The sequence below is a fragment of the Podarcis tiliguerta genome (assembly GCF_965153285.1).
Source record: "Podarcis tiliguerta genome assembly, chromosome: 13".
NCBI classification, from domain to species: domain Eukaryota; kingdom Metazoa; phylum Chordata; class Lepidosauria; order Squamata; family Lacertidae; genus Podarcis; species Podarcis tiliguerta.
Genome location: NC_139546.1, coordinates 21,520,993 through 21,591,764, shown reverse-complemented (window position 1 = coordinate 21,591,764; position 70,772 = coordinate 21,520,993). Strand labels below are relative to the sequence as shown.

At 45.6% G+C, this 70,772-nt stretch overlaps 3 protein-coding genes and 2 long non-coding RNA genes across 12 annotated transcripts in view; 2 read left to right on the top strand and 3 right to left on the bottom strand.

Annotated features, from left to right (window-relative positions):
* Positions 1–1,535, top strand: part of PNPO (pyridoxamine 5'-phosphate oxidase) — an 8,876-nt gene extending 7,341 nt beyond the window's left edge. The window contains exon 7 of the mRNA XM_083408789.1: positions 1–1,535. This exon is cut by the window's left edge and continues 1,163 nt beyond it. The gene's annotated coding sequence lies outside the window, so the exon portion shown is untranslated.
* Positions 1,536–10,528: 8,993 nt separating this feature from the next.
* PRR15L (proline rich 15 like) lies at positions 10,529–20,417 on the bottom strand. Its single transcript, XM_083408822.1, has 2 exons — positions 19,467–20,417; positions 10,529–11,123 (listed from the first exon to the last, which is right to left on the bottom strand). The coding sequence occupies exon 2, from the start codon at positions 11,101–11,103 to the stop codon at positions 10,780–10,782; it is 324 nt and encodes a 107-aa protein (XP_083264948.1). The 5' UTR covers positions 11,104–11,123; positions 19,467–20,417; the 3' UTR covers positions 10,529–10,779.
* A 3,843-nt stretch (positions 20,418–24,260) lies between these two features.
* LOC310662040 lies at positions 24,261–27,032 on the bottom strand. Its single transcript, XR_014504218.1, has 2 exons — positions 26,908–27,032; positions 24,261–24,585 (listed from the first exon to the last, which is right to left on the bottom strand). It is a non-coding gene; the product is annotated as an uncharacterized lncRNA (long non-coding RNA).
* A 108-nt stretch (positions 27,033–27,140) lies between these two features.
* Positions 27,141–44,615, top strand: CDK5RAP3 (CDK5 regulatory subunit associated protein 3). 8 transcript variants are annotated; one of them, XM_083408677.1, is made up of 15 exons: positions 27,922–27,962; positions 28,387–28,417; positions 28,633–28,678; positions 28,875–29,006; positions 29,263–29,363; positions 30,057–30,105; positions 31,415–31,593; positions 33,380–33,516; positions 34,551–34,695; positions 35,346–35,474; positions 36,893–36,974; positions 39,144–39,232; positions 40,661–40,866; positions 42,323–42,494; positions 44,322–44,615. In XM_083408677.1, the coding sequence occupies exons 1-15, from the start codon at positions 27,937–27,939 to the stop codon at positions 44,385–44,387; spliced, it is 1,590 nt and encodes a 529-aa protein (XP_083264803.1). In that variant the 5' UTR covers positions 27,922–27,936; the 3' UTR covers positions 44,388–44,615. The 8 variants fall into 8 exon arrangements, with proteins under 8 accessions (XP_083264806.1, XP_083264807.1, XP_083264809.1 ...); XM_083408676.1 differs by having other exon boundaries at positions 35,343–35,474; XM_083408680.1 differs by lacking the exons at positions 27,922–27,962; positions 28,387–28,417 and adding an exon at positions 27,141–27,275 and having other exon boundaries at positions 35,343–35,474.
* Positions 44,616–47,720: 3,105 nt separating this feature from the next.
* Positions 47,721–50,470, bottom strand: LOC310662048. The gene is made up of 3 exons (XR_014504226.1): positions 50,235–50,470; positions 48,424–49,862; positions 47,721–48,055 (listed from the first exon to the last, which is right to left on the bottom strand). It is a non-coding gene; the product is annotated as an uncharacterized lncRNA (long non-coding RNA).
* Between the last annotated feature and the right edge of the window lie 20,302 nt (positions 50,471–70,772).

The window sequence follows — 70,772 nt, the reverse complement described above, 5'->3', positions numbered from 1 at the left end:
TTATCTCATATATTTGGGCCCTGGAGGTAACAATATTTATGTTCAGGGTATGACTGCGCTACATATTTTTAAACTAGTCACACATTTAGCTAACATTTCTCCCAAAGCATAAAACCTTGGGGATTTTCAATCCCCTAATGCTATACTTTCCAGAGTTTTGAGGTGCTGGTGGGAGATTATTAATTACCTGCCCTTCAGCCTAAGGTCACAGGGCAAGTTACAGCATTAGAACACAATATTAAAAGCAGTTTAAAACAACTTTTTGACTTTTTCAGACTGGTTTAATGCTGTGGCTAGCAGATATATCTGTGTGGTTCTGCATTAGAATGGAGCAGATAGGCTTAGTTCAGTTTCTATAAATTCACTATCAGGCATCATTATAAGAGGCTTGTGCTCTGTGTTGAAGAGGACCCGGATCCTGAAACCAACAAAAATGAAAATTGGGAGATCTGTGAAACGGGCAACCAAGATGGAAGAGAGCTCCCAGGTCATCCAGTCCAGTGTGCCCAGTGCAGAAAATGCAGTAAAACAACATTGGCACACATATGTGGATTCTGGTGCAAGGGCTGGAAGTGGTGGAAGGGGGATAGACCAGCACTTATTACAACCAAGGGTGTGCAAGGACTATAAGTTCAGGATCTTAAAGGGGTGGGGCTGTGGTAACACATATACTTTGCATGCAGATTCTAGATTCAGTCCGGCTGAAATTGCAGAGAGCTGCTGTCAGCCAGCGGGGACAGTACTGAGCAAGATGGGCTAATGATCTGAATTTGTATAAGGCAGTTTCCTATGTCCCCATGAACTAGAAAGGCTTAATGGGGGGGGGGGAGACAAGTGGATGTTCTGTTCTGTCTTCCCTTCCTTTTTGCTTTTGATTTCACTGCCCCCACATATTTTCTGACCTTCAATCTATAAAAGCTAGGAACTCTTTAAAACAAAAAAGGCCTGAGATACTTGGGATGTGGAAATCTGACCTGGATATCAGATTCCATGCTTACCTGACAGTCCCTGGGACAATCAAAGAGTTTGGGTCCAAAGTTGATCTTCCATTTATTTAAAGAGGGAGGTGATTTCCACCAAGCTTTTGCAACTGCAGTCCTTCCACATCACTTGCCAGTCCTCCCTAATCCATAGCAGATGGGTGTACGGTAGGAAAGAGGCAGGAAATCCCCATTTCAGTAACATTCATTTTAAGGAACTCCTGTTCCTGCCTTGAGGTGTTATCTCCCAGTGTGACAACTTACGTGCGCTTTGTGGTCCTTCCGTAGACAAAACTGGAAGTGCAATAGTAAATACATTAGTCACTGATCCTAATGGGTCAGAGATGTGCTTTGTTGTGTGTGTGTGTGTGTGTGTGTGTGTGGTGCTCTGTTAATGTTCTTTGTGAAAGTCTTAAAAGTACTGGATATTGTCCTGATAATTCCTGTTGTTGCTCTGTCTGGGCAGTCCGGCGTCTATAAGTGCTGCTGTGTACCAACTTTTGAGTCTGTGCCTATGTACATTTGGACAGTAAAAGTTCAGCCTAGTGAATGATAGTTGAAGGTGAATGTGGATTAATATTAACTTCTGTCCTGTTCCCTCCCACAAAAAATGTATGTGTCTTCTTTCCTGCCTCCAGAAGTGCTCTGGTGGGGGACATGTCATGCTCCTTCTGGGGTAGCTTCCCCAATTTTGGTCCCCATCCTGCCCTCATCTCTCACCTGTGGCTCCTAGAACTGTCAACGTGCGGCAGTGGCCACACCCTGGGAAACTGTGTTGACTAGCTGGCTGGCTGCCTAAACCAGGTGAGGGTAGCCATTGGGTCTCAAGCCCTTGCTGAGTTAGTGAGCGGCAGAAGTGGCTCATCAGCCTGGAAAGTTAGCCCATCTACTGTAGGAGAAGGAAAACTGATCCTAAACCGATACTCATTCATGAGAAAGACTTCAGGTGTAAACACAGAGGGAAAATCTGTACCCGTTGCCTTGCAGTACATCTTTAGGAGAAGAAAAAGTGCTAAAGAGTAAATGCTTCACAACTCTGAAGTGATGACTGCCTACGGTTGGTGAAAATCATATGCTGAAACTAACCCCAGGCTAAAAGCAAGCAATTTAATCTTGGCAACTTTAAAAACTTCTCCAAAGAAACTCTTAAGAGAACTGGTAAAAGAGGTTTGGATTCAGCTGACGAATGCCTGAAAGGAGGGAATTCCAAAGGGAAACCCCTGCGAGTGTTTGTGGCCTTATTACATAAGGCACAACCGGTGAAAAGTGGAAATACTGGATTTCTCTTCTGGTTTTACCTTGTCATCTACCCCCCTCCCCAAGCATGCTGTTCTTCTACATTCCACCAGGGGGAGTTAGCGTGGGCTTTTCTCTGGTGTGCAGCCCAAGTCAAGTATCGGTTTGCTCTCTGTTCATTCTTGGGTTGCCTCCCAGTGAAACTGCATCCCTGATAACCTTTTGCCCTCTCTCAGCTCCCGGCACATATTTGCCTTTTCAGTCATTGCTCCTTCGCTTGCTAATCGAGGGCTAAGATCTGCCAGAGCAGTTCACGTTTGATGATGGGATTCCCTAAAGCCTGGGAGAGCCCCCTTCTGCCTTGCCTCTGGAAACACCCGTTTCTGGAATCCTCCTGAACTTTCGCTTTCCTTGTCTTAGCCTGAGGCTTCACGTTGTCACTGCGGTGCCTGGAGAACAGAAGCATATCCTGAACCATGCAAAGCAATAAACGAGAGAACAGCGTCCCTGATCATGTGTGAAACCATGCACACAGACACACACAGATCGCTTGCGCATTTGTGAATGAGGGAAGAGGTCCCAAGTTGGAAGGTGTGGGTTCCAGTAAATCTGAGCCTTAGTGCATCAAGTTTTAGAAACGTAGGATGTTTTATTACTAAAAAGTGATGTGACATCTTAAAAAGAATTGATGTACAGTGGTACCTCAGGTTACATATGCTTCAGGTTACATACGCGTCAGGTTACAGACTCCGCTAACCCAGAAATAGTGCTTCAGGTTAAGAACTTTGCTTCAGGATGAGAACAGAAATTGTGCTCCGGCGGTAGCAGGAGGCCCCATTAGCCAAAGTGGTTAAGAACAGTTTCAGGTTAAGAACGGACCTCTTTAACGAATTAAGTACTTAACCTGAGGTACCACTGTACTGTTGTGCTTAACATTGTTAACTATGGCCTAGAGAACTAGGCTTCAAATCCCCACCCAGCCTTGAAGCTCACTGGATGGCCTTCAGCCAGTCACCATTTCTCGGGCTAACCTACCTCACCAGGTTGTTATAAAGATAAAATTGGGAGAGAAGAGAACCATTGAGATCTTTGCAGTAAAGGTGGGATATAAATGTAATAACTGGTCTCTTAAGAGACCAATCAGGCCATTCTGCATATTTCTGACAGAGGGTTGTGTTGCATCTATTGGCACATTTATTTAGGTGTAAATCCCATTGTACTACATGAAGTTTGCTCTTGAGTAAACCTACAAGGGACACTGATATGTATGTCTTGCTTTCTCCTTCCTGAAAAAATGTGGTGCCTGGATTCCCCCCCCCCCCCAGTTAAATATATTATAAATATGTGCCCACTTTGTGAACAGAAGTGTAGCCAAAGTCAGTGGTCTCTGAAGTACATTGCTAATGAGATACTTGAGCTGTATAGAATCCAATTAAATCGCAAAGGGGTAGTGATGTGATGCTCAAATCTGTGCTGGGTTTGATTGTAGGAGACTCCACATCACATTACTGCTGAGCCAGACAACCTTGGGCCTAACCTCTACCTCCCAGGGTTGAGCTGAGGTCATAATGAGGCGAACACTGTAAAAGTTCCTGGTACACTGTAAAAATGTGCCGCAAAGATGATTATCGTTTGCCTGTGGGCCTTCGAGGAGGCCTCTTAATTTTGCTTCCTGCTTAGCTGGGACCCTGGAGCAGAACTGCAGGACTCTTGGCCTCTCCTTCAACCTACACAGCGAGATATTTGCAAAGAGGAAATGCTGGGCCTCTTAATATCAGAAGAGAGGATATTTTAATTCTCCACCAGGATTTGCACCTCATGCCTGCATTCAACAAGAGCTGTTAAGCTTTGTGACTATACCTTCGTTTTCGTCTGGGAATATCTGCTAGTGGTTCAGAGCCAAGAAGAAAGCTTTCTCTGCTGCTTCTGGAAGACAAGCAGTAGCAATGGGCCCTGTCTCTCCCCATACACTGAATACAAACTGCATAAGAAACAAATGGAGTAATAAACATATTGGTTCTGTACTGAGTAAGCACCCAAGTAGACCCATTTGCCAGGCAAGACAGTGTCATGCTGAGGGCACAGGGGAACACACTCATCTTCAATGTTTCCCTGATCCTCAGATTCTTGTGTACAAAAGCATGATGCATACCACAACACACACCAATGCCTGGTTATTAACCCCTAGTCTGTACATGCAAACAGTGGTGCAGAAGGGAGAGAATGGTCTGAAAACACTTTGGATTGCAGGTAGGTGATCGCCCCTCTGTTAAAACTTCCTTCAAATAGAAATCCACCACAGCAAGCAAGGGGGTGGATCTGTCTTCCTGCTCTGCTGACTTTCTGTTTGCAGGGTTGCATTTTTAATGTTTTTGAGGGCTTCAGGGTGCTTCTGAGGTCAAAAAAGTTTGAAGAAATCCTTCTGTAAAGAATTTTCAGTTTGCACCAATGTGTAGGTACAGTCCTCCCTTCCCCAAACTGGTAACCCCTAGATAGTTTGGCCTACAACTCCCATCAGGCCCAGCCAACACGGCCAATGTGAAGGGATGATGGGAGTTTCTAGCTGCATACATTCTTTTATAGCACATTCCCACCTCGAAAGAGTCCTGGGAAGTGGAGTTTGCATGGGAATGGGCTATGATCCCCAGCATCCTTAATTACAGTTCCCAGGATCCTTTGGGAGGAAAATGTATGGTGTATACACAGTTGCAGTCCTAAAGGTCCAGGCAGGAGGCCATGCCAGGTTGCGGAAGACTGGCCTAGGAGTTGTTTCTTATTTTGTAGTAGTTAGCAGGTGCTCAGCTATGAAGCATTATGTATGGTAACATCCAAGCTAAACTGACTGAAGTATTCATTTGAATCCAAGACCTTGTCCTGGTATTTATTTTCACTTGTTAGGATTTCTCCCTGAGATATGTACAGTTCTAAAAAGGATGGGTGTGTGTGTCTCAGCACAAGGTGAGTGCCTTTCACTTCCAGATGGCCACTTAAAGAGATATGGGGCTAGAAGAGTTTATCAGTCAGAGTTGTGCCTTGTATCCCTGATGCTGCCATTCCTGTTGTTGGGAGAGCAGTATCCATGCACACCTCTTGTTGGAAGTGCATCAGGGATCATTCATTTAGTAACCAAATGGTTAATTCTGTTTACAGTTAGCCAGCCAACCAAGAGGGTGCTAGTTGGGGTGGTGTTGCCTAGCAACCAGTCTGAATAGCATGATATTTGCTGAGGTAACTCCTACTCTGATTGGCTGTGGAGGTCTGAGGGAGTTTTCCTTATACCTTAGTTGAATATCCTTCTGCTATAAACAAAGGCTGTAAATAAAACAAAACCTCTCTGTTCATTTCTCCTCATATTTTTTGTGCCCCTAACACAAAGAGGAAATAAAGGTAAACGGAGGGGGTTGAAGATGCATCTGGACGCAACTGAATAGACCTTTTTGTAGCCTCTAAAGCAGAAATAGCTTCATAAAGAACCTGTTTGAAGCACACACACGCACAGCTGGGTGGGGTCATATTTGAAACTAAACAGAAATAAAACGGGGACATTTCAGTGTAAAGAAAGGCTATATTGTATGGACGTGCTCTGTATTGAATTCTTGGATGTACAACCCTGCCCCAATCTGCCCAAAGGGGATTGTATTTCCTGCAGCTGACACTGTCCTTAGAATCTATTATCAAAACAGAACACAGTAAGTTCTTTTGTCCCAGGATGAGCTGACCTACTACACTCTTTTGATAGCATTGGGAGATCAAGGTATAAGGATGGAAACAACTCATCTCTCACCCCTGCCATTGGGTGTGCTGCTGTGATGTCACAGAACAATCACAAATTAATTAAAGAGAAGGCTATATCAGAATGGTGTAAAACAGTCCGGCCACTTTAAATAATACGAAAGATCAGTGGGAGAAAGAAGACAAAGAGGAACTGGGGGGCAGCGGGGATTCCTAAGGATAGATAGGTCTGGGGGCTGATGATATGAAAGGTGATGGGGGAGAGAAGGCAGCTAACAAACTGGCTCAAAACAGGTAGTCAAAACCTAGCTGTAGGTCTTAATCATGTAAAATCAACCCTTCCCTTAAATCATATAACATTGTTTGTTTCTCATGTTATGATCATAACCCTGTCTGGACCCGTGTTTGCATGCAACTACTTACTAGGGAGACACTCTGTGTATGCTCAGAGATAATCTTATCACTATAATTAATTACAATTCCCAGTGTGGTTTAACAGCCAATCCCTCTTCACAGGGAACTCTGGGAATTGTAGATCTGGAAGGGGATTAATGGTTTCCTAACAACTCTCAAAACCTTTAACGAATTATAGCCCCCAGAATTCTTTGGGGGAAGCCATGACTATTTAAAGTGGTTTCAGAGTGCTTTAAATGTATGTTGCAAATGTGGCCTAATGCTTTCTCTTGAGATGGGTGAGGGTGGGGGAAGTTTGTCCTTTTGGATCCCAATATATATGGGGCAATGGTGGGGACAAGTTTTTTGCAGCAAGCAATTCTTGCCGGTTAGGAAGACAAACTGTGATGAAGTTCAATGAAACTGGTGTGCAAAGTTCAGCAGAACAGTAGGTTTTTATGAGTATCAACTGAGGTTGATAGGTGAGTTATTAATACAGTTCTTCACAGCAAGTGTTCACCTGACTTACCAGACAGCCTTGGCAGGGACTGACTGGAGGCAACTGAACTGAATGTGGGAAAAGGACAACCTTGAATTCAATGTGTGTTGACATCATTTTCAGAAGTCCTTTCCTCCACTGTAATGGACCTGAGTTAATATGGTTTGGATTGAATTGGATGTTTGCTGGTATTTAGGTGACACTTTGAGCAAGGACCCTTGAACTTGGATAGCAGGCTATGAAGTAAATATGAACCAAACAGTCTCTCCCTGTGTATCCCCCAAACAAGTCCTGCACATACATGCACAGAGAAGTGGCTGGTACCAGAGGCAGGATCTTTTTGTCATAGGCTTTGCTCTTCTAGAACTCTCTCCCTTAGGACCCCATCTTTGGAAACTTTTAAGAAACAAACCCATTTTTATTCCAATCTACTTTTTATTAATCACTTCATTTTTTTATTGATCGCCGTTGACGTTTTCACCTCCTATTCAATTTTAAGGAGTGTGTCATTTTAATTGGACATTAAAAATTTTTTTTTATCATTAATGCACTTTTTGAAATTTTGTACCCTGCCTTGAAGAAGCAGTTGCGCCCCAAAATGTGGTATATAATGCAGGTGGACAAATAAGAAAATAAGAAAAACGGCTTCTGACGACTCAAGCTAGTGAGACGTTCCACACTGTTAGAAGGAAGGTCTCTAGGGCAGGGATAAGGAACTTACTTCGCCCTGAGGGACACATTCCCTCTTACAGCCTTTCTCAACCTGTGGGTCCCCAGATGTTGTTGAACTACAACTCCCATCACCCCTAGCTAGCAAGGCCAGAGCTCAGGGATGAGGGGAGTTGTAGTCCAACAACATCTGGGGACCCACAGGTTGAGAACCGCTGCTAGGAGAACCTTGTGGGTGGCCACACATCAGTGATGGGTGGGGCCATAGGCAAAAGTGGGTGGGCCACTTTGTACGCTAGGTTACATTCCAGCAACACAAAGATCAGAGGTTTCCACTCACATATACACAAACATTTCCTCTTCCTTCATCAAGACAAGCAAGAGGTGTTATTACAGTTCGGAGATACGTTCCAGTCAGGCAAAGGCACTCAGAGAGGGTGTGGAGCAGGGCTGGTGTGCTGGGTGTCACCAGGGCAGAGAGGGGTGTGACTTGGGGAGAGTTCAAAATGTGAGATAAAGAGGCCCGGAGGGCGACATTTTGCACCCAAGCCTGAGGGATCCCCACCCCTGCCATGAGGTTTACTGTTCAGTTTGAGCTGGAGAGAAATGACATTTTGATCCCCGCATAGATCAGTTATAAAACAAAATGCATGTTACTAGGGTTGCGACTCCATGCTAAAGCACACTTTTCTTTATAAACATCCCTAATGCTGCACAGTGGAGGGAGGAAAAACATAAAGTCACAGATGATGGTGAGAGAAATGCCCATTTTGCAGTCCGAGGAGATGGAAAAGGGAAAGGTTTCATGTAGGGTTTATGTGACGCATTGTAGCTGGATATTTCATCCCTTGGAGGAATGTTAAGGCTTCTGAGCAAGGGCATGTCCACAGTTTCTATTATTATTATTATTATTATTATTATTATTATTATTATTATTATCATCATCATCATCATTGATTGCTGACTCCAGAATATCCATTGGATCAAACCTGCACAAATTGTGGCCCATCACTGAATACACAGCCCTCCAGCCTTATCTGGTGGTCCTCGATAAACCTGTTTTTGCAGCATTCCCCTGGCTGCAAAATAGGCGTAGTGGGATGTTAATCACATGCCCGACACGCCAGAATGCATGCCTGTGGGTCTGTTGAGCTTGGTGGGTCACAATTGTGGAGGCTGGCACCATACAAGGACAGATTAGAATCTCCAGCTTTAGCAGGCACACCGCACTCAAGAGATGACAACAAGGCTGGTTTCATTGCTGAGCAGCCCCTGAGCAAGGTACCTCCCCACCCCTCAGCAACCCACCTACCGTTTAAATTTCCCACAATGCTTGGAGGTTCTAGTGTGGCCACCAGTACCTTCCATGGTGCCGGTGAAAGGTCTTAGTAATTTTTGATCCCACCCCCCATATCCACAATGCAAAAAAGACTGCCCTTGCAACTCAGTTCCTGTTTGCACTTGCTTGTTCTCTCCTGCATTAATTGCACATTCCCTTTCCCTCTTTGATTTGGGAGGGGGAGTTGATGTGGTGACACACCGACACTATTTTGTGTTCCTATCTCTTTCGTTTAGATGTGGTAGCCATTTTGTTATGCCATGCCCCCACAGCAGCCATTTTGTGTTATGCCATGCCAGGCCCTCCAAGTGTCCCTAGTTTCCAGGGATGTCCCTGATTTCGAGAAGCCGCCCTGCTTTCTGATTTGATTCTGGAATGTCCCACTTTTCCTTAGAATGTCCCTATTTTCATTGGAGAAATGCTGGAGGGTATGGAGTTATCTAGTGCTTTTTTTCTAAAAAAATTAAAATGTTTAGGGGTACTCTCATTTTCCTACTCATATTGAAATACTGCCCCTAAATGAGGCAAAACTTAGATTTACAAAATGTTTAGGGGTATGCGTACCCCTGCATACCCCCAGAAAAAAAGCAGTGGAGTTATCTGACCCCTGAGCCGTTCAAAGGCAATCCTGTAAAGGGAAGTTTATTTAATGTTTTATTATGTTTCTTATATACAGTGGTACCTCAGTTTAAGAACAGTCCTGTTTACAAACTATTTGGTTTACGAACTCCGCAAAACCGGAAGTAGCATTCCGGTTTGCGAACTTTATCTAGGTCTACGAACAGAAGCCAAACAGTGGAAGGGCACCAGCTGCAAGAGGCATCATTAAGGAAAGCAGTTTAAGAACAGATTTGGTTTAAGAACAGACTTCAGGAACGGATTAAGTTCGTAAACCGAGGTACCACTGTATGTTGGAAGCTGCCCATAGTGGCTAGGTCAACCCATTAAGATGTATGGGGTATAAATAGCAAAATTATCATTATGGAATGGGACGTCCGTATTTTCATTGGAGAAATGTTGGAGGGCATGCCATGCTCTCATAGCACCAGTTTTGTGACTTGTGTCCATGACACTTCCTCAAAATTCCAAATGTGTCTACTGGCCAAGAAAATTGGTGACCCCCCCCCCAAGTTCTGCTACACTGAGTGTTCTGGGGCATTGTGGGAAATTTTCAGTGGTGGGCAGCTTCTCAGACAGAGCCACTGCAACCGGATAAACCTACCTCCAGGGAAACAGTGGCTGAGGTGGCCATCAGCGCTGATTGGCACAGCTGAAGTGCTGAAGTCCCAGCTGTTGCCTGAGGATGCCATGTGCTGATGCTAATCTTGGGTGGCAAACATGTTGGCTTGACTTGCACCCCAATTATGAGGGTCACATGGTGGTACACTATGGTAATTTTTGAAACTAGACTCTATGGTTTAATGGTACTTCTCCTCCATAGGTAGCAAATATGTATTCTCTTAACTTCAAAATATGGTAAGCTAGCCCTACTGAATGTGTGTGTGTGTGTGTGTGTGTAATTTTGCTGACTGGAGCCCTGAACCTTAGCCCTAGTCCTGCCCTGATAGCACCACTGGGATGATAGAGTTCCTAATGGTACCCAGGGGTAACTGGTTAAGTAATTCTGAATATGATTCTTGCACCACACATTCTCTGCTGTGCCTCTGGCTTCTCCTGTCATGCATTTTAAATACTATTAGCTTTATTCCTTAAATTAAAAAAAAGACTAGTAACATTAATAAAGTTCATCTTCTTCTGAAACTTTTCTTTTCAAGTGAAAATCAGGACCCAATCTCGAAAGCCCAGCTGGTCCCTCGTTAAACTTCATTTGCAAATGGGTTGAAATGCATGTGTCGTACGCTTCTCTCAGACCAGAGAAACACCCTCAATTGAGGGCATGTGAAGAGAATATCTCTCTTTCATCCGCCTCCTTATTTCTCGTCCCGTTCGCTGTCAGCAAAAAAATTGGGGTTTTCTGACAACGTGGCCCTTACTTTCTTCTTTTCCTTGAAGCGCCCTGAATGAGAGACTTTGACGTGTTTCCCTTTGGTGCTCTTGTCCACAATCTTCTCTAGCCGGGCGTTGAACTCGCGCTCGCTGCTCCCGCTGTTTCCCCCGTCGGCAAGCATACCCTCCTGTTGGTTCTCATTGTTGGTGACATCGTAGATATCTGGGCTTTCATACAATACTTTGGGGGTGGATTTTTTTTTCCGGAGAAAAGTCAGCTTCCACCAGCTATAATTGTTTTCCGCCATGGTGGCCAGGAATCGACACCCTTGAATGTGGGGGGAAAGCAGATCTGTTATTACGAGGAGGTGCCTCCAGACTGCCAGCCATTTTGCCTGCAAGATTCAAGCGTGTGCTGAAAAAAATGTAGGTTTGCACAACTGAAGTGGATTAAAGTACTCTGTTGCACTAGTGCAACAAACCCGCATAAAAAAAAAAAGAAACACACTTCTAGGAAAGTGACAGAGAAATGCAAGGAAAAGCTTGAAATGAATGAGCAATTGACAGGAATATGTATAAACACCCCGCAGGCAAATAGGATGAATGTGAATTGTTCTTTGTTTTATAACCACCCCATAAACAAATCAGAACAAATGCTCAGTAAAGGCTGGATGTAGCCTAACCTCCAGGCAAGCTTTATGCAGAGAAATCAGGATGAATGTTCAAAAAACAGGTAATCTGCAGGAGCCTCAGGTTTTTGTGGCTTGGGCTGGTTCTTTCCCCTGAGGCTGGCCAGGGATTAATTCCTTAGAATTCCAAATCTTGTTTTTTTTTCCCCACCCCAGAAAAAAATCCCAATTTCTAGTAACAGATTACACAAGGCAAATAGTTATCCTGAAGCCTCGAGGCCTTAGGCACTAACAGCAAGAGCCGTGGCCTGTGAGCTCAGGAGAATGGGCACTTAAGGGTAAAGGTACCCCCTGACCGTTAGGTCCAGTCGCAGACGACTGGGGTTGCACGCTCATCTTGCTCTATAGGCCGAGGGAGCAGGCGTTTGTCCGCAGACAGCTTCCAGGTCATGTGGCCAGCATGACTAAGCTGCTTCTGGCGAAACCAGAGCAGTGCACAGAAACGCCGTTTACCTTCCTGCCGGAGCAGTACCTATTTATCTATTTGCACTTTGACGTGCTTTTGAACTGCTAGGTGGGCAGGAGCAGGGACCGAACAACGGGAGCTCACCCCGTCGTGGAGATTCGAACCGCCAACCTTCTGATCTGCAAGCCCTAGGCTCAGTGGTTTAGACCACAGCGCCACCTGCATCTCAGCAGAATGGGCACTTACACATTGCTAAAAAGGAGGAAACCCATTACTTAAATAAAAAAAAGCACACAGCTGCATGCAATTTACATTGTGCTAATTTATATCCATTAGGTGCAAATTTAGAAAGAATAACTGTAGTTTGACTGGAAATACAGTACATCTTGCCATGGTGAAGACTAAGGGACACCTGTGTGCCTGCTCAGTCTCATACCCTCCAAGTGTCCCAATTTTCCAGGGACAGTCCCAGAATAATGAAAGCCATCCTGGCTTCTGAGTTGATCCCAGAATGTCCTTATTTCCTCCGCCAGTTCTGCCGTTGCCGAACTAGGGGAGGGGGATGAACTGGCGCTTATCCCGAGCAATGGTAGGTGTGGCTTCAGCAGCTGCGAAGGGAGTTGCCTATCCATGGCTGCCACAGCCAGCCTCCTCCATTGGGTAGCTCATAGCGGCTGCTGGAGAGCAGGCAAAGAGGAGAATGGGCTGCAGCTGCTGAGGCCCAGCCCCATGTGACACACTGGCTCTGAGGGGCAGGGCCTCCCTGGGCAGGAACAAAGGATGAGCAGTGCCAGGGGTGGGGAACATGTAGCTCTCCAGATGCTGTTGGCTGGGTCTGATGAGTTGAGGTTCAACAATATCTGGAAGACTGCAGGTCCCACACTCTTGTGCTAGGACTGCAACTACTATGTGACTTAAGCTGCACAACCACACAAAGCTTCATTGCCATAGGTAGATAGGAAGCTACCTTTTACCAGGTTTGTCCATCTATCCCAATATTAGCTACAGTCACAAGCTTTCCTAGGCCTCTGGTAGAGGTCTTCCTCATCACCTGTTAACCTGTTCCTTTAAAAAAAAGAGAGAGAGATGTTGTGCATTGGACCTAGGACACAAGACATGTTCTCTAACTTGTCTTTTGCCTGTCCAAATCAAGGTTTGACCTTTACTGTAATATCTTAATCCTTGTGACCCACTTCCCCATCTTCTCTCACTCTGTTTTTCTCTTGCCATTTATTTCCTTATAAAGAAAGAAAAAAAGAATGAAAGAAAGAAAGAGAAAATGGTTTAACACAGTGGTAACCCACTCTAGAAGGGACGTGGGTGGCGCTGTGGTCTAAACCACAGAGCCTAGGGCTTGCCGATCAGAAGGTCGGCGGTTCGAATCCCCGCGACGGGGTGAGCTCCCATTGCTCGGTCCCTGCTCCTGCCAACCTAGCAGTTCAAAAGCACGTCAAAGTGCAAGTAGATAAATAGGTACCACTCCGGCAGGAAGGTAAACGGCATTTCCGTGTGCTGCTCTGGTTCGCCAGAAGCAGCTTAGTCATGCTGGTCACATGACCCGGAAGCTGTACGCCGGCTCCCTCGGCCAATAAAGTGAGATCAGCGCCGCAACCCCAGAGTCAGTCATGACTGGACCTAATGGTCAGGGGTCCCTTTACCTTTACCTTAACCCACTCTAGATTCTGTTATGGTCTAGTTGTGAGTTATGAACTACAAACATTATGCTACACAGCTGCCTGGGTTGTCCTAAGAAGACACAGTACATGGTCATATCCACACAATATATAAAACGTTTAAAGTATATGGCTTCCCACAAAGTATCCTGGAAACTGTTGTTTACCCCTCACAAAGTTGCAGTTCCTAGCACACTTAACAAATTACAGCTCCCAGGAGCCTTTCAGGGAAGCCATGTGCTTTAAATATATGGTGTGGATGTGACCTCTGTTGTCTGGCACAGAGTTACAAAAGGTGCCTCTGCTTCTCTCCCCATCTACATAAACGTCTCGGTAAATAAATAAAAAGGAGGTGCTGCTTCTCATATGCTGATAAAAGTGCTGTGGGTGCCAGCACAAAATGGCTGCAAAAAAGGAGAGAGGTGATGGTACTCCAGGCAGAAAATTTCACAGGTGCCTCTCCCCCTTACTGGCAGTATAATAATAAATGAAATAGCTAACATTTTCCTGCCTTTTCAATACATCTAAAACCAGCTGCCTGAGGTAGCCACCTCACTTTGCCTAATAATAGGCCCAGCCTTGAGTCAGCCCCCAAACCTAACCTTGTTGCTATGAGAACAAAATGAGCTCAAGGGTAGAATGTAACCTGTTCTGAGCACTTCAGAGAGGGTTGGGTACTATATGAGGGCTTAGATACACTCACACACACATATATAATGTCTGTGTGTGTAGGCACAGGGGAGAAATTCTATTTGGCTCACATTTAAAGGCAATTTTACCTAATTTGCACCTTCCAAACCAATACATAAATCAAAACACAGCCATCTTTCAAAAATCGTACCTCTCAGAATTTTGCAGTGCAGTTCTCTAGACAAATTACATATGCAAAAATGTACACACTAGAGTAAATATATAAATGCACATATTCATGAAAATAATACATAAAATGCTTTTCACAAATGGGTATCCTGTAATAGACAAAAATGCAAATAAAAATGTGTGTACAGTGTATGAAGAGATATTTGCATTGAAGTACTGATGAATTAAGGGACTCGGGTGGCGCTGTGGGTTAAACCACATAGCCTAGGACTTGCCGATCACGCTGTGGGTTAAACCACATAGCCTAGGACTTGCCGATCAGAAGGTTGGCGGTTCGAATCCCCGTGACGGGGTGAGCTCCCATTGCTCGGTCCCTGCTCCTGCCAACCTAGCAGTTCAAAAGCACATTAAAGTGCAAGTAGATAAATAGGTACCGTTCCAGTGGGAAGGTAAACGGTGTTTCCGTGTGCTGCTCTGGTTCGCCAGAAGCAGCTTAGCCATGCTGGCCACATGACCCGGAAGCTGTACGCCGGCTCCCTCGGCCAATAAAGTGAGATGAGCACCGCAACCCCAGAGTCAGCCACGACTGGACCTAATGGTCAGGGGTCCCTTTACCTTTACTGATAATTATTATTATTAAGTTTGCAAACTGATGTAAAAATTGGAATACTGAACTGATCAGTACCTGAAATACAGCTTTCCCTCCATTGTTACATTTCCCCGGCAAAGCATAGATAACTGGGAGTATGGAGTTATTCTAACACAGTGGTTCACAAATCTCCCCAATGTCTGGGCCTTGAGAAAATGGTTGAGGGTGTTGGAGAACCATTTAATGATTTTTCTGTCTGTTGTTTAGTAATTATAAGGTGCTGTGCTAGATGCTGTAGAATTATGGTGGACTGTGAGCTACACTTTGGGAACCCCCTATTCTAGGGTGCAGTCTCAATTCGTGTGAAACCATGGTGGGACCCAGCAACCCTGACAAGCTTTCTGCATGAACTGAAGGCACTTCCAGATGATCTGTTTACTGAGCATTCATCTTGATTTGTTTGCAGAGAGATTCGACAGCAGTGGCTCCTTGATGAGCATTCATTCTGATTTGTTTGTGATGAGTTTAGATGGCATTGCACCAACGCAAGGAGGTTTCTTGCGCAAAACCTCCAAATCAACTATAACTGCACAACCTGAGTTTACCAGTACGTGATTGAATCCCATTCAAAAAACAGTGACAATCTGGAAACAGCCTTAGACATAGAACACCTCCCAGAATTCTCTGTGGCACATAATGTTTCCATGCAGCTCTTTCTCAGTAGACATATTCATACGGAAGTGGTTCCAGAACGTTACTGAATCTAGAAAGTTGAAAGACAGTGATGCACACTCCTCAAGTCTCCCGAGACATCTCGGAAATTACAGAAGCCATCCCAGCTTCTGATTGTCTCCTGATGGGCTCCTAGGATATCCCATTTCGGCTTGTGCAAGAACACAGCCCTGAAAGACATGTGCTTTTGGATGCCATGCTCTCATGCAAGTCATGGAACTCGCCCGGGAGCACAGCCCCTAAAGACTTGCATCCCGGTTTCCCCCCAGGCATGTCAGAGGGTGTGAGTCCAAACACCCAGTATTTAAAGTGGCTGCAGGAGTGACTGACTGACCATCGTTTGCTTGAAATCATTAATGTTATTATTTATTCGTTTGTTGGGCACTTGATCTTGCCCAAGGCAACCCAAGGAGGTACTTAAGTTTTCTTGAGGTTTTGAGATCAAGCACAGCCCTCCTGAACAGTATCGGAGCTTCATGCTCCAGCACCGGGGGGGGCAGAGAGCAGGTGGGGGCGGGGCTAATGAATGTCCCAGGGGCGTGACGAGCGTCTTGGGGCGTGGCATGCCACCTGCAAGGGCATGGCGCCCAGGGCGGGCCAGGGGGGCAGCCGCGATGGCACCCCACCGGAATTGCACTGCCAGGGGTGGTGCGCTCACCCCGCATTACTTTTCCTCCGCCAGTGCTCCTGAACAATCCCTCTAGGAGTACCCAATGCTTTCTAATATGGCTGCTACTACCTCGCTCTACTTTGAAAGCAGTCAGGGCTCTTGAAGGGAGACAGTTCTAATGGGTTTGCCATTTTTGTGGCATCTCTTACCTCTGTTACCACCACAGACACTCTAGTCAGCCCATGATGCTCTTCACACATGTAAACACACACTGATCCACCATCCTGAAAAAGTTATGCTCTTCCTACTTTCTCAAAGTAAGTCCCAACAATGTCCACATGTTCCACTAAGTCACGTTGGCATAAGGTCTTCTGCAGCTATATCTGAGGTAATCTGGGAAATGCTTCCCTGTTGAAACACCAACTATAGACTTTCCCATGCAGGTGTGCCTGAAGAGCTTATGGCTTGTCCACATTGGAAAATGGCTTCCTCCCCATCGAAGAGCTGTCCCTAACCCTTCCGCCTGTAAATGTGGGGTTTTTTGATCCTGGCCTTTTTGGACTTTCCAAGGATTGAAAAACCCCACATTTAAAGGGAGCGAGGTGCAGGGCAATGCAGGAATGGGGAGGACATAATGTGGATACCTCTAAATTAATGGGGTGCAAATCCACATTTTGCTCTGATGCGGGCAATCTCTGGTGAGCAACTCTGTTTACTGGCAGGTCCCTCTGAAGAGGAGAAAGGGGCTAGCACAGGTTTTTCAACCGGATACCCTCCAGAAGTTGCTGGACTAAAGCTCCCATCATCCTTGGCCATGCTGAATGGGGCTTCTGGGATTTGGAGTCAAACAACATCTAGAAGCCATCAGGCTGGAGAAGGCTGGGCTGGAGAATCAAGCACCCCCTCCACCACCCTCCCAGCTCTCCCAGAAATGGCTTGCTGAGTAGGAGTGGGTGGGAGGGGTCCTTCTTTTGCACACACCACCTGCCTTTGGGCAGATTTACATTACAAATTTCAAAGTGGCTCGAAACTTGTTTGAAATGGGTTTAGCGGCATAGCTGCCTTCGCTTTCCCTGTAGTATGCAAATTGTAGTTTTATGCATGCCATATGGCATGAATTTGCTGTTTATAAGCCCTAGTATTTCTTGCAAAAATACAGTTCCTACAATTCCTTGGTAAGGAGAGGTTTGACAGTTAGACAGCCTTGGAACTGCCCTTTGGGTATTTCCACGTGTTGGTTTATTGTGGGCTTGGTGCAGCACAGGCACCTACGTCTTTCACTGTGTCACCTGCATCAAAATGCCAACCTCATCAATGAGAGCCAACATGGTGCAGTGGTTAGAGGGCTTGGACTAGGGCCTAGAGAGACCAGGCTTCAAATTCTCATTCAGCCATGAAGCTCACTGGATGATCTTAGGCCTGTCACAATATCTCTGCCTAAGCTACTTTGCAGGGTTGTTGTGAAGATATAATGACAGGAGGGGAGAGAGAACCTTGTGATTTCTGTGGAAAACCCAGAAAAATCTCATTGAAACAGTAACTCTGGATTAAAACGAGGGAGGGGTGTTTTGATGTGGACAATATTGTTATAAAATAAAACAAAAACTTGCAGGCATAAGAAACGCCAGCTTTCCTTTTGCTTGTATACTACTGTGCCAAGGGCTTATAAGAGATGAGAGTATTCAACTTTAAAAGCATTGCATACATTAACACCCCCCACCCGAAACAGTAGACTTAGCTACATTGGCAAAGAAAAAGTGCTTTATACGTGTTGTTAGGCATTCTAACACTGTGACACCAGATTGCGCTGTGGAGTCCCGTTTTTGCTAACCCGATTTCTCATACAAAGTTTGCAACGCATTTAACTGCAATGCTTCTTTCATGTGTCTAGATCCAGCCAGTGTTTTTCTAAAAACATTCACAAATTAGTACAGGTATTTGGGACAGGGGAGAAGCAGCTGAAGTGCTCATTGCCATTCGTGTCACAGGTAACAACGTCCTATTGGACCCTGCAGGACTCGCACAATTGTTGTAGAACCAAGGGATGCATGAGCTGTAGGGGAAATTGCGTTTTCCCCAGTAAGGAGTGCACTTTGAATGGTGAATAAATGTGCTATTTCTGTCACAAAAGCACTACCATGAGGGAGGACATCTGGATCCTGTGCAACAAATCATATGGGCAGAAACTGTGCTTTTAATGTGCAACCCCCCCCCCCCAAATCTCATGGGAAGGATCTTAGGGCCATTTACCAGCTCACATTTTATGATAAATATACTGCAAAGCATAGATTGAGTACAAGTGGAGAGGGGAATTGTGTATGCCAGCACATCTGATATACATATTAAGGAGTCGGGATTGGCCGTACAGTACCTTCCTATCAAGTGTACCTTCAGGGGTTAATCCAGGTTTGCTGAAGTGGAATATATTCAAAAGGCCATTACGTAGTTGATTTTTGTTTTCCCATTTTATCTCAAACGCACCTTAAAGGTCCCACCCTCACAACAACCTTGCATGGTAGATTATTAAATTGTCAGTTCCTCTTCTGAAAGCTATTTTGAGTGATTTTTTATTTCATTTTTCAAGAGTTTAAAGGAACAGGGATAAACACCATGTTATTGTGAAATTAGTATATAAAAGCAGCATGGGGAAAGGAGTCAATGGCCAGTGTGCAGATGAACTTTTAGAAAGATGGAAATGCTAAGAGGTGTTTCTAGATGTGAAATTAATTAAATCATAGGCGATTCGCTTTTATGTTTAAATTATGTACACGGTGATGAGTGGTGTTTAATGTTGCATGTTTGTGTGTGTACATTTTTGTCATATATTTTGTTTCCTCATCTTATCTCAAAGGCAAGATACAGGTGTTATGTTGTCCTTATCTCAGGTTTTCTTTACAACAACCCTGCATAGTAGATTAGGCTGGAAAAAACTGTATCGTCCAATACCACCCAGTGAAGTTGAGGAACTAGCAATGATGAGAAACCTGTGCCTCCCAGATCAAGACTCGGCACCCCGTCCACTGCAATACACTGGTTTTCCATCTGTTGCGGCAATCAATTAAACATTTGTGGAGGCGCAACGTCCCAGCGAGCCGTTCAAGTTTCCCTCTGCCTTCACCCCCCCACCCCCACCCAGTGCCATTACAAACATACCTGCTCTCTTGGACTCCTGAACTTCGTCTCTCAGCGAGTAGCAAGTTCAGCCGTTATGGGAAAAGACCAACATGAAGAAGGGATGAGACGAGGTCCTGACAGTGAGGCAGGTCTCCGTGGCAAAACAAGCAGCCTTGGGTCCGGCAGCCAGTAGCAAAGTGGCTCTCACATCTCAGGTGTGCTGAGGTGCAACATACCTGTTCGTGCTGCGCCCCTTTCTCTCCCTCTCTCTCTCCCTCTCTCTCTATGTCAAGGTTAACCGGAGACTCAGCCACTCCTGTCTAAAGTAAACAGGAACTAACAGAGAGGCCGAGCTGAGAGAGTTCTGAATATTCATGACGAGAGAAATCTAAGCTAAGACATTTTGCTGCCGCTTTGTTGATGTCACCTGAGGAGACCAGGGGAGCACCAAGGCCTTTCGATTCCAGAATGGCAATTATGATAGCCTGTTGCAGAGAAGAAGAAGAAGGAGCGAGAGAGAGAGAGAAGGACGAGGCCTGTGGCACTTTAGAGATTAGTTTATTGGGGCAAGACTTTCATAGGTAAACACCTTACTTCCTCAGTTGTATGCTGTTGACTGAAAAGGCCAGAGGCAATATAGATAATATACATACACATACAGGGGCTGAGATGCAGTGGAATGTAAGGCACTGGGTTTGCAAAGATCACACCCTGATAACTGGGGTGTAAAATGTTCCAGCTCCCATTGTGAGCTGGAACATCAAGGTGTGCCTAACAATTATATTTTGCAGCAAGGGAACCACCTGTGAGTATCTTCATTCACAGGGATGAGGAACCAATGTTCTTCCAAATGTTGTCAGACGTATAGCTCCCATTATCCCTGACTTAGACTGTACTGGCTGGAGTTCAGCAACATCTTGAGAGTTACAGGTTCTCCATCCCTACTTATTCATGACACAGTGCCCAAATTATTAGGATTGTTTCACCTGTGCATTTACCGGTACATCTGAGGGATAGTTCAGTCGGTAGAGCATGAGACTCTTAATTTCAGGGTCATGGATTTGAGTATCACATTGGGTGCAAAGATTCCTGCATTGCAGGGGGTTGAAATAGATCCCCCCCCCCGTGGTCTTTTCCAACTCTACAAATTTGTGATTCTGTGAATTTCATATATTGACACTTGATTGCTGGCAGCCAAATGTGTGAACCAACATCACTGAAAAAAACTGCATCCAGGAGATACTGATAACATTTACTTACTTACTTACTTACTTACTTACTTACTTACTTACTCATTTATTTATTATACCCCGCCCATCTGGGTGGCTTCCAACTGAATATTAAAAACACAGTACAGCATCAAACATTAAAACCTTCCCTAAACAGGGCCACCTTCAGATGTCTTTTAAAAGTAAGATAGTTGCTTATTGCCTTGACATCTGCTTGGAGGGTGTTCCACAGGGCAGGCGCCACTAGCGAGAAAGCCCTCTGCCTGGTTCCCTGTAACCTCACCTCTCGCAGTGAGAGAACCGCCAGAAGGCCCTCGGCGCTAGACCTCAGTGTCCGGGCTGACGGATGGGGGGAGGGGTGAACATCATGAACGTGGAAGTCTATTTGTGAACCTATTTGTGTGGAATTTAGCCAGAGTAAATGTAGAATGTCTAGGAAGATTGGAATCCTCTGCCACAGGTATTTTTGCCCTTTCCATTTTCAGTGTCAGGTTTGTTTGTGTCTATCCCTTTTCTTCAATAGAAACCAACCTGATTTGCCTATGTAAAAGGCTGCAGGGCATTGCAGCAGGCGACAGCATTTATAGGACTGGAGGGATAATATCACCATGTTACTACATTGCTTTCAACACCACATCTCTTGGCCTCCAGATAACGTCCCCAACCAGAGGCACCCTGGAATGGCAAAGAACCACATCCCCAATTTTGCCTCTGTGAGATAAAACAATGCAAGCTGAAGGGGTTTTTTGTTTTGTTTTTAGGACAACAAACCTGCTTACCCATACCAGCAATGATGACATGTTTCCAAAACTTGAATCCTCCTTAACTATTATTTATGTAATGTCTTCAATGTATATAATATATATTTATATTAGATAAATATAGATATCAGTTGTACTGTTAGGGCAGGACTTCATTATTTTTCAATTTATTATATGTATCTAACAAAATGTAAAGACCATGTAATCATAATAATAATCTCTTTTATCAGTTTACATAAAATAGCACAATATAATTTTCATAATAATAAAAAAATCAACAAACTTCAAAAACAAGTAGGCATAAGGAAGGCACTTCCAGACTCACTGTTTTCAGCTGCAGTTCAAGAGCACACTAGGAAATTCAGGTTGTGCAGTTGGAAATGATTGGGAGCTCCTGCGAAACAAATCCATTCCCCTCCCTGCTCCCCAACTCCAAAAGATAAGGCTTTTTGCGATAAGGAAAGTGACTGGAAAATGCACTGGAAAGTGTGAGATTAACACTTCATTTGACACAATGTCATCTAACCTCCCTGCAATTAAATCAGAGCGAATGCTCATTAAACAGCCGGCATCGTGTAATCTCCCTGGCAAACAGATCGGGATGAATGCTCAATAAAACAAGTCATCTGGAAGATGATCAAAAATATAAGATAAAAAATCAACAGAATTTAAACGCAAATATGTGTCAGAAAATTACAGATCTGGGTAAAGGTAAAGGTACTCCTGCCCGTACGGGCCAGTCTTGACAGACTCTAGGGTTGTGCGCCCATCTCACTTAAGAGGCCTGGGGCCAGCGCTGTCTGGAGACACTTCCGGGTCACGTGGCCAGCGTGACATCGCTGCTCTGGCGAGCCAGAGCTGCACACGGAAACGCCGTTTACCTTCCCGCTAGTAAGCGGTCCCTATTTATCTACTTGCACCCGGGAGTGCTTTCGAACTGCTAGGTTGGCAGGCGCTGGGACCGAACAACGGGAGCGCACCCTGCCATGGGGATTCGAACCACCGACCTTTCGATCGGCAAGCCCTAGCCGCTGAGGCTTTTACCCACAGCGCCACCCACGTCCCTACAGATCTGTGTAGCCTTGCCCAAACAAAACGTATCTTCCAGGGCCCCACTCCTGATGATGATGATAAGGAGGACCCACAAATAAAATCAGATCCACTAAGCCTCGAAAAACCGTACCATCAACTTTTGATTGTAGGGAAGACAACGGCCCTCCCCAGTGGTCTCCCCAACACAGAGAGAACATCTGCCTGGCCCAGGGCTCATCTTGATATGCATTTCAAAAAATATTCATGGGATTGCTAGTGGATGGGTGGGTGCACTCCCCCCCCTGCTCTCAGCAACCTCTCCCCATGACTTCCAGCACCAGAATAAATTATGTGCACGCACATGCACACTCACATAATACACCCTGTCTAATTCAGCATTTCTGGTTGCAAATTGGCATAGAATTCCAGCATCTTCTTGACAACACAGAAAATGGACAGCTGTTGATGACTCTCACCTCATTCATTTCTCATGGCAAATACGTTCCTTAGGGTCACAAGGGCGTCAGGCAAAGTTAATGTTCTTTCCACCATCACACAGACACACATGGCCAGTGCTTTTTCCCCTTAAATAATTGTTTACTCTCATTTTCTGACTCATATTGATATACTGCCCCTCAATGAGGCCAAACCTAAGATTCACAAAATGTTTAGGGGTATGTGTACCCCTGTGTCCCGTCCCCCCAGAAAAAGCACTGCACGTGGCCTTGGAATAATTTGAACCAGGGCCAAGAATGCCAAGGACTGATTTTGGCAATCAGATTGTGTTTGGGACATTTGTGGTCTATTTATATTATTTTGTCTCCATCCTGTAAACCTGAGACTCTGTGACTTGATGGTGTACCATGGAAGACCCACCAGCCAGCCCAGATGGGAGAGAGATCAGATGCAGACTGGAGGGTATTACTAGCACCAGTTAGAAATAAAACAAAGGTAGTGGAGGGTGATGCGGGTGGCACTGTGGGTTAAACCACAGAGCCTAGGACTTGCCAATCAGAAAGTTGGCGGTTCGAATCCCCGCGACAGGGTGAGCTCCCATTCCTCGGTCCCTGCTCCTGCCAACCTAGCAGGTCGAAAGCATGTCAAAGTGCAAGTAGATAAATAGGTACTGCTCCAATGGGAAGGTAAATGGCGTTTCCATGTGCTGCTCTGGTTCGCCAGAAGTGGCTTAGTCATGCCGGCCACATGACCCGGAAGCTGTATACCGGCTCCCTCGGCCAATAAAGCGAGATGAGTGCCGCAACCCCAGAGTCGGTAACGACTGGACCTAATGGTCAGGGGTCCCCTTACCTTTACCTTAGTGGAGAGTAGAAAGAGCCATGGTAGTGGTTAGGAGTGTCAGACTAGGACAAGCAGAGCAGGGTTCAAATTGGCCATAAAGCTCACTAGGTGACTTTGGGCGAGTCAGGATCTCTTCTTAGCCTGATCTACTATAACTTACAGGGTTGCTGTAGATGTAAAATAGGGATGGGGAGTGATGCATGTATACCACCTTAGGCCCCTTGAAGGAAACGCAGGCTATAAATGCAATAAATAAATAAAATAGCTCTTTAGAAACTCTCTTTTCATGGGTTTGGTTTCCTGACTGGTAGATATTCTTGGTTAAGTTGCTGCTAGTGGAGTGGACATTTCTCTTTACATCCATTTTTCTGCTCCTCTTTGCCAGTAAAGAGTTAAGGCTTCCAGCTCTTGCTTGCCTGCTTGGACTATTGTCCTTTTGAATCTATTATTTCCTTCTGAAGGATTAGTGAAACTAGGCTTTGGCTCAGCCACTTGCCAGACCGGTTCCTCACCTTTCTTTCTTTCTTTCTTTCTTTCTTTCTTTCTTTCTTTCTACCTACTGTATTTCTGTGACCTAGTCTTTGTTTTGAGGGTACTAATTTCCTCTCCAGCTTAGCACGAATCTTCATTTCAATATTGGAATAAATAATTATGCTCTCTCCAAGACTGTCACTATTTTCAGGGTGGGATTTAGTGACAGGATGGGCAAATTCAAATTTCACAGTTGATTGGGAGGTCATGCTTCCCCCAAAGGATTGGGCTTTTTGCAACAAGGAAAGTGACTGGAAGATGCACTAGAAGATGTGAGACAACACTTGCTTTGACCTCTTGACTTCCCTGCAAAGTGCAAACAATCAGAATAAATGCTCATTAAAAAGCCAGTGTAGTCAAATCTTCCTGCAAACAAATCAAGGTGAATTCCAATAAACAGGTCATCTGGAAACACCCTCAATGAATTGTGCTAGCAGGTCTTTCCAACAAATGGAAGACATCCTATGTAGAGCAGAAAGAAACTGGGATTTGTGTGTGTGTGTGTGTGCGCGCGCGCGCGCGTGCGTGCGTGCGTGCTAGCAATGGTAGATGCTCATGCAAATTCTTTCAAATTTAATCTGCTTGCAAATAATCAAATTTATATCAATGCTCAAATTATGTGGCGGGAGGAAATGTGGGGTGCCTAATGAAATCTACAAGTTCCCTTGATCTCCTTCCCAATTTTATCGAAATCATGCCCCCCCCTGTAGCCTTCAAAAATAGTATCTAAGAGGGCTGTCAAAACAGGTAAGGTGCCCTAAGGTTAGGAATAGGTCGGGATTCCTAACTAGCGATGCAGCCTGAATCTTACAAAGCCTCCTTTATTCCAAAGAAATGTAGTCGCAATTAAGCGCCATTGATATGTGGGGCTTAATCAAAAGCATGACTAATGTTCTCTAGGTTTAAGCCAATAAGCATATGTAATGGATTTGGCAAGTTCTAATAGGCATACTGTAATGCCCCGTTTTGAAAAAGTCTGCTACCTTCTTTTTAGACTACAGATTCCTTCCGATTCTGATCAGGTTGTGAGTGATGCTGTGTGTGTAGTCCAGGCATAGGCACTCTCGGCCCTCCAGATGTTTTGGGACTACAACTCCCATGATCCCTAGCTAACAGGACTAGTGGTCAGGGATGATGGGAATTGTAGTCCCCAAACATCTGGAGGGCCGAGTTTGCCTTTGCCTGGTGTAGTCAAATGGCTCCAAAAGAGGGAGATATCAGCAGGCTTGGGGGAAGCTAGGAGTAAACCGGCCCATAGAGAACTGAATATGCCTTCTGGTCAAGGAATGCTGACTGACTGTTGAGGGCAGGGAGGGGGGAAAGAATAGACAGCTAGGGAGCAGAGACAGAATGGACTGAGTGGGATTTTGAATAGGGTGCACTACACACTGCAACATTTTGTTGCAGGACTCACTTATAGGACAGTGTTATTTGCAGTAGCCTTTTAGAACCTAAGGCTTAAATATATTCAGACAACTGCCATGTTTTTCCAGGGTGATCACCTGATTTGGAAACAATGGTGAGAATGTGAGATTTGGATTGGTACTTGGTACTTTTCAATTATTTTAACTCTCCTGTGTGCTATCACTGTTTGTAAAGAATACTTTTATATGGCGCGCAGTACATGTGATCCAGGGAGCCCTTTGTGTTTTACACAAGTTTAAACACATGGTTTCACTTTAAACAAATAAATGAAACAAATGGAAAGTTATTGTTTAACATTAATGCCATCACAAAAGCTGTACATTTTAATATTGCTGCAAAAAGAGACAGCGTCCCTCAGTCAAATTTGAAAACATTGAAGGTCTTTCAAAAGGAATTAGAAGTAAATAATGTGCTTTGAGTGTCTTTTAAAGTGTATTGATATGTATAGAGGGGGATTATGGAAGAGACAGGTAAATAGTGAATTAAAAAAAGAGAAAGATCTGGGAGTGAACTCCGTCTGTCTGGAAGCCTGCTTCCTAGTCCCAGGTTTGTGGGAGTTCGCTGCAGGTACAGTAGTACTTCAGGTTACATACGCTTCAGGTTACATACGCATCAGGTTAAAGACCCCGCTAACCCAGAAATAGTGCTTCAGGATAAGAACTTTGCTTCTGGATGAGAACAGAAATCGGGCTCTGGCGGCGTGGCAGCAGCAGGAGGCCCCATTAGCTAAAGTGGTCTTCAGGTTAAGAACAGTTTCAGGTTAAGGACGGACCTCCGGAACGAATTAAGTACTCAACCTGAGGTACCACTGTATTCAAGAGTGAGGCTCACGTGCGCAGAGCACAGTATTTTTCCCATACTTTGTACTAACATGTTCACAGCTATCAGTGTTAATCGGTAGCAGACAACCGTCCTGGTCTGATGTCACAACGGAACTGAGCAGCCTTGGTTGGCTTTAGCGCATAAGAAAAAGCAAAAATGCAACCATCTTTCCCTATCATTGCATTTTTATGCAAAGGGACGGGGAGAATGAGAAGCTCTGGCTTCTGAATTTCTGCCCGCTAAGCCTCAAGGGCCGATGCTAGAATAAAAGTATTATTAATTGGATTAATTGTGGTTTGGCTTAAATCTTCACCCCATATCCAACCCTTTCAAGGCTGATCTTGCTCTCCGCTGAAGGGATCTGGTTTATTCTTAATTCACCTCTATATGCCACGCGGATGAACACGTCAGTACTAACTTAGCTCGCATGCAGAAACCAGCGCATGATGCTCAGCCTGCGGCATTCGAGCGCCACCTGCTGGCAAGCAGCTGCCACCGACCTTTTTCTCTCCCGGACTTCCCCTTCTTCCTTATTAGTAAATTTCCGCCAGCCAATCAGAAAGACGGGTGCGTGGCCTTGTTACAGCTCCCTCATTTGGTTTCGCAAAACGGGTGGTCGTTGATTGGCTGCGGCGGGGCAGCCCTAATCCTGCGTCGGTGCCGATTGGCTGCTGGCGGCGCGGAAGGCCGGCGTTACGAAGAGGGGGGCCGGTAGCAGTTTCACGTCGGACGCAGTAGAGACCATGCAGGTGGGAAAGACCATTTCATAAATGAAGCGGGGGGGAGGGGAGGGGGAGGCGTTGCTAAGCGACCAACGGCTTCGCGTGGTTGCCAGGATCCTCCCGTGGTTCCTTCCCGGGCGAGAGTATCCCCTTGATCCTTAGAAAATTCCCTTTTCCCAGACCCAGCCACCACACCCCGGTGCTTGTCTCCAATATGAAAGGCACAATCTCTTTCCCCTGGCAGCCCTTTCTCCTCATCCCAGGCGTGCAAGGAGTCTTGGCCGCAATTTCTTAGCTTTTGGGGGGAAATAAGAGTGCCTCTGGGTGCGTGTAGACTGCCGGACTCTGCACATGTTTAGAGGCATTCTCCTTTTTAAAAACCACTCCAGAGTTGAGCTCTACCTCAAATTATGCCATTGCCACTGACTTAAAAGACCTCACTAATTTGTAAACTAAGAAAATCTTTAATAAAAATACATTTTTTAAAAAAAAGACCTCACTCATGAGGGAGACACTCCTACCACCACCCCAACAAGTTCTCAAAAGCTTTCTTCGTTTTGTTGTACTAACCCTATTTATCTTGTACGTTATTCCAATCTGCACCCCAATTTAATTACCCCCCTTACCCCAATATGATAACATTCCCTGTGCATATCGGAGAATGTGATGCTAATGACCCCATACCAAGATGAAGGTCCATGCTGCTTTGTGGAAGTGAGTTGTGGGTAACTTACACCTGCCAGGAGCTATGCCTCAACGGCTTCCACATGCCAGGAAGATTTTGGACAGCACATGGCAGGACAGAGTCTCAATATGTGTTCTCCCAGTGGACACACATGTCCCATGTGTGTTTGAGGCAGTATTTTTCTAAATGTTAAAGAGTTCTCCATGTGAACACACTATGAATGCATCAGCTGAAGTCTGAAACATCTCTGCTTGTCTGAGAGTTAGGAGAGGATCCAATTCAAGCTGCTGGTTTTGACCGGTTATGCCCTAAACTATTAGTACATGACATGCCTGGAGTTCCACATCCATTCCTGTGTTCCACTGTCGTCTCTTAGTCTACTAAAAGTAGTTAGGAATTATTGCAGTTTTCCTATGCATAACGTAGACCATTGCAACCATTGTCTTTTTAAAGTTCTTTCATAACTGGAGCCAGGGTTAAGCAGGTATATGCTTATTTTAGATCAATATAACATTTTAGTAAGTTAATATATAATTGCATACTGGTGCTTTTGGACTCTGGTTTTTATATTGTTACCTTCAACCGGGTCTCTAGATGGTGTGTGTGTTTATGTAGAAATTCAGCAAGTCAATAAAGTAGGTGACTTCATTGTCTTTAGTTTTCCTTGGGACTTCTCACTCTCTCTTTGTATTTCAACAGGACTATCAGAACTTGCCAATTGACATACAGACTAGCAAGCTGCTTGGTATGTCTCCTCCCAGTCATATCAAAAAGAAAAGAGGAGGGGAAATGGAGGGCAGCTCTATCTTAAAGTTACTGGGCGGTCACTTTTTAAAAGGGCGGATATTTATTTTAAAACCCTGCCCATTACAGTGAAGTAGATTCCTTGGGATAGGAAGTGGCCCTCTCATGTGTTTAATGCGGCTGCTTCCCTTCTGCAGATTGGCTAGTGGACAGAAGACACTGTAGCCTGAAATGGCAAGGGCAGGTCCGCACCGTCCGCGAGAAGATTGTCTTGGCCATGCAAGACATGCCTGAGAATGAAGAGATCAAGCAGCTTCTCTCTGGTTCCTGTGAGTATTTGTGATGGCTAGCCATGGGGAAAAATTCGGAACATAGGAAAAAAACATATGATCCGTAAGAGTTTCAGATAGGGATCATTCCAAGCCCTATCTGGATATGTGGTTCTTCTTCATTCAGATTTCTCAGCGCTCAGCACATCAAGTGCCTGGGATTTTCCTAGCCTTTTGGGGGGAAAGAAGATGAGACTCGCAAAAAGAGGCATAATTCATCAGAATCTCACAGTCCTCTCTCTCTTTCTGATTGCAGATATTCACTATTTTCACTGCCAGCAGATTGTGGAAATCCTTAAGCGGACAGAAGCCTCCACGAAAAACATCTTTGGCCGTTACTCTTCTCAGTGTATGAAGGTGAGTGAGCATGAAGGGAAAGAGTTACATCTCTGATTAGCCACTCTTCCGGATAACCAATTTGTTTCGTTCTTACAAGTCTGGCTGATGAAGCATTGAACAAAACAGATTGGTTATCCGGAAACTCGGTTCCGGCGATTTGGTGACAGATTGTATATATCAAACTTTTGAATTATTCTACCGCAACTGGTGAAGAAGATTTGGAGACTTTGGTTGTAATTTCTGATCGTTTATATTAGTCTATAAATAGTGTTTAGTGCCATTGTTATTGGTCATCGTGTTGTGTTATATTGTTCAACTTATCTATATTGCAACACTGGTGTCTGTTTACGGATCTCTACCATGCTGGCTGGGGCTGATGAGAGTTGACAGGTAAGGTGTGCATATAAATGCATGTATTAATGGAAGCAACACACAAAATGCATTCAATTAGGAGAAGCTGCATTGTAAAAATTTGTATATTAGATAAGACTGCTTACAAAAATGTGCATATTAGAGAAATTGACACTAAAATGCTGATGAATTTTCATGGGGACCTCTTTTGTGGGGGGTGGGAATCACAAACTGATGTGGAAATGTAGAAAACTGAATTTACGATTAAAAGAGAGAGAGAGAGAGAGAGAGTGGAGAATTAACATATTCCCTAGTTCCTACTCACCCCCCCCCCTCTCTTATTCTGTCTCATTTTCCCAGGACTGGCAAGAAATAATATCGCTGTATGAAAAGGATAACACCTACTTGGGTAAGACAACCTCCATGTGTGGTACAGACACACACACACACACACACACACCATCTGGACATAGTGTGTGTCCATAGTGTGAGAAATAGTGATAACTCATTTCTGTGAGCAGTTTGCTGTGACCAGGGTCCTTGTCAGTTCTGTACTTGAACTCTTCACACCACTAAATATCCTCAAAATAGAACTGTAGAATTGTCCTCTAATCCAACTCCCTGCAATGCAGGAATCTCAGCATGTGGTTCCCCGTCCAACTTAAAACCATATTGGACCCTGCTTAGCTTTGCAAATATGCTAGCAGTTTTATTGCTACACCACTAAGAGGGGTTACTATTTTAGTCTTCCTGCCGGGAAAGTAGCAAGTACCAGTAGCCACTTCCCCTTATAACAGGTCTGGGGAACCTGCACCTTCTAGGTGTTACTGGACTCCAACTCCCATCAGCCTCAGCCAACATGGCCAATGTTTAGCAGTGATAGGAGTTGTAGTCCAGCAACTTCTGAAAGGCTGCAGGCCTTCCTGGATCTTTGCCTTCCTGGATCAGACCAAGGATCCGTTTAGCCTAGCACTCTGCCTTCCGCAATGTCGCAGCCAGATGGCCGTAGAAAGCTCACAAGCCAAGTACAACGTGGAGAGTCATTCCTTCTTTGTCACGGCACAGAAATAAAAAAGATTCGGAAGACTTGGAAAACAGCAAACTCGGGCTCTAGTTCTTATAATGACCGGCTGGAATGGAAAGGCAGCAATATCTAGGCAACGCAATGACCACGCACATACACAATAGACAATCTTTATAGAATTCCTTCAAACCATAATAAGTACAAAATGAAATCTTTAGTCTCTTTAAATGAAGCAAGGCACCAGGCTTTGTACGATGAAAGACCTCGCTTCATTTAAGGATTGTCTGTTGCGTATGTACACGGTCATTGTGTTGCCTAGATATTGCTTATGTTCTCTTTGCAACACAGGGGTTTGGAATGGAAAGGCATTCAAGGAGAGGAGGAGCCAAAAGTTTCTGATCTCTTAGCTCAGTGGCCCTGCTTCCCTTCTCTTCCTCCTCCTGCTGCAGCCTGGTGTAATGATTGCAGTGAGATGGCATTTGATGGCAGGAGAAGCCTGACGGAGCTGACATCTCAGCAGAAACGAAAGTGGCTCTGCTTCCTCTGCTGAAGCCTGATGTACTGGATAAAGCTTGTCCGTTAGAAATGGGGTGCAGGGTTTTATAGGGTGCGAGTCAAGCCGCGGTGAGCTACCCTAAATCCGCTAAAATGTGCACGTAACACTCAACCTGCAGTGTCTTGTCTTCTTCTGCAGTAGAACTGGCCAGCCTCCTGGTGCGGAATGTCAGCTACGAGATCCCATCCCTCAAGAAGCAGATCAGCAAGTGCCAACAACTGCAGCAGGAATACAGCCGCAAGGAGGAGGAGTGCCAGCTGGCGGCTGCCGAGACGAGGGAGCGCTTCTACCACTCCTGCAAGCAGTATGGCATTACGGTACAGAGCGCGCCTCTCCCCTCAAGTCCCACCACTCTTAAGCGCTTTGGCGATTAATGGCAGAATGCCAGTCCTGGTCAGAGCCACAGAAGTGCCCCTCAAACCCTTTTTGCTGCCTGAACGATAGCATGGATGAGTACCTTGCTAAGGTGCACAGCTCAACATGTGGACATGTGGCCCCAAGCCGTTTCCTGGCTGGCAATCTGAATGGTTTGTCTTTAAACCCAGCCCTGTTTTGCAGCCAGCGCTGTCCAGGCATTCTGTCAAAATAACGCGATCTGTGCCTTGAAGCTTCAAATACTGCTTTGAAAATGAACAGTACTAAAGAAAATCAGTGCAGGTGTGATTGTTCTGCGATACTTTCCTCAATTTGCCTCATTCATTCAGACTCAGTAGTGCCTAAACTATTTTATCTGGAGATGTTAGAAGAGAAATGATGGGAAGCTGGGCTTAATCTGAACCAGGCCTTAGGCCTGAAACCCATTCTCAGCCCTAGCAGAGAATGGAAGGATATAAAGAAGGCTATGTTTCTGAGTGCCTTTTTCTCATTGCTTGGTGGCCATTGCAAGACCCTGCAGATCTAGGTTTAAGGAGAATGACTTCCAGGTTATGGAGCATTACTTCCGGGAATCTTTGAGTATTTCTACTCCTATCGAGAAGGAATAGAGGGGATTCATAGGTAATATATAGGAATATAAATTCTAGTCCTCAAACGCTGAAGCATCATGTAGACATTGCCTGTTTTCAGATATATTTTGCCAACATAACGGCTAGGAAATTGCTTTTCAACAATCCAGACCAAGCAGAATTATGCTGTGCACAGAATCTCAAAGGATTAACAGCACCGCCTTTCAATTTCTCCCAGCACTGCCATGTTCAGCTATCTAGCATATCTTTTCCTCTCTGCATTGTACTGCCTTATTGGTCTGTTGGTTGTTCACGTTATTTTGCTTCATATTATTGAGATTCTGGACTTCCAGTTCTTCTTTTTTTTTAAAAGCAAGTTTCTATACTTTTTGGATAAAAATCTGGAAATGTGCGGGCAGATTCAGAAGAAAGCTCTGAAACCTTCCGGGGGCTTGGACAGACTTTCTCTTGAGTAACAAAAAATCTTGTAGCACCATAGAGGCTAAGAAATGTATTATGGTGTAAGGTCTTGTGAACCAGAGCCCACTACATCTGATACAAGCCTCTTGGGCTTGCTGATCAGAAGGTTGGTGGTTCGAATTCCTGCAATGGAGTGAGCTCCCATTGTTCTGTCCCAGCTCCTGCCAACCTAGCAGTTCGAAAGCATCCCAGTGCAAGTAGATAAATAGGTACTGCTGTGGCAGGAAGTTAAAGGTGTTTCCATGCACTTTGGCTTCCATCATGGTGTCCTGTTGCGCCATAAACAGTTTAGTCATGCTGGCCACATAACCCGGAAAGCTGTCTGTGGACAAATGCCGGCTTCCTCGGCCTGAAGTGAGATGGGCGCCGCACCCCATAATCGCCTTTGACTGGACTTAACCATCCAGGGGTCCTTTCCCTTTTTTAAACATTTACATCTGATGAATGGAGTGTGATCCTCAGTTGTCAGTTATAGATACACATTGATTTAAAGTGGGGCAGGGAAAAGGGTGAATGTAAAGTTGGAGTTTAAGTGGCAGTGGAATGCAGAAATATAGTCTGTGTCAATTCAATTAGAGCTTAAATGTATGTAAAACAATCCTTCACAGCAGCAGTAATTTGTGAGGACACCATCATATTGAACAGTCTCTGACTGGTCTTATATCTCTGTTTTTTCCAGGGGGACGACGTACGCCAGGAGCTTCTGGCTTTGGTGAAAGACCTGCCGTCACAGCTTGATGAGACTGGGGCTGGTGCCAAGGGGCTTTTGGAAGCCATCAACCTATACCAGGCCTGTGTGCAGTTTGTGTGCGACAGGTAGGGGCTAGTAAGCTGAGAAGGTTCTAGAATTCCTTTTTTTGCTTTGCTTTGCATGCCAAAGGTCCTGTGGGTGTGATGGGTGTGCAGTCCCCAGAATCTCTGATTTAGAAGGATCTGAGAATGCAGGATTGTGAAGGAGTGCTGCCTGGACCCTTGAATTGCAGCTGCTGGTTGGAGTAGACAGCACTGGGCTCAGTGGACCAATTGGGGTGACTCACTAGGGCAACATCGAAGCATCCAGGACAATGTAACAGGCAGGGGTGGGGGAGAACTTTTCTTCTGGTTGCATTCCCTCAGAGGTCATGGGCCTCATGGCTGTGGTGGGGGGGGGGGGTTAAAGCCCAAAGTGGGCAGAGCCCAGAGCCAAAAGTGGGTGGGATCTGCAACCTTGCAGGATTCCATAGCAATTGATCTCTGCCACCATCTTCTATGCAGGGCTGCTTTCAGTTTGCAAGCATAGGCAGCCACCGATTTAGGCGTAACCAAATGACTCACGATCGTGCACATGGCACCGAACCTGGAAGTAGCCCTCAAATCCCACAAGGACATCACAGAAAGGTTGTGTGTATTTCAAACTGTGGGCAGCATTAAGATAAATTCAACAGTGTAAATAAGTTTTGATGGGTATAATAATGGAATACTGAATGGTTTCGTTTATATAGAATATGCAGGGATTTATGTTTTGCAAAATGAACTGTGGAAAGAGAGGAAGGGAAGTCATTGATATTTTAAGGTTGTTTGAATGAATATTCTAAAATGTAAAACAGAAAATTTAATAAAAATTATGGAAGAAATAATAATAAAGGCGTCACAAACAAGAGGCGGAGCAGGCTTATGAGTGCTCTGCCGATGGACGCAGGGGTCTGGGACATAACCCCCGTGCAAAACGAGGATTACCTGTATTCCCAAGAGTCAAGAGATATTCTCTAATTTGCTAACTGCAGCAAGTTGCAGTCACTATAAGGCAGTGTTGAGCCCAGGGATAGACGTCTTGACTGCCTGCATTTGCTTGCTGATCTCTTGCCTTCCAGTTCTGCAGAGCAGGTTGTCCCCTTACTGAGGCACGTGCAGGCTCTGGGCAACACCACTGTGTACGAGTGGAGGCGAGGGGTGAAGCCAACAGCAGTGGAGCGGCCAGAGGTTGCGGAAGTGAAGGAAGTCGTCGAGGAGGATGCGGTATGTTCATTTGGGGAAGGGGGTCAAAGTGGGCATGGTGGGATGTGAACAATTCGTATCCCTCTGCCAGCGGGTAAAGGTAATTAACAGAGGGCTCATCCAGCCCATTGCTTGCTTAGGACGGCAAAAATACGATGCTAGCATGCCTAGGTAGGGAGTATTCTGACTATGGAATAGTGACAGCCTATCCCCACACATTTGGGACTACGCATAAAAAGGTAAAGGGACCCCTGACCGTTAGGTCCAGTCGTGACCGACTCTGGGGTTGCGGCACTCATCTCGCTTTATTGGCCGAGGAAGCTGGCGTACAGCTTCCGGGTCATGTGGCCAGCATGACTAAGTCGCTTCTGGCGAACCAGAGCAGCACACGGAAAAGCCGTTTACCTTCCCGCCGGAGCGGTACCTATTTATCTACTTGCACTTTTATGTGCTTTCGAACTGCTAGGTTGGCAGGTGCAGGGACCGAACAACGGGAAATCACCCCGTCGCGGGGATTCGAACCGCCAACCTTCTGATCGGCAAGTCCTAGGCTCTGTGGTTTAACCCACAGCGCCACCCGCATCCCTAGGGGCTAAGCATAGGAACGCACAAATTGCTTTGTTGGATCAGGCAAAATGCTGCCTAGTCAGGATTGTGTTTTCCGTCAGCAGATTGACTGGGGCGACTTTGGAGATGGAGCAGAGTCGGCGCCTGCCCCTGAAGTGGTTGATTATGGGATCTCCGTTGGAGAAGGAAGTGAGGAGATAGACTGGGGTATTTCTCTGGAGTCAGATGCCCAAGTGAGTGTCTACTATATCTGCCTGTCTCTATATGCAGACAGCGCTTGTATGCAGTTTGATTGTACATGTACAGGGCACTGTGGAGACGAGCAGCTACAGTGCTATGATACTGTTATGTGTCACCCCAATCTCAGAGAGCCAGTGTGGTGTAGTGGTTAAGAGCGGTAGTCACGTAATCTGGGGAACCGGGTTCGCGTCTCCGCTCCTCCACATGCAGCTGCTGGGTGACCTTGGGCTAGTCACACTTCTTTGAAGTCTCTCAGCCCCACTCACCTCACAGAGTGTTTGTTGTGGGGGAAGAAGGCAAAGGAGAATGTTAGCCACTTTGAGACTCCTGAAGGGGAGTGAAAGGCAGGATATCAAATCCAAACTCTTCTTCTTCTTCTTCTTGAGCGGTGAGAGGCTTCAGGGGTGCCTGCACTTTACCCAGGGCTCAGTTTCCTTGGAATGAAGATCAGTGGAGACTGTGGTGTCGTTAGGGTATATGGTTTAATTGACACATTTCTACAACCTGAGCATAGGATGGAGGACCTCACAGGGTTAACATTCCCATAGAACTTAGATTTCGAAGGTGGGAGTCCCGAAGTCCAGCACAAAGCAGGGCATATATCCGTCTCTGCAACTTTCTAGCATCCAGCTTCGACTCATGCACAAAACAACTATTCTTCTTCTACGTAAGTGGCAACTAGGTGAGAGATGTTGGGGAAGTCTCACCCATTTGTCCTATGGCACAGAGCAATTTCTTTGGATATGCTAAATTGTGGTACTTAACTAGCCAGCCGAAGCCGTTTCCTTGACAGAGGAACTGGTTTGACAGTCTTCTTCTTATGCATTCTACCCTCACAGATACAGGGTCCCCAAAACTGGAAGGGACTCGGGGTATCATCCAGACTGACCCCTCACAACAATAGTTTATAACCATTACAGTGGAACCTCTACTTACGGACATAATCAGTTCCAGAGGTCCGTCTGTAAGTCGATCCGGGCCGCTGGTAGAGGCACTGTTGTGTGCAGGCGCATTCGGCGATGGCATGCGTTTGCACATGTGCAGACGGCGGCAGCCGCTTCTGCGCATACACCAACGGCAGAAGCCACTTCTGCATGTGCGCAAATCACAGCAAACCCGGTATTTGCTTCCGGTTTTGCCACTGTTGCAACTTGGATCGGGCCCAAGTAGAGGCAGTCGTAAGTAGTGGTTCTACTGTATAAGTCAATAACATATTTTTAAGACGTTCCTTTGCAAATGTATGGACCAGAAACTTGACACACACACAGACACAGAAAAAGAAAAAGAGAGAGAGAAAGAGTTGAGGACTGTGGCCTGCCTGTTTGACATACTGTCATATATCGTGATCACAGCTGTCCTGACTTCAGACATCCATGCAGATACTAGTCACTGAACTATTCCCCTTCTACAGGAGAGCAGCACTGCAGCCATAGACTGGGGAGATGGGAGTGATGACGCAGCTCAGATCGTGGTGTTGGAGGCTGGCAGTGAGGGTAAGCACCTCTAGCGCCCCCTTTCTGGAAGGAGGTGAATATGAACACACGCTAAAAAGGGCTGGGGTGAAATTTGTTGGGAAACAAGGCTAAAAGTCTGATTATGAGCTGTGTGAGGCAACTGGAAAAGCGGACTCCATCTTGGGACGCCTGCAGAATGTGGCGAGTACCACTTGTTGATGTGTAAAAAGAGAGTTTCTGGGGATAAGGTCTGTCTGGAAGCCACATCTCTTGGCACAGAGTCCCTGCTCTTTGACCCATTGGTTCTCTAGAAATACCCTCTAGTCCTGGCTTCCTCAACCTCGGCCCACAAGATGTTTTGAGACTACAATTTCCATCATCCCTGACCACTGGTCCTGCTAGCTAGGGATCATGGGAGTTGTAGGCCAAAAACCTCTGGAGGGCCAAGTTTGAGGAAGCCTGCTCTAGTCCATATTAAGTGTTTCTACCTCCACCTCCAAACTGCTCTCTAAATTGGAAGCAAGTGTGAGCAAGGGGGAAAACAGCAAACCATGAGGGCAGCTGTGGGAGGGGTTAAGTTTCTCTCCCTTCTGCAGTTCCTCCTTGGCAAATAAATATAACAGGTTGTTTTGTCCTGAGTCAGAGGGAGTGGGGGAAAAGGGGAACAAAGCATACACAAGAGGGCACTGTTGGATATGTGTTTTCTGCTCCTGCAGTGGGATTCTTGCACACAAGCCAGCCTGCGTTCACCCCAATATACTCTTTCCTTGTTGTATTTGTTTGATTTCTTTTTTCCCCAGTTGTCCTTTGTTGTCTTAGTAGTTCCCCTCCCTGTGCAGTCCTGACACCTACCAGTTGGTTCCAGTTATACTCTCAGGCAGGCCATTGTCCTAGCTCCAAATAGTGGACTGGATTCTGGATTCTGATTTATATTATTCTGATTCTGTTTTATATGAGGCAATTCCTCATAGCAAGGGAGGAAGAATCAGTGCAGAGGCCCCCTTGCAAGTGCATCTATTGTATAGTCTGCCTCTTGAAACGGCAGCCTGGGTTGGCTTGGGATTTGGCACTCCTGCCTGCCGTTGTATGTGGGGAAATCAAAGGCAAGATTGGCGAGTCAGTTCACCTGAGTTGGTGCAGCAATCACAAAGGACTTTGCCAGGAAGTTAATACTTTTCAAATTTGGCACTGACTTTGTCAGGATAAAGTCTGGAAGTTGAGTCTGAGTTAATGGTGCTACCCAGGACCAGGTAAAGACCGCAGCAGCTCTTTCCAGTAGGTTCTGGGTCATGCAGGGGTGGGGAACAAGGGAGATAGCTGACAAAAGTCTCCACATCCCATGCTTCCAGGCCCAGAATTTTCAGATGCACCCCTGACTTGTGGAACATGGGTGTGAGGATGGTTCATGGCAGTTGTCGCAAGTAAGAACTGAAAGCAACTCGCTGGTGTGCTGCCTCGCCCTGATATGTGGAGAAATCCTTGCTGCTGTATAAAATGCTCCCCCCTTGTTACTTAAGAATTGGACCCTTAGGAGAGCATCTTCTCTATGACAACCTGGGATTGCCTGTTATAAAAGAACTAACAAAATCAAAGTTCTGCATTTTAAACCTAGTTCTTGTGCCAAGGAAAGCTAGATTCTGTAACCTATACAAATGGTGCAGAATTAAGCATATTTGCATGTATTATTTGCTTAATCTTGCATCATTTCCTCTTGGTTTTCCCCCCTAGCTGTTGAGAGTGGAAAGAACTCTGTGGTCTACTGAAGTCTAGCTCAACTCACTGGTCTTGTGGTTTCTGAGATATACCAAGCATTTTGCAAAATTTCCAGTTGGGTTTTGTAGCTATAAGGGCTGGCTGGCTGGTTGTGTTTTTGTTTTGAGATGAAGGCTGCAATTCTCAGGATGGAGGATTCTGCGTCCAGCACCAAGTCCCCTCCTTGTGCAGCATTTCCCATTTGCAAATCCTGCTGACGGTGTGGAACAGTATTAAATTGTAACATCATCTGATTTTTAGCCTTGTTTCCCAACAAGTTTGGCCCCGACTTTCAGAACGGGGTCTTTCCATTCTATTTCTATAGGGTGGGAGTAGAAAAGGAAAGGAGAAGCGGAATTGTTACTTCAGAACTTGATATTCATATGTAAATGAAGTCTATGAAATTTATTTATAAATGAAATCTACTTTTCTTCCCCCTCTGTTCTCTGCATCCAGCCCCAGAGGGAATTGCACGAGGACCTGATGCTCTCACCATCCTGGAGACCCCAGAGACCAGGAATCAGTTCATTGATGAGCTCATGGAGGTAGCAAGAGCTTATGCAGTGCTAAGTTCAAACCAGGGAGACTCTGTCACCTTAGATGTTGTTTGACTCCAACTTCCAGAGGTGCTGAACCCCAGTGCTGAGCCAAAGGCCTGTCAGCTGGGAGATGCTCCCTAAGCTGGGATGCCAAGAGACAGATGCTTCTGAAGATTTGGCCCTCTTTACACCAGGGACCTTGCTGTCTCCGGCACAGGCAATGCATGGCAGGACTGGCTGAGAGAGGATGCAGAGCTAGGTTGCAGGCCATGGGACTCCCCCTTTAAGGCTCTCCATTCCGCAGGAAAGATGAAAAGCTTAGGAAGGATAGTTTGGCCAAGTACGTAATTCGCCTGTGTGGAGTTATCCATGGTCCTGAAATTTAAGCCTGTCTCTATCTGCCAAGTGACTCTCAGGCATCAGTTGTGCCCCATGTTCAGGGCAGGACAGCTGCATCCAATCTCATGTGATTTTGAATACAGTCATACTTTGGAAGCCGAATGCCTTGCAAGTCAAAACGTTTTGGCTCCCGAGCGCCACAAACCCAGAAGTGAGTGTTTCGGTTTGTGAATGTTCTTTGGAAGCCGAACATCCGACCACAGCTTCCGCGGCTTACGATTGTGTGCAGGAAGCTCCTGCAGCCAAGCGGAAGCCACACCTTAGTTATCGAACATTTTGGAAGTCGGACAGACTTCCTGGAAGGATTCTATTTGGCTTCCAAGGTACGGCTGTGCATCTCAGTCCTCTGGCACATCACTTCTAAGACTTGTCTGGCATGGTGGGAGCAGGGTAGAGATAACAAGACCCAAGAAACACAAGTGGTTAATTTCTAAAATGAGATGTCATGGAGCTCAAGCTTGGGTGGTGCCATCTGAGCTGGAAACTGGGAAATGAATGGGAGCTAGCTGGCCTTCAAAGACAAAGGTAGTTTTCTGCACATAGGATCGTAGAATTTTAGATATGGAAGAGACCCCAAGGGTCATCTAGTCCAACCCCCTGCAATACAGGAGCCTCAATTAAAGCATCCATGACAGGAAGCCATCCAATCTCTGCTTAAAAATCTTCAATGAGGAGGAGTCCACCACCTTCTGAGGGAGTTTGTTCCACTGTCCAACAGCTCTTATTTCCTGATGTTTCTTCCTGATGTTTAGTCGGAATCTCCTTTCTTGTAACTTGAATCCATTGGTCATGTAGATGTACAAAGGTGTTCTTCTTTATTGCTATACATATTCCAGAATCGAGCCTTGGCTCTGTAAAGAGCCTTGATACCTAGTAGGATTTGGTTCAGATAAATCCCTGAGAACTGTCGGCCGTTGTGACCCCCACTGCCTTCGTCTTTGTTTTGAAATTGAAGGCTTTTTGACAGGCAAGTGTTTGTGCCCTGCTTTCTCACTGCCCTATGTCTCCTCCTGTCCCTCCCTCACCCACCAAAAGCTGGAGATATTCCTTTCCCAGCGCATTGCTGAGACAAGCGAAGAGGCGGACATCCTAGCTGTGAGCCAGTTCCAACTAGCGCCGGCCATTCTGCAAGACCAGACCAAAGAGAAATTGGAGGCCATGGTTGCAGTCATCCACAATCTTCTTGGCCGCTTGACCAGCTTGAGAATGCAGCATCTTTTCATGATCCTTGCCTCCCCGAGGTTGGTGAACGTCTCCTTCCTACATAACTCCTCCCCTTGGGTCAGACCCTCCCTTTCGTAGCACACACAAGGAACCCTTTCTTACCCTTGACGGCCTGTAAAGCAGACAGATTTCTTTTTGTCTCCGGTCCTGACCGTAACTGTGCCAGTTATTTGTATAACGTCATTCTTGTTTATAAGACCCAATAAATAAAAAATTAAAAAAGGGAAAACCAGTTCAGGGCCCAAGATTAATCCCCTTTGGGTTGAAATGGAGGAGTGACAAGGAAAAGATAGGTTGGAAGACATGGAACGGGGATTTCAGTGGTATGGGGCTTGCCTTAGAGAAAGCACAATTTTGTAGTACGGTTGAAAGTTGGAATTGGACATTGTTGGGAAAAACCATTCAGGGTTTTATTACTGGAGTTTCTGTGACCTGCATGGTCTCGTGGGTCTTTTTTAAAGTCTTTTTTAAAGTCCTTCATGGGGAAGGTTTCATTGTACATTTTTGGTGGGAGAGGGGAGGTTTCATTGTTTTGATTTGGTGCATCTAAAATGCATAACAGCCTGTCTTGATCCACTCCTATCTCTGTGCATTTGCTGTGTGCCGCATCTTAAACAACAGAAGACGCTATATTTGTTTGAGAATCTTTGCACTGCGGCACACCCTCTTCCCTTTGAATCGGCTTCTTATACTTCTGCTCATCTGCTAAAGCACAGTCTGGAGGCAGTACTTTGCCGAGACTCCTTTTTTAAAGAGGAAAACATGCTAGAAGGGAAATAAGTTCCATTCGGTCAAGTGGGGCTCAGTGTTCATGTAAACGTACTTGCTTGGTGTTGGAGGTTGAGCCAGATGTTCTTTTCAGTCCGATGCCAATCCTGTGATACCAGAATCTCTGAGTAGGATCAACATGTGCAACATGTACAACATGTCCTAATTGCTAAAAACTGGAAAAAAAGAAACTGTGCCAACAAAAAGGGAATGGCAAGACAAACTGTTAGAGTATATTGAACTGGCTAGATTAACAGAGGCAATTAGAGATCACACTGGACAAGAGTTTCAAAAAGCATGGGGGAAATGCAGAGAATACTTCACAAAACAGTGCCCAAAAAATACATACCTGGACTTGTTTCGATTAATGTCTGCAGGAGACTTTGTGGCTACTTAAGTTATAATTAGAAAAATCTTAATAATGATGCATAAAGGAAACAGTTTATAAGAAGTAAAAAAGGAGGCCAGATACATGATAAAGGAAGTCTTTGATTTGGTTGTTTGTAGTGTTGTATGTTATGCTCACTGCATGTTATGTTCACGTTTAATGAGGGTGGATTTCTATATTGGGGGGGTGGGAGGGTTTATGTTTTGTTGTAAATAAAATTCCAATTAAAAACAAAACAAAAACATGTGCAGTGCTTGAGGACTGCGGTGGACAAGAGTTTGCTTGAAGGCTTTTCATGGGATTCTCTTGGGCTTCAGATATGTGGACCGCGTGACCGAGCTCCTCCGCCAGAAGTTGAAGCAGGCAGACCTCCTCCTCCTGAAGAAGGATTTGATGGTTCAGAAGCGGCAGGAGGCACTGGAAGAGCAGGCCAGCCTGGAGCCAAAACTTGACATTCTTGTGGAGAAAACCAGAGAGTTGCAGAAGCTGGTGAGTGCAATGGAGGACACAAAGAGCGGCGGGGGGGCGGGGCAGTTCCCACCTCCAAGTCCAGCTGCGCTAAGTCCCGTAGGCCACTTCCATTTCAGAGGCACCAGAACACAGGGTGCCTGCTGACCGAGTGCGACCCAATGCTGTTGTAAATTGCCTTGGATCAAACCCACAGTGGGTTGCATGTGGAGGGTGGGGTAAATATGAGCAAATATCACCCAGAGTTTGCAGGGAAGAACTGCAGGTAGGATTTTGCATGGCCTGGGAATTGGGCTTAAGTGGTCTACAAGGCTCTTCTCCATCCATGCCATTCTCCATGTATGTAAGCCGCAGGGTTCGTTTCTTTTTCTTAGGAAAACGTGGTTTCAGTTTGAATCAAAAGACGGGGGGTGGAGGGAGCAAGGCTTCTGCTGGTTTTTAAATATATAGATATATATATATATAAGTATTATTATTTTATTGAAGTTCACAAAAAATCTGCAATAACCAATAGGTTTACAATGCTGTAAGAAAATAACCAACTTAAACAAAGTACACTAAACGGATATCAACATACAACTGTACATTTCCATTGTATTTACTATACTGTTAGATCTGAGAAAAAATACAAATTTCTCCATAAATTTATTTGGCTGATTTGCTCATATTCTCCTATAATGGGTTGGTATTATCATCATCATCATCATCATCATCATTACTACCACTACTATTATATTTAAATTTGTATACTGCCCTATACTCGCAGGTCTCAGGGTGGTTCATTTGCACCAAAGTCTAAATCTTTTCATGCTCCCCCCCCCCCCGCTCCCAGTTCTTGGCTACTATTATTTTTGCTGCACAAATCAGACTGGTTACCGCCTCTTGATCACTGTCTGTGATAACATCTTTTAAGCTCTCATGCTGTTTTTTAAATCTGAAAATGTATTTATTTATTTATTTTGCACAAATTATCCCTTTGGGACACAGCTATAGTACAACCAAAGCTGGGAGCCACGTTCAGCTGAAGGACAACCCACTTAACGGCTCGCTTTTAAAGACTTGCGGTTCCTGAACATTCACCAGGCAACAAGCATGTGGTCTAATGTGGGAAATGGACCACTATAGATGTAAATCAGTAACTCCCAGCCTGGGTACCTGCGTACCCTCTATAGATCAAAGCAGGAAGGGTTGGTGGGTTTGAAGATCTGTGCAAACTACAAGTTCAGTTTTCTCAGGTGTGAAGGTGCCCAAGGAACAGCTTCCACGTTCCCTCTATGGCTGTGTGCAACTGCAGTACTGGCATGGAATTACAGCATTCAATGCTCAGTTCTTAAAAATCTCTCTCACTCTTTCTTTTTTGATAAAAAAATAAAACGAGTTTCTAGAACTTGTGGCTACGCTATAAACTTGAAACTAATAAGGGTGATATCTGGGGTTATCCCAGAAGCTGAGGAGAAGTAGTAGTTTGGATTTGATATCCCACTTTATCACTACCCTGAGGAGTCTCAAAGCGGCTAACATTTTCCTTTCCCTTCCTCCCCCACAACAAACACTCTGTGAGGTGAGTGGGGCTGAGAGACTTCAGAGAAGTGTGACTAGCCCAAGGTCACCCAGCAGCTGCATGTGGAGGAGCAGGGAAGCGAACCCAGTTCACCAGATTACGAGTCTACTGCTCTTAACTACTACACCACACTGATTCCCACCCCCACCTCCCACCACCAGCAATTTATTAATATTTTCCAATAATATTAATTAAGGACAGTCACACAAAAGCTGTGTTTCCTTTTGGTATAATTTTCTGCAGTTTGGCTTCGGGGGGCCACTGACAATGGGTATTCTGTCTTTCAGATTGAAGCAGACATCTCTAAACGGTACAACGAGCGACCTGTGAACCTGATGGGTGCCTTCGTCTGACTCCTTCTCCCCACACGCAAAATACACCTTGGACGTCCCTTGTGTGGTTGCAGCAGATGGCGTCAACCACACGCCCACAACCAAAGGGAAGGGAGGCCAATTGGTCTTCAGATTCCGGGAGCAAGGGGCGGCTGGTTGGGACGGCTTCCTGGACTTGTCCCGCATAGAGCTTTTCATGCTTATTAGCAGATCCCTGATGGATAAATAAAGCTGCTGTCTCCGTTCCAATTCCGGTGGTAATTCCGGTGGCCAAGGAAGGTACAAGATTCCCCAGAGACACACCCCATCTTAAACCTTTCCGTACACCCCAAGGAAACCAACTGCACCCACTAATCTGGTAACAGTAACCCCGGGCATGGCACTGCGGTCGTGGATCTTTGCTTGGCCTTGGGATAGACACCTCAGCTGTAGGAGAAATCTCAACACTGGCAAGTTGCACACACTGTCCCTCAAACAGCACTGCTGGGATGCAAGCCCCTTTCACAGGATTCATCAAACTGTAGAGGGACTATGAGTGTCATCTATTCCAAATTCCTGCAATGCAGGAATCTTTCGCTCGAACCCAGAACCCTGAGATTAAGAATCTCATGATCTACTGACAAAAGCTGAGGAACCTTTTTTTCCCAGTTTGAGGGCCTCATTCCCTTCTGGGCAACGTTCCAGGGGCCACGTGACAGTGGTGAGGCAGTGCATCAGCAAGAGTAGGTGGAGCAGGGGATGTAAGTTTTGTGGGAATGTTCAGGGTGGCAGGAGAGGATATATGGTTTATTAATATCCTTCCTAACTTGCGCTAGCAAGTTCCTTTACTTACCAGAGTTTACATTCTCCTTCTCACGCACAGCAGATAACTGGTTGCAGGCTCGTGTGAGCCTCTCACTATTATACAATTTAGTCTGTCCCAAACTGAATTGTATGTTCCTGGTAAGTTCCCTTGAATCCCCCTTAAAAAGAATAAAGGCTCCACAAAATTACTTAAAGATGATCAAAGAAGTTTACTCACATCAGTTCACAGTTGGATTCCTGAAGGCAGACTTAGTTACAGATATGTACATGTAGATCTACCCCATATGGGGGAATTAATCCCAGTGCTCCTGCTAGCTGAGAGCTAGCAGAGCAGTCCTAGCTAAAACCTGGTCAAACGAAGAAGGAAGTGAAAAAAAGAGAGGTGTGCTGCGTGACTCGTTCTTTTGTTACCGGGACAGTTAAGGTCGTGCCCACCTTCTATCACATGCAAAAGGAAGGATGATCCAGCCAGGAGGAATAGGAAGTTTCGACTGGCCGGACCAAACATTTTCCCGCATGTCTTCTCTAGCAGTACAAGGAATGTTGTACTTGACTGCCTCTCACGGATCACATCCCACAAGTTTTACCTGCACATGGCAGGCCAGTTCCCCACTTACACAGGTCTCTCTACCCTCCAGCCAGCAAAGCAAGAGGCACGATCAAAATTAGAGGGTGGATTCTAGCCTGGCAAAAACACTCAAGGAGTATTCAGAGTAGGTCCAGTAGGGGGTGTGGCCTGGGGTGAGTCCTGAGGGCCAGCCAGAGAGGCTTGGAGGGCTGTGTTTCCCCCCAGGGTCTGCTTTATTAGGATACTACTCTTCAAACTTTCTTTGGAGAAGAAACCTACTGCTATGATTCAGACCTATTTGTCTCCAGACAGACACTGATTTCACTTTGTATTGTAGCTCCAACCTCGGCTGCAAGAAAGTTGTTCCCTCTTATCTGCCACTCAGCTGGCTCTGCCCCTTAGATCACTCTGTGGGGCTGCTGAGTTTGTTGCATTGGCACACATTTACAAAGTTTGCATGCCTAAACATGTAATGTGTGAATGGCTGCTGTATGTGATGGCCTGGGACTCGGGCTCGGATACTGAACCTGAGGGATCCCAGCTTGCACAGGATTCCCTGCCTCCAGAACCAGCTGAGCCGGGGCTGGGACATGAGCCTGAAGAGTCCTCACCTGTGCTGGATCCTCAGCTGCAGGCATCAGCTGAGCCTGCTCTGGCTCCTGAGGTGATGGAGGCCCCATTGCCTGCAGGTGCTCCACTCTCAGCCCCGTCAGAGGAAGCTGAGGTTGCCTCTGGGTCTGGTAACCCTCCAGCCTCTCCTGAGCTACAGAGACTCAGGGCAGAGAGGCGGAGGGAATTAAGTTCCTGCAGGAGGAGTGCTCACCTCCAGGTCAGGAGAGGCAAGTCACCTGAGAATCGGGGCCACCCTATGCTTCGGGGCAGATAAAAGCCGGCCAGCCCCAGTCCCAAGTTGCGGGAGCAACATTTTTGGTTGCTAGTTCCTGTCTGAACCCTGTCCTGCTTTCCTGCCTGAGCTTCTGACCCACCCTGGCTCCCTGCTTGCCTGCCTGTTCCTGACTTCACCCGACTTCCTGCCCTGCACCCAGCTTCAGCCACTACGGACTGCCTCCACATTGCATCTTTGACCACGGACTGGACTTGGACCTCGCCTCTCGGGTAACCCATGGGACCAGCATACTGTATGTTTTTGGAAGTCAGAGCCTGCCCACAACCTTGGGGCAAGAGGTTTGTGCTGAGATGCCTCCTGTCCTTGCATGCTTCCCTGACGTATCCTCCAGACAGGGAGTAGGACAAATACTTGTCTTGTAAGCATCCCTTTTCCATTTGGTTCCACCAGCAACCCAGCTTTGAACAACCAGAGCATAGTAACACATATTATATGTAATATAAACCAGTCCCTCCCACTTACCCACCCACCCACAGCTGGCATCCAGGAAGTGGCTGGATCAAGTAAGGTAAGGATGAAAGACGAGGTGGGCAGTTGTGCCAATGGATAGTTTCTTGTCTGGCCTTGGATCTGCCCCCATTGTCTTTTAGCCTGGCAGAGGATACCACCCCTTCTATCCCTCTTATTTGGGGGAGGCAAAGAGTGGGTGATCGGTTTGGGATTGGGGGGGGGGGAGGTGATTCGATTTTAATTTCATAGGAGAGCAGTTGATTCATTGCTCTTTGTCGGTGGTGTTGACTCTCGTAATGACTTTCCATCAAAATGAAAAGTGGAATGACAGCGTTCATTATTCCTGCTGCTTGTTATCTCAGCGGCGGGGGGAGGGCCGCCCCCTCCCCCCCACGCCGCCTTTCAGCCATCCTGGACAGTGAGTGATGGGCCCTATTAATCACCGACCCCGCGGACTCTGGCGGACACACGCTACCCGGCAGAGAAGGGGAGAGAGATAAGGCACCAACAGGCGCTCCAATCAATTAACGTCAAGCGGGACTCTCCTGCCCCTCCTTCCTCCCCTGCTTTCACCCTCTTGTGGCTACAGAGGTGGACATCTCTGGGGTGGGTGGGTGTGGAGAGAGAAAGAGCAAATGGGGGCTCTTCTCCCATGGACCATTAGTTGGAATCTTCACAATGTCTGGCTTCTTCCATCCAAACCCAACTGCCCTCTGGGCTGGGAGAGATTTTGAGCCAAAGCTTATGATGGGATTCTCTTACTCTCTTTTGACACCCCCTCTCTCTAAATCCATGGAGCACTTGCTGACATATCCCATCCCTTAATGATTCATGGTTCACCTCCTGGTGAGTTTATTTATTGCCTTGGTTCTTTTCATATTCCCACCCATGCCCCATAATCTCTTTGGGATTCTGCCCACCCTCCACATAATCCTGTGGATTTTATTTGGTGACTATGACCTCAGCGGGTGGCGCTGTGGGTTAAAGCCTCAGTGCCTAGGGCTTGCCGATCGAAAGGTTGGCGGTTCGAATCCCCGCGGCGGGGTGCGCTCCCGCTGTTCGGTCCCAGCGCCTGCCAACCTAGCAGTTTGAAAGCACCCCTGGGTGCAAGTAGATAAATAGGGACCGCTTACTAGCGGGAAGGTAAACGGCGTTTCCGTGTGCGGCTCTGGCTTGCCAGAACAGCGATGTCACGCTGGCCACGTGACCCGGAAGTGTCTTCGGACAGCGCTGGCCCTTGGCCTCTTTGAGTGAGATGGGTGCACAACCCTAGAGTCTGTCAAGACTGGCCCGTATGGGCAGGGGTACCTTTACCTTTACCTTATGACCTCTTAAGAGATTCTCCAGCTCCACCGTCATAGAATAACAGTTCTTGGGGTTGTCTGAGGAAGAGGGCATGGCTCTGAAAGCAAATTATGGTACAGATTTGAGGTTAGAGCCTATGCGAGATTCACAGTTTTGGAAAAGGAAAAACAACAACCAGGAGCAAGCAGGATTTTCTGGCCCATGTGTGCAGGGCTAGGTGCGGATCCAGTTTCCCCAACAACAAGAAGCTGCCTAGCTACTCTCTATGTATACCCTTTGAGTGTAACTGAATGCCTCTATAACTCCATTTATTTATTATGACAGTCAAATGAGAAATGATCTATAACAGAGGGAAAGTGAAGGGAAAGTATTAAGTAACAATGTGATAAATGAGTGCAGGAGAAGCAGATGCATATAATGATTATTATTACGTAGGGTCTGCAACAAAATGTTGCAGGGTGGAGTCCTCCTATTCAGGAAACTCCATATCTCCTCCCATTCAGTTTTCTGTTTTGCTCCCAATAATCAGCATTCTGCACCCACTGAGCATGCTCCATCCTGTTTAAGTGTTCCGCTTCCCTGCCCCTTAGGTTCCCCCACCCGCAAAACTTGTTAGTACTTTTGCAAAACTTGGGATATCTTCAGACCTGCTGCTGCCTCCCTCTGGAGTGTGGATGGTGCTGTTTTGGCTGCATATGGACTGGTGCATAGTTGAGTTCACTGATTAGTATATATGACAACAATAAATGCTTAACACTTGTGTTAAGTTGTGGGTGAACATATCAGATGACACAGCGATTCTTCAAACAGCTCTTGTTTATTCACAGACCCAGAACAGAACTGAACTGAAAGGTTCAGCCAGCCTGCTTATATAGAGCTCCACTACAACGTAACAGTAACAATTTTCTGTAACTATCCAATCACTGAACGTCACTTTCAATTCCTTATTTGCATATGTGGACCTGAGTGAAAACTATCTACACTATCCCCCTGCTGGCCCAGGGTGAGAACTTCAGTACATAACAACTTGCATGGTGTTTTTAGAGTGTACATAGCGCTTCACGTACATTGTCTTGGAATTCTTACAATAGGCAAGTAACCATTATCATCTCTTACAGCGGCATCTTTCTGCAGAGGGGGTGGAGCAATTAAGGTGGCAAGACCCACAGAAACTGATGGATTCCTAAGGGTCAAGTTTCCTGCCCGTATAGCAGGAGTTCCTGTTGAAGCCCCTGTTCCCTTTATGGCATTCAGAAACTGCTTCCCAGGTTGTAAACAGAATTGCTCCTAAGTGTCCTCTCCAACTGAATAGAGCCCGTGAGGGTTACTGCTATACCCAGAAAGTGGAGGTGATTAAGTGGCTAAAATTTTAGTAGAGGAAGTCTTGAACCAGATATAGTCACCGTAAAGTACCTAACAGTTTTCTGAGTTCTGCACAAAGATTAAGGAAGCAACACAGCCTCTGCCTGCACAGTACACACAGTAAAAGGTAAAGGTACCCCTGCCCATACGGGCCAGTCTTGACAGACTCTAGGGTTGTGCGCCCATCTCACTCAAGAGGCCGGGGGCCAGCGCTGTCCGGAGACACTTCCGGGTCACGTGGCCAGCGTGACATTGCTGCTCTGGCGAGCCAGAGCCGCACACGGAAACGCCGTTTACCTTCCCGCTAGTAAGCGGTCCCTATTTATCTACTTGCACCCGGGAGTGCTTTTGAACTGCTAGGTTGGCAGGCGCTGGGGCCGAACAACGGGAGCGCACCCCGCCGCGGGGATTCGAACCGCCGACCTTTCGATCGGCAAGCCCTAGGCGCTGAGGCTTTTACCCACAGCGCCACCCGCGTCCCTAGTACACACAGACATACATTCAAAAGTGGCTTACAAATGCATACAATTTTGTGGGAAGAAGAAATGAATGATGCGCTGAGCCTTTTGTGTAAAAAGAAATATGGTTTAACAGAAAGTGGAGGAGATAGATACTAACATGGACTGAGTGCCATAAAAAGTCATTTTCTGTTGTATCCTACAGACGGAGAATCAGAAGTTTTTTTATTCTTCTTTATCTTTATATCTTTGTTCTCTCCCCTTTCTCCCTTTTTCGTTCTTTCTTTCCTTGTTATCTCTTTCTTGCCTTTTCTATTCTATTTGTTCTAGAGATTACATTATTGTATTGTGAAAACTTTAATAAAAATCAATTTGAAAAACAAACAAGCAAAGATCTGATAGGTATATTGAGGCATGTATGGCAGACTCTTCTGAATTGTGGAGTACAGAAGGACTCATGGTGATGACAGTTAAAATGTCAGTCTCTGGGAGCAGCTCATTCAATTATCTACAGAACCTTCTTGTCCCGAGCTATTTTGGGTGGTCATTCGATAAACGTCCTCAGGTGGCTCTCAATTGTGATACCACAAAACTCTAAAGCCTACTGTGACCTAACCTATTTACAAAGTGTATATTTTAGTCACTATTCTAAGCCAACCCTCAAAAGTGTGGCATCACATTTCAGATGCTATTTATTTGATTGTCTTCATATAGAGTTACCAGTGAACATGATGTTTGACAGTGTTTCATAAGGTGGGAAAGACAGGCTGCTGTTCCCTAGGAGCTGAAAGTCTCAGTGTAATGAGTGGGAGCTGCTACAGAGAAATGGAATCAAACATCCCCTTCTGTGTCACAAATTATCACAAATTCGCTACTTAGGGAAGCTTTTAATGTTTAACAGACTAATGTATTTTAATATTTTGTTGGAAGCTGCCCAGAGTGGCTGGGGAAACCCCGCCAGATGGAGATGGGGTATAAATAATAATAATAATAATAATCATAATAATAAGTTGTTGTTCTCCCTCCCATTGGTTGGGTTTCACACGCATTGTGGATGACACCATAACAGAACTTCTGATCCACTGGCTCAAATTACACCTGCATAACGCCAGACACCCCAAACTAGCATACATTTTTCCTGACTCCACTGTTTTTACATTGTGGTTTGTTTGTGTTTCTTCTCCCTGATTTATTTTGCCACCATCTTGTTTGTAGCTGGAGATGGTCTTTGGGACTGCTGGGAGTTAGCCTGCAAAGTGACTTGTGACTACTGTAAGTAAATAAATAAAGGCAAGACCGTCCTTTTTGAAAGATTCTTCAATTTAGGATTTGGAGAACCTCCCTTTGAAGGCAGCTTCACAAAGAAGCCGCTGGGCATGCCTGTGTATATACTGTACTGCTGTCAATTGCACTTGGTCTAACCGCTGCATTGCTTAGAGGAAAAAAATAGGGAATGAGTGGAAGTTGTGGTGCCTTCTGAGAATCCAAGCAACCCCGCACTGCATTCTCACATCTATATGTTCAGCAGTGGCGTAGCGTGGGTTGTCAGCACCCGGGGCAAGGCAAGTAATTTGCGCCCCCTAACCCGTGGATTTGCGCCCCCTAACCCTAACCCCCAGATGTTGCGCCCGGTGCGGCTGGCCCCCCCTGCACCCCCCATGCTACGCCACTGATGTTCAGCAAATGGGGGATATTTATTTATTTGGTGTATTTCTAAACTGTTTATTGTTTCACAACAAAGGTATAAAAGGGTTAAAACATAAATATAATGAGGACTTTAAAAAAATATATCGGGGAACAGAAAGCAACACTATGAATGATTGGAATCACACCTGCTTGAACAAAGAAGTATTGAGCAAGTGTCAGGAACCTAGTACTGTATTAATTGTCAGAGCACCTCTGATGTCAAAAGGGGAAGTGTTCCAGAGGGCTAATGCTGCAACACTAAAAGCCCGGCTCTTAATGACCATGGAGTTTCATGGAGGAGCATGTAGTATCGCTAGGAGGGACTCCTGACTATCACAGAGATGGGGCAGCTACGTAAGGAGTTACGTGATCCCTCACACAACCCGGTCCCAATATGTTTAGGACTGTATATGCTCACAGTAAACTTGACCTGGTAGCATTCTGGCAACCAGTGCTGTTCCTTCAGCATAGAAGTGACACATGCTGTTGGTAAGCTACATCGTTCAGCAGCTTAGCCACTGTGCCCTACATTCTATTAATAATTACACTCTTTTTCTTGAACTAATTAATCTAGAGTAATTAGTACCCCTGGTCTAGTACTCAGAATCACTAATATGAATTAGAACCCCCAGTCTGCTTATAAACATGCACCCAGTGAGTAGACATCTGCCATACAACTTTTATTTAACTCCTCGACTTTTAGTACAATCGAATGGTTTGCGTACATTAAAAGGAGACACTCATTTGTATTAACTAATCTTCCCTATGTGCCTTGGGACAGCCTTCTGCTAGGACTCAAAGATACCCCAAACCCATCAATCTGGTCTAACAGCACTACCTAAAGCCTTATATTTTCGCAGAACAAAAAAAGCTGGTCTTTGATTTACTGTCCAATTTCTGAGTCTTCAGATTTATACATATTTTGTTGAAAGGGCTATTTTGCAGGTTAGCCACTACAGATAAAACATTTGATGTCACATCACACAAAACTTGGAGAACCAAAAGGTGGCAGTTTTAGGGTGGAGAGCTTAACTCACACAGGCACAGAGATCTTAATCATGACTTGAGTCTAGAGACTTCAGGATAAGGTTTAAATTTAGTTCCTATCCCTATTTTCTGTGGGTCTCATAAGGCAAGTTATGGTATGCTCACACTCCATAGTTCTGGGAAGTTAGGATCTTTAAATCTTTAGGGTAGAGTGTATGAACGTATCAGTAATTATTTGTTGCCCAGCACACATATAATTGCTCTGTAACTTAAGCAGCAGATACACTCTTTACTTTTTCCTTGGAATAAACCAATCTTCCTCTTCCTCTTTGTGTGACTCTTTATTTGCATAAGAGTCAAAATACACACACAGTGCTCGTGACTGTGATATTTCGGCTGGTCCCAATAAAAGGGGACTACCACACACAGGGGGACACAGGTGGCACTGTAGGTTAAACCACAGAGCCTAGAATTTACCGATCAGAAGGTCAGCAGTCGAATCCCCGCGACGGAGTGAGCTCCCGTTGCTCGATCCCTGCTCCTGCCAACCTAGCAGTTTGAAAGCACGTCAAAGTGCAAGTAGATAAACAGGTACCGCTCCAGCGGGAAGGTAAACGGCGTTTCCGTGCACTGCTCTGGTTCGCCAGAAGCGGCTTAGTCATGCTGGCCACATGACCCGGAAGCTGTACGCTGGGTCCCTCGGCCAATTAAGCGAGATGAGCGCCACAACCCCAGAGTCGGTCACAACTGGACCTAATGGTCAGGGGTCCCTTTACCTTTTACCACACACAGGAGCGGAGGAAGTGGGGTGCGGTGGGGGCAGCCTGCCCTGGGTGTCACCACTGAGGGGGGTGACAAAATGCCAAGCAACACTCACCATGGGGCCTGCAGCGCACCCGAGCCACATGTCTCTCCTGCGAGTGAAGTGGTGGCTTGGGCGCCCGCAGGCTCCACACTGCCCCAAATGGTCTGTCCAACACCTCCCCCTCAGCTGTAGGGTGGCTGAGTGGGAGGAGGCAGGACGCTCCTTAGAGACCCCACGGAGCGTCCTGCCCTGGCTTGCCCCGTCCTGCAGGCCGCTGGCCCCGCCCCTGGGCACAAGGCACACGCGCCAACCCAGACCCCCAATCAGCTTGCTCCACCACTGAACACAGTAACATTGGAACATTTTTTAAATATCTATTCAATACCTTTTAAGTAGATACTCCAAAACATGGCATGTAAAGCTGGGGAACCTCAGCATAATGTGTGAAATGGTCCTGACCTGCAACTCAGACCATAACCTATGTCATGTTTAACAATATATCAAGTCTTCCATGTCTGCAATCACCTCCTCCCAATACTGGGTCCACCGCTGAATCCTGGAGCTCCCTGGCCCTGCTGCTGCTCCACCTCCTCATTGCCTGTTCACCTTTCCTCCCTGAGCATGTGGGCAGTGACAAGCGCAAGGAGGTACATCTCCTCCTCTGCTTGCCCCATTCTCCCTCTTACTGTTTGGGTGGTTTAGTCCCAAAGGGAGAGGGCAAACAAATGGGAGTGAAGATTCAGTGCTGAGAAGGAGCTGAGCACATTCAAGGACAGTTGTATGTTCAGGGGCCCTCAGAACCCGGAGCCAATACGGACTGCATTGCTGGCATAGGATAATGGCAAGAGAGTCAGCAACAAACCAGGAAGTCCCTGGTTCAAATCTCACCTCTGCCATCAGCAATCTTAGGCAAGCCACACACCCTCAGCCTCAATCTTCTCCATCTGCAATATGGGGAACAACAATGCTGATGCGCCTTGCAGGATGGTTGTAAGGTTTGCAGCTGGATAATGTACGTAAAGCACTTTGAACCCGTGAAAGTCCAGCCCTAACGCAAAGTATTATTGTCATCACTCCTGCTGTCTCATAGTTCCTGAGCCAAACTCTAGCTGTGCATACGTGTCATTTATGCATTAATGTTGTTAAACAAGGGAGTGGTTGGCAGGCTCCGTTTCCTATGCTATTTATATTGTAATGGGAGATGAAGCACTAATTTGTTTGAATACAGAATAACTTAGCCGTGTCATGGGTGGGGGGAGAGCTTCTGCAATTTACCAACCTCGGCTATCCATTAAAATGTCTCCGAAACGTCCCATTTCTCCCAAGTACACTGTCCACACCTCTGCATCCTCCCCCCACTTCCCGGAGAAGAAAAAAACCACACACTCCAGCGCTGCAAAGCCATTTGTCAAACATTCCCGCGAGCTCTGCTTGGCTGTGTCTGAAAGGACACAGTGCCACTGCAGGGGAAGGTGAACATGAATAAAGGCGCTATGTAAATTGGTGTTTAATCTGCGGAGAAACACCCAGGCTCTAGAGAGCTACTCATCACTCCTCTTAACTGTGATTAACGGATGAATTAAGCACCACCTTTAACGCTTTCTTCACAGGCCGCAAATGCCACACCACACAGAACACCTTGCAGCCATTGGTGAGAGCCTGTGTTCACACAACCGTCTGGTGTGAGGGGATCACGGGCACAGCCTGCCTCTTCTGGCTCTCAAATGTGGAAAGCCAAATGTGTATGGATCTGCTGGCTGGTGGAGAATTTGGTCTTTCACCAAGCGTCAATGCGGTGAAGGCGCTATGGGCTCATTGATTCATGCATGTTCCTCTCTTGAGGGCTTTGTCTTCAAGTGGTGACTTCAATGTGTGAAAGGGCTTCACAAACTTTCACACAGCTTCAAGGGCAATGTTCTCTTGTGACCTAATGTGAGAACTTGACTCCCCTGAAAAACAGGGTCCTTAAGGAGATGTGAGAGGCCCCTCTGATGCCCATCCCTGCATTCAAGTTGCCGCTTGATACTGAAGTCCTCAAGACTTCATGTTTGGAACCTCAAGATTTGTAGAAGTGCAAAAGGAATCTGACAACAAGGACAGCAACAAGGGAGCAATAGCCCAAAGAGGACTGAGCATGCTCAGTAAGCACAGATTGTTGACTGTCAGATGGAAAAGGGAAATGTGGGCAGTGGAGAGAAGATTGGGATGTCGTGCTTGAGCACTCTGTCCTGTGAGAGGACATAACTGAATGGCAGGAACCCTGAACAGGAACACTCCTGCCAGAAGGATATACAGATCAGTCTACAGGCCCATCCAGACATCCTTTTTTATTGCACATTCATGATGATTTGTGCTTCTGATGGTATTGTGGAGCTTATATGCAATCCCACTTTCAATAATGTGAACACCTGCAAAGGTTTCGGTGTAGACACAAAGATTTGTTTCCGATCAGTGTATGTCCCGTTGCTTCCTGCTGATATTTTGTAACATTTTATACCAAAAATAGGGGGTTTTTTGGTCTCACTGTTGTCATCCTACACTGCAAGGGTGCCACTCCAGACGACAATAATGCAATAACATTTGGGGAACTGTCAGAAAACAATTAATAAAGACGAATGATGTGTGGACGGTCCAGTATAAAACCACTACTAATGCAGTGCTTTTGCATCAATTACATGCTGCCGAAAACACCCATCCTTCTGGAGGGACTCTATATCTGATCTTTGTCAGCTTCACATGCATTCATTTATAAATCCTTTCCATTTTCCACATTATTATTATTATTTAAATCTTCAGGAATATTTCTAATAAAATACTATGTGTGCATCTGTATGCACTGTCATTCAAAATATTAATTTCTAAACATATTTTATTTTAAAATATCTTAAAATACATATTTTTACACACATTTGGCATCTTCCTTTTAAGTTTAAAACTGAAACACAAGATCTAGAGAGCTTCAACATCTGAAAGGTAACTTGAGTTCCTGTCTGCATTATAGTCTGGGATGCTTGGAGCTGGCTGAACTGCTTCAGGATTCCCAAATTCCTAAAGCATCTGTAGCTGCAGATCTCACTTGTTGCTTCTAATAAGGAACCTGAAGCAGAACAGGCCACTTAAAAATAAGATTGTCATTTTTCTACACTGGTGGTGGTGGTGGTGGGGTGTCCCTAACTATTCAGAAGCATGTATATTTATTTAAACATGTGCACCCGTCCTGACAAGCATGCAGAGTTGTCAGTGGAAGGTAAATCCAGTGGCATAGCGTGGGTTGCCAGTGCCCAGTGCTGCACAGACGGTAATTCTGATGATATTTTAGGAGAAAGCAAGTTTATTTCAACTCTAGCAAATTTGAGAGCAGAGGCTAGGTGAGCCCTGGCTTACATTAAGCTCTCAGCCAAAAACTTTAAACATGGGTTCACACAAACCACAGTAATTCTCCCAGTAGTGTGGACAGTCAATTGCAATTCCACTTGTAGCTTGTAACAGCAGAGCAAAGACTGGCTAGTACGTACTAGGAGCTACCTGTCAAAAAACAGCCTGTGTTTCAGAACTGCATCAGCAATTTGGAGATAATGGTAGTGACCTACCTTACAGGGTTAAAGCTAAGACTTACTGTACCCAAAGTGTGTTGAACCACTAATAAGTACACTGTTGTTATTAACATGGGAGGGGGGAAATAGCTTTGTTAATTTTCGTTATTTGTTGATTTTTGCTTCATTTAAATTTTGAGTAGGGAGTCTCCATTTGTCGTACACAGTGGTACAGCCTTGTCACAGGCCTTACCAGTTTTATTATCATAATTAAGCCTTGGGGACTCTGGCTACATTCACACCATGCAAACTGAAAGTACTATGATACCGCTTTAAACAGTCGTGACTTCTCCCAAAGAATCCTGGGAGCTGTAGTTTGTGAAAGGGTGCTGTGAGTTGTTAGGAGTCCCCCTGTTCTCATGTCAGAACTACAAGGCCCAGACCTCTGGGAATCGTAGCTCTGGGAAGGGAGCAGAACAACTCTCAAACCAATCATAAACCACAGCTCCCAGAATTCATTGGGGGAAGCCATGACTGTTTAAAGTGGCATCATAAATGTTTCGATGTATGCTGTGAGCCACCCAGAGTGGCTGTGGAAACCCAGCCAAATGGGCAGGGTATAAATAATAAAAGAATAACAATAATGATGATGATGTAGCTGTGGCCTTTGAGGGCAAACCAAACATTTTCTTGCATAAATGCCTCAAACCTGTGTTTATTTGTTTTTAGTGCTCCCATCAGTTTCAACGGGGCTTGCGCAGAAGGTCTTCCGAGTGGATTTTGCCCTTCTTCCATAAGTGCCGCCAGACTATCGACACGAGTTAGATGTCCGGAGTTATGCTGTGCAATGGTGCATAGCACGGTTATGTCACTCCGTAACGGTTGGCAGCGCTTTCAAAACCTGCCAACGTTTCTGACACCAAGGGGAGTGAAAAGCGAGTGGGGAATCTATGACAGCTTTGGCACGAGGCAGAAACGAACTGTTCCACTGAGGGCACTTTTGACACTGCATTATGTAAAACACATGAAAGGTACAGATATAAATATTAATCCCCAATGTCCCATTCGTCAACTGTACACGCCGGCCCTCCGTAATAGGATTTTCAGCTGTGGTTAGGGGGAAAAAAACCATGCGCAGGAAACACATTGGGGATCCCTCATTGGCCCAGAGGAGGTGGGTAACGGTGAGGTGGCAGTGAGAGATGATGGACAGTGCATCAAAGTGAAGAGGAAAAGAAAGGATCGTGTCCCATCTTTTATATTGTGTCATATTGTCGATTGGGGGAACTGTGAGAGAAAGCCGGCTGTGATAGTTCAGCTTCTCCCTCTTCCCCATCTCCCCAATCTATTAAAACAACCAAGCCTGTCAGGGATATTAAAAGGCCTTGTCACTCCTCCTTAAAACACCCATAAATACCTATTGGGTACCGAGTGATTTCGGCAGGGGGCAGGGGAGTGCGGCTGCAGGTGCCGCTGCCAGTCTTGGCCTGCTGCCAGGGATATATCTTGTCGCCAAATGGGCAAGTGCCAAATCTGGATGATGGCCTAGTGCCTCCTTCGGTTTCTCTTGCTGGGGCTAAGGTTTCCTTGCATAAAAGGTGCCACTAGCGATGCTTTTTGGACCTTGAAAATAACATTTGAGCAGTGCATAATCTCTTGCTGTTTTAACTTGCGAATTTAGGTAAGGCGGAAGCAAATGAGACCACAGGAGCTGTTTTCAGGGTCAGGTTCACTTGCTGGAACATGGAAAATTGTGTGTATGCGTCTTAATGGTTTCTGCCTATGTAAGGAGCGTGTGTTAAGGGCGTGGTGTGGTGTGATTACGTTTGTGTATTAAGCGTGTGTTAAGGGTCTGGCCCCACCCACTTTGGGGTTTGCTCGCACCCATTGCTGAAATGCAGCCCCAGGCAGCTTTCCACCAACATGATCTATTTCAAAGACTTTATACACCTCGACTTTTTTTACAAATAAAAATTCATTATAATGAGAACCTCAGCCTGAAAAAGGCTTCCCAATACAGTGGTACCTCAGGTTACATACGCTTCAGGTTACATACGCTTCAGGTTACAGACTCCGCTAACCCAGAAATAGTGCTTCAGGTTAAGAACTTTGCTTCAGGATGAGAACAGCGGCGCGACAGCAGCAGGAGGCCCCATTAGCTAAAGTGGTGCTTCAGGTTAAGAACAGTTTCAGGTTAAGAACGGACCTCCGGAACGAATTAAGTACTTAACCCAAGGTACCACTGTAGTGTGTGTTTTCCTTCGCACTATGTGGTTACAAAACACTTGGGGTTAGAGAACATGGAAAACGAGCATTTCAGGAAGAAGCGTTCTAGCATGGCAGTTTCCACACTACTTTATATGCACTGAATTATTACGTTGTTGGTGTTGTTTGAATGTGATTATGTAAGCCTTCAGATGCCCAGGCACAAGTTCACTTCCTTAATAAGAATGAGCCTGAAGGGAAAATATTTTTTACTTTATAATATTCAGATATGCAGCCCCTCACCTGCAGGCTGAAATGATACATTCCACATTCCGTGCTCTGAAAGACAGCATGCATATGTTCAGCTGCATATGTGAGGTCTGCAGAGCTTTCTTCTGTGATCCTGTGAGAGCACAGACAAGCCACAGAATGTTGTATTGTATACAATATTCAGAATTTTTATTTTATCTTATTTAACCGAGCAACTTTCTAGTCCTTGTGGCTGTCGTGATAAGCTTTGGATGTGGATGGGCAATGCCTGGTGAAATTAAATCCCATAAACCAGTGGAGTTGATGAATAATATTTCCAGTGTCTTGCATAGCATCTAGTCTTCCTGAAATTAACAAAAACGGAATCAATTGTGATGAATAGTAAGCCTGCAAAATAAACAGATTTGCTTAATTTGCATAATCGACACAGTTAATAAAATCCAGCTTTTCTTGTTTCAGAATCAGGGTTACCTTGGTGTAGAATGTTGAGATACACACACACGACACAAACAGATATCAAGATAGTTTAAGAAGACTGTTCTCCTGGTATGTAATGTATTTAATCCCTAGTTTGTCTTACAGAAAGAGGTTGCTTGTTGTGTTTCTGCCATTTTTACCTGAACTTGGAGTTTCCTATAAACTGATGCTATTTTGGCTGGCTAAAGACGGCCTGAAATGTTAGTACTGGGTGTGTGAGATAAAAATGGATAGATGGCCAATGTTGGGGCACTGGCGGAGGAAGGGGGATGCGGTGGGTGTGTCCTGGGTGTCATCCCTGAGGAAGGGTGACATCACCGCCCCGCCCCCCTGGGACGCTCGCCCCACCCCTACGGGGCGACTAACCCCACACCTAGGTGTACAGCATGTGCACCGCTCCGGGTGCCAGAGCAGCTAGCTCCACCTCTGCGTCTGGGGTGCATTCACAGCAACCATTTAAACTGAAGCATTCATGTCCCTTACAAAGTTTAGTGACATAGCGGTCCATGTCTGAAATTTTCATATTTTCCTTTATCAGGGAGTAAACTACCACAGTTCCTTTCTCCTTTACCACCACCACAACCTGTTAAAAGTAAGGATATAGAGTGGTACCTCAGGTTACATACGCTTCAGGTTACATATGCTTCAGGTTACAGACTCCACTAACCCAGAAATAGTACCTCGGGTTAAGAACTTTGCTTCAGGATGAGAACAGAAATCGTGCGGCAGCAGGAGGCCCCATTAGCTAACGTGGTGTCTGAGGTTAAGAACAGTTTCAGGTTAAGAACAGACCTCCAGAACGAATTAAGTTCTTAACCTGAGGTACCACTGTACTGGGAAAGAAACGTACCACATTTGAAAGGCCCCCCCCAAACTATTTGAGAACCACTATAGTGCAGTGCTTAGTGTGCAGGGCTAGAACTGGGGAGGCCTGGGTTCAAATTCCCCCTTAGCCATGATGGTCTCTGGGTGTCCTTCAGGAAGCCGTTACAGTGGTACCTCGGGTTACATACGCTTCAGGTTACAGACTCCGCTAACCCAGAAATAGTGCTTCAGGTTAAGAACTTTGCTTCAGGATGAGAACAGAAATTGTGCTCCAGCGGTGCGGCAGCAGCGGGAGGCCCCATTAGCTAAAGTGGTGCTTGAGGTTAAGAACAGTTTCAGGTTAAGGACGAACCTCTGGAGCGAATTAAGTACTTAACCTGAGGTACCACTGTATATCTCAGCTAGGAATGGGTGGATGAATGTGTCCATTTCTCATTTTTCCAGTTTTAAGTTCAGCTCTCCACATCACTTTCTACATCAGTTTGTAATTATTATTATTTTTACTGAAAATTCATGAGCATCTTTGTGTGACTTTCTCCTACTACAGTGGTATCTCTGGTTACGTACTTAATTCATTCCGGAGGTCTGTTCTTAACCTGAAACTGTTCTCAACCTGAAGCACCACTTTAGCTAATGGGGCCTCCTGCTACCGCCACCCCGCCGTTTTCTGTTCTCATCCTGTAGCAAAGTTCTTAACCTGAGGTATTATTTCTGGGTTAACGGAGTCTGTAACCTGAAGTGTATGTAACCTGAAGCGTATGTAACCCGAGGTACCACTGTATATACATTTTTATATGCATTTTTGCCTAGCATACAGATTTCTGCAAAGGAACATTCCCTAACGGGATGTATTCTTGTATGTTATTTTCACTAACATATGCATTTATATGCACACTTTACCGTAGTATGTGCATTTTTGCAAACCATCGCTTGGCTGGAGAACTGCACTAGAAAATTTAGGTAAGTGCAGCTTTCAAATGATAGCTGTGTGACAGGTTACATATTGCTTTGGAAAATATTAATTCGATCAGTTCACCTTTAAATGTGACCCGAATCAAATTTCTTCCCCAACCCTAATCTCATCTTAACTTACCTCACAAAGACATTAGTGAGAATCAGTTTGGAATGAGGTAACCATGCCCACTGCCTTGAGTTCTTCGGAAGAAGGGGAAAATAGCAAGTTAAATGATAATAACTATTTCTGCCCTGAAAGACAGATGTGGCGATATAGCTGCTTTACTCCCCAAGCCACCCAAACGTTTTCTCTCAATCCCTCCCTCAGGGGAAAAACCTATAAACAATTAGAGATGTAACACCAAATGACTACCACCAATGTAAAATCCCAGGGTAAGTCAGTGGTCAGTTGCAAATTCAGGGCACTATAGTGTAGTTAGGGATCGATGATGGTCCATGCTGCTGGACCACATGGAAGTATCTCGCTCAGCCACATGGCAAGTTTTGTCAAATATCAGAAGACAGGATACAAATCCTGGGAATTTTGCTGCTTCTAGCAGATAGTAAAGGCTGACCAATGCGTCTAGCCTGGATTGTGCATTGGAAGGTGCTGGAAAGGGCAAAGAACAGAGCGGCCTTCATTGTTAGTTTCTCATCCCCCTTCCCGATCCCTTTCGCGGAGCCCGGAGAGAGCCTCCTGGTCTCCATGGCAACCCCAAGGGGGCATGAATCTAGAAGACTATTTCATCCCTATCTATAATAGGCCCTTTCTCCTCACATGCAGTGGAACTAATGCAGCCCCAGCTGCTGGGCTCGCGAAAGGGACAGGGAAGAGGAAATTTCACACAGCCCCGCGTGCCACCCCCAGTGACCCTGCGCCGCCACTGCCAGCCCCCGAGGTGCTGCAGCTGCTCCACCTGGGCCTCTTCCTTGAGTCCTGAGGTCAGGCGGCGACCTCTGAGGAGAGGGGGGGCAAAGGGTCAGGGCTTTTCCCGACAAGGGTCAGCCAGCCCTGCGACTGACAGGGAGAAAAATGACAACCAGAAAAGGAACGGGGGTGGGGGTGGAGTTGTGTGTGTTGTGTGGTAATAGGGAATTAAAAGGCTCTTTGTACATTGGCGTAGGTTGAGAAGATCGCTGGGTGACAGCTCAGGGCCTTTGCCTGACGTCCAATCTTAGCTAACTTTCCATTCGTATCTCATTCTCTATCTATCTGCCTATCTTTTCCTCTCCTCATGTTTTCTGAAAAGGTTCCTTCCTTCCTTCCTTCTTTCTTCATTTCCTATCCTTCCTTGCCATTCATAGCCTGCCTCTTTTCCTTTTTGTCGTGTGTACATCAAAATACGCATGAAATCTGCTATTTCCCCCTCCCCTTATCTACCCACTTAAATACTTAGTATATACTTTTATCCTGCCCTTCATCTTACAGTCTCACGGTGGGCAACACATCATCTTTGTCCATTCATTCTTCATTTCCCTTTATGTATAAAAGGAATCTGTGCGTGACTAATTCTGATTTGTGGTCCTCCTTCTCTCTTCTTCATTTCTGTTCTTCCTACGTTTCTATCTATTCCATCTCACAGCCGCTTTATCTCTCCCTCTTATCTATCTGCCTATTTCTTATTTTCCTTATGTTACTGCTATCTATCTGCTCCTCATCATTCTGCCTTCGTATCTCTCGATCCTTCATTTATCCTTATCTACATCTGTCCATTTGTCATGCTCGTCATTCATCCATCCTTATTTCTCTTTCTGTTCTTTCTTTTCCTTCTTTCTAGCCATCCTTCCGCCCATTCTCATATATGTCTATTCACACACTGTGTGTGAGTGTATCTGTGTGTTCCTCCATCCATCCATCTATAATGATGGCAGGTTCGTTCTCTCTCTCTCTCTCTCTCTCTCTCTCTCTCTCTCCCTTCCCCCACCTCACCTAATTAAAGCTAATTATTATCTACTTGCATAATATACTCTACAGGCACCAACCTGACCATATATATCCTCTATTCATCAAAATTGTAACTGGGGACTTGGAGGTGGGCAGAGAAGTATTTTATTAGAATGCTGTTTGGTTCTGTTATTAATATAACTGTCTGAGCTGCATCCATGAGATCTGATATCAACCTCTAATGCCAACCGCTGTTAGCATCATTTCAGATGTTACAGGGTGATAACGACAGAACAATAAAATAAGCACCTCCCCCAGCTTGCTCTAATCAGACATCGGTTCTGGGCTCAGGGACAAGAGTCTGGGAAAGAGAAATGGCTGTTTGCATAGAAGACTTGCTCATTCAGTAAACAACATGGCCATTGTAAACAAGTTGTGGCCATTGTCATAGATGGATTTCCCCCCTTTAAGCATTAGATAATTTCATGGAAGACAAGCCTGTCAGTGGCTGCTAGTCCAGATAACTAAAAACAGAACCTCCATGTTCAGAGACAGACTACCTTTGATTAACAGTTCTTGGGGCAGACAATGGGATGTTTATCTCCATCATACTCACTTACTTGTGAGTTTCTCAGGGCTTTCCTGCAGGGTAAAACAGAGGGTAGGGTTGCTAAGAACTATAAGAGTATTAAAGTCCAATTTATATATATATATATATATATATATATATATATATATATATATATATATATATGAGAGAACCAGTGTGGTGTAGTGGTTTGAGTGTTGGACTAGAACCAGTTCAAATCCACACTCGGTCACAAAGCTCACTTTGGGCCAGTCACTGCCTCTCAGCCTAACCTACCTCATAGGGTTGTTGTGGGGATTAGAAATGGAGGCCCACTGTACGCTACCTTGAGCTCCTTGGAGAAAATGATGGGGGTAGGAATAATAAATACAGTGGTGCCCCGCAAGACGAAATTAATTCGTTCTGCGAGTTTTTTCGTTCTACGAGTTTTTTCGTCTTGCGAAGCACCAATGTGTATCGACGGTTTCCCATAGGAATGCATTGGCGGTTTAAAAAAAAAGGCGCAAGACGTTTTTGTCTTGCGAAGCAAGCCCATAGGGAAATTCGTCTTGCGAAGCAACTCAGAAAATGGAAAACCCTTTCGTCTAGCGAGTTTTTCGTCTTGCGAGGCATTCGTCTTGCGGGGTACCACTGTAATTTATAAATTGCAATTGCATTGTAAAGAAAAGTTGAGTGTAAATATTCTACCTCCCTATCTGTTGCTCTGTCCCCATTGCTAGCCAATACCATACTTTTTAACTGCTTTTCAGTGCAAGGAAGAAGCCCAGAATTTGGCAATGCAAAAGGCTCTCAAGACAAATCTGAAAAGGTATGGCCAACAGGGGAGAGGGTTTTGTAGACTCTTTGGGGCTGAGCCCCCTGGTTTTGCTTCCATGCGCACTCAGCCTTCTTTTTGCAGGCCTCACGAGGAGGAAACTCGCCTTGCTCTTCCGCTTCTCCACAGCTGGGTCTGATGCTCTCTTGGTGCACCTCATTTGCATTCGGTTAAGCACCCAGCATTTCATCCTCATTTCTCAGCTTCTCCCCCCCCCCGTGCACCCCCCCCCAGTTCTTTTCCCAAATGAACCGCACAGCCGCATGCCGGCAATGCATTATCTTCGCAAGATTGAGGAGCTAATGGAGAAGATCGCCGCCCAGCAAAGCAAAAACTCCCCCTCGGACGAGCTGGGAGAGGTTGAGCTGTCTGCATTCCCTCTTGGGAATGGGTATCCCCCTCCCTCCCCTTACAAGGAGTAGGTTTTTGGTCCCTTAGCTGGATGATGAACAGTCCAAACCCTCAATGTGTCTTGGGGTCTTCTTCAGCGGGAATAGCCTAGGAAGCGGAGGCAACATTTCTCACCAGTTGGCACTGGCCCCCTCCCAAAGGGATCAATCTCCTCTTTTGCCACTCTGCTTACACAAGGCTCCATTGGAACAATATAGGAAGCTGCCTGAGGTGAGTCAGATCATTGCACTGTCTGGCAGCTGCTCCCCAGGCAGAAGACATTCCCCAACATACCTTCAGATGCTGGGGATTGAACCTGGAACCTTCTGCATGCAAGGCACACACTGTGCCACTGAGCTACAGATACCGTGATATACAGTGGTACCTCGGGTTAAGTACTTAATTCGTTCCGGAGGTACGATACGATACGATACGATACAATATCTTTATTGTCATTGTCCCTTGGGGAACAATGAAATTGAAAAACTACATAAAACTACATAAAAACTACATAAAACTACCACAAAACTACATAAAACTACATAAAAACTACATCCGTTCTTAACCTGAAACTGTTCTTAACCTGAAGCACCACTTTAGCTAATGGGGCCTCCTGCTGCTGCTGCGCCGCCGGAGCACGATTTCAGTTCTCATCCTGAAGCAAAGTTCTTAACCTGAAGCACTATTTCTGGGTGAGCGGAGTCTGTAACCTGAAGCATATGTAACCTGAAGCGTATGTAACCTGAGGTACCACTGTAGCTGGTGTCCTTTCTAGGGTGGCTACGTTCCTTGCTTTACAGAGGCCCTTAAAGACTCAGGCCCCAAATATCTGATAGACTTTCTCCTTCCCTACAGGCCCTCTATGCAGAGGCGAGGAAGGGTAGTTGCCTCCTCACCTGCCTCCTCCTCCATGATTGGATGCCCCCTTTGCCATTGCCCCCTGTCATGCCCATCTCTTTCGCAGTTGCCCACCTCCTCCTCTGCTTTTGCTCTTGGAAGCTTATGGGGGGGACGACTGTTTGTGGTATGTGGTAAGAAAACATTAAATGCTTTATATGATTTTTTTCTTATTCCCCATGATGTATAGTCGTACCTTGGATCCCAAACACTTTGAGAATTGAACATTTTGGCTCCCAAATGCCGCAAACCGAGAAGTGAGTGTTTGCAAAAGTTCTTTGGAACCCAAACATCAGACGCGGCTTCCGATTGGCTGCAGGAGCTTCCTGCAGCCAATCGGAAGCCGCATTTTGGTTTCCGAACGTTTTGGAAGTCGAACAGACTTCCGGAACGGATTCCATTCGACTTCTGAGGTACCACTGTAATGCATTTTTGCTTTTAAATGTAAGTCCCTTGAAGACATTTTAGGTAACAAGTGACTAAGAAGTTTCATAAATAATAATATCACCTCACATGCCTTAACTGAGTCGTCCAGAGGTGAGCGAACACTCTTGCACCTAAAAGGTGGCAGTGAGAGAGTGGCTTGCTGACACCCAGTGGTGTCATCTCTGACTGAGATTAGAACCATGGATTCCTAGCTCTTAGCTTATGTCTATAAGCATCACATCACATTATGGTTGATACACAGACCACTGTCTGAAGAATAATGTAGACATTTGCAATCCCCGCCTTAAAGAGGCTGCTTCTCTCTTCTCCTCTGGCCCATCACAAACTCTGTACTCTGCCAAAACCGTGGTTATTATTCAGTTGTTCCTATCATAAAGAGGTGCCCTCTCATGAGGCACCGTTAGTGGCAGCAGAGTGGGAGGCAGCTCTCAGCCTAATCCCCCAGAAAGGTCTCCTCCTGCACAAAAACATCATTGAATGGACAGGGGCCTGTGCAATGAATGGAAGCTGCTTCTCTGGCTCTCTCCCTACCCTAAGACACCCTGCCGTTCCTCTCTGTAACCCTCCCTTTGCTTTTTTTTGTCCTGGAGGAGCTGAATTGTGTAGTTGTGTGCTCAACAACAGCCTGTTATCAGCCAGCCGCTGCTGTGGCTTCCTGATAAACCAAAATATCTGACCCTCGTGAACAGAGATCTCGTTAAAGGGCAGCAGGGACGGATGGCTGATCGATCTCAGGACATCCGACTGGCAGTGACAGATGATGGATGGGAAGAATGCCCTGCATTGGATTGGGGTGGGGGGAATGAAAGAAGCTAGGCAGCTGATAGTGGTAGGGAGTTTGTTTCTGCCCAGACAGTGTCTTACTTGGTGTCCTGCTGTGCCAACCTGTCTTTTAAAACTAGAATATGCCTAGTAATCAAGAGTGTCTGGAAATTGTGCCCTCTGCCCTGGAAGTCCTTCTTTACAATCCTAGAAGTCTGAACAGTGATGGTGGTTATTAAATGGTGGGGGAAAGGTACTTTTCACATGTAAAGAAGCACTCTTTAAATACTTTTAGGATTTTTCAGGGTTGTATACTGTCAACTGGAAGCAGCTTCCAAGCCTGAATCCTAGCAAGTCCCTCTGGCTCAGATCAAGCCCTCTCCAAAGCTGGTTGTTGAGTATAGCTCAGCAGGGAAGAGCAATTTCTCAGGATCCAAGGGTTTGCTCTTGGCAATATTGGTTGAAGGGGTGTAGATGCCAGCAGTACTTAATTTATTTAACAGGAAGAAAGGAGTGTGGGTATGTGTCAGGAGGACCTCCCTGGATACTCCTCTTCCAAATCTGTGAGAGCTTCTTGTGATCATCTGGTGATGAACAAGCATGTTACCAGATTGCAAAAGTGCAGGGAACTCAGCAGTAAATTATAGGGTCTGCCCCCCACTACAAGTCACTCTCACTAGACATGGTCAAAGCACAGTCCAGATATTATTGTCTCTCAGATCAGATCTTGTCTGTCTCTCTTGACCTTAATTAAACCACTATCTCTCAACCCCTTCTGGTGATGAGAATAAGACTGATCTACTTTACAGTGTTTTTGTAACGTTTACAATGTTTGCTCTGATAGTAGATCTGAAGCTTCTTACAACTGTTTTCAAACAATCTTAAGGAACTGGAAAAATTGTATGCACACATAGCTGTTCAAAGTTGATTTGATGCATCCCATGTGTGCAACTTTTTCACACTCTCCATCCTAGTCCAAGTGGCAGCCCACACTCCCCCCCCCCCCATTTAATTTTGATTTTCCTGATCTGCAGATGACACTGCAAGCGGGAAACATCCAATATAGAATCGCACGTTAACCAAGTGTGGAGACACTGAAACCCTTACTTCCACCTGCTCATTGCCAGAACGCAATCTAGCCATCAGCGCCAAGGAAATGATGCAGTCTGCCCGTCTCTACCAGTTGCTGAAATGAACATCCACAGTAACTGCTTTTGCACAAAACAGCAGTATTAAAAACCAAAATCAAATTGGCCCTTGCAGGATAAAAGCAAAAAGGAAAATGCTGTGTCCAAATAATTCCCCCCAAATCCTTAAATCAAATCTGTGCACCCCATGTGCATATTAACATCCTGATGTGTACACAGTGTAAAAGGAAAATACAATTAAGCACTTTCTCTTCCTTTCAGAGCTAACAAGAATGGGCTCTGCTTTGATTATTTAGAGGGGTTGCTATACACAATGCCAGCCCCAGAGGAGAGGAAAACTTCACCTGCTAGGAAGCAATTAAATTACCAATTAAGGCCTTCCATTTGGTTGAGGCCTGGCAAGGAACATGCACTGCCCTCTAATTGCATTCCCGACAACAATTTCACACAATTAGCTGCCTAAACAGAGCAGAGCACAATGGGCTCAGGGTCCACCTTCCATCTAGCCATCTGGGTGTTCAATTCAGTAGTCCACAAGAGTAGTATCCACTTTTGTCCATCCCTCTGACATGGTATGGGTGACTGAAAGGTGTATATTGCTTCTCCATCTTTGTCTAAGGACTTGTGTTCTACGCAAGTATATTTTGTCTTGGATTATTTAGTTCCTAATAATGGGTATTGCTTGGTTGTGACCTTTCATAATTACTAGCTGGTTTTTTTAAGGCCACTGAATGTTTAGCTTTGCATTTAACGCATGAGCAGATGAGCTATTAAATTATCATGGCCAAACTTTGTAGGCTGTTATGTTGCTGCCAAGTTGGAAACTTGATTCTGCTTCCAATAAAAAAGTGATATATCAGACCCTCCAAGTGTCCCTATTTTCCAGGGACATCCCTGTTCTAGAGAAGCCAGCACAGTTTCTGATTTGATCCCAGAATGTTTTACTTTTCCTTAGGATGTCCCTATTTTCATTGGAGAAATGTTGGAGGGTATGGAGTTATCCGACCCCTGAGCCGTCTGAAGGTAATCCTGTACTGTATAGGGATTTTAAAGAATATTTAATGTTTTATTATGTTTTTATGTATGTTGGAAGCTGCCCGGAGTGGCTGGGGCAAACCTAATAAGATGTGTGGGGTATAAATAGTAAAGTTATCATTATGGAATGGGACATCCCTATTTTCATCAGGGAGATGTTGGAGGGTATGATATATGGGACCTCAATGACTTTTCATATGATCTTTTAAAAATGCGTTCAATGCTGGCTTGCTACAACAGATCCCGATGCTTTCTTACAAGGTTTCACTGATATTGCATAAACTATGGGACGTGATTGTGTCAGGGTCACGGGACCCTACTGCACAGTACTAGTAACGTTATTAGCAATGATGGCACATTTCCACCCACCCTATGTTTACACCATTCTGTACGCTTCTGTATTCAGAATGCTACTCTGCTGCATCATTCAGGTGCAGCAGAACTTCCTCCCTTAAAAGAGGTAAACATCAGGTTAAAAAGGTAAAGGTAAAGGGACCCCTGACCATTAGGTCCAGTCGTGACCGACTCTGGGGTTGCGGTGCTCATCTCACTTTATTGGCCGAGGGAGCCGGCGTACAGCTTCCAGGTCATGTGGCCAGCATGACTAAGCCACTTCTGGCGAACCAGAGCAGCACACGGAAACGCCGTTTACCTTCCCGCCGGAGCGGTACCTATTTATCTACTTGCACTTTGACATGCTTTCGAACTGCTAGGTTGGCAGGAGCTGGGACCGAGCAATGGGAGCTCACCCCATTGCGGGGATTCGAACCACCGACCTTCTGATTGGCAAGTCCTAGGCTCTGTGGTTTAACCCACAGCGCCACCCACGTCCAAAAGGTTACA

Excerpts from the sequence above, each read along its gene's own strand:
- PRR15L (XM_083408822.1), bottom strand. The coding sequence starts at position 11,103 with ATGGCGGAAAACAATTATAGCTGGTGGAAGCTGACTTTTCTCCGGAAA.
- CDK5RAP3 (XM_083408676.1), top strand. The coding sequence starts at position 27,937 with ATGAAGGTCCATGCTGCTTTGTGGAA. Across the intron at positions 34,696-35,342 it reads AAGTCGTCGAGGAGGATGCG|CAGATTGACTGGGGCGACTT; the intron begins GTATGTTCATTT and ends GTTTTCCGTCAG. Across the intron at positions 40,867-42,322 it reads ATGATCCTTGCCTCCCCGAG|ATATGTGGACCGCGTGACCG; the intron begins GTTGGTGAACGT and ends CTTGGGCTTCAG.